Raw genomic sequence first — 72089 nt, 5'->3', positions numbered from 1 at the left:
ATATGCATACTTTGGGGACAAAATGGTAAAATGGTTTTTATTTGCATTTATTCTGAACTAGGTGACTTTTTTCCTTCTGTCACTGCAAATTACAGAAAGAATTTGAAGCATTCCCATCTGCCAAACATGATCTATATGTACCAAATCATCAATTGTAATGTGCATATAAATCATCCAGAGATCTTTTTCAAATGAAGACATTATAGGTCTAGATTAAGGTCTGAGCTTTCAGATTTCTAAGAAGCTCCCAGGTAAGGTTGATGCTGATTGAGAGACTTTGATTATCAATATACTCAGGAAATATTTCTTCAAAGGATGGTCCTGATAAGTTTATATCTTTCATAATAGATGTGTCAGTAGCCATTCTGTTTACGTCCTTGAGGAAAATTTGAAAATATAATCCAAAGTCAATTTAAGTATTTATTTCTATAAATATTGTCATTTTGTTGTCTGTGGATAGTAAGGCATCTCCCAGTTGGCTTCACCCCATTTCAACAGGTTGACAAATGCTGTCTTCACTAAATGTCTGCTATTTCTTTCACTCTTCTGCCACATCCTTCAGCTGAACACAAAATAAAAACTGAGGGGAAGAAGGCTTTAGCATTTGAATTTCAGTGTTTCTACTTTTCACTTTCATGTTGAAGTAAATTAGTGAGTTACAATTCTACTTTCTCTGTTACGGTAGTTAACGTATCCTTTCTAGTTTGCAGCAATTAACACTTCCAGATTTCTGTCAGTGTGTGTCTTTAGCTCATATATTTTAGATTTCCTCAGTGAAGAGTTTAGCAACATGATATTGACCAAACATAACTATCACTTCAGAAACACTATTTCATTTGAAGATGTTTTACAGCATTTGCTACCTGGGAGAATTGCGCATCTGTTTCCTTTCCCACGGTTTGCTGACTTGTTCATCTCTCTCATGCAATATGCTAACACAGTGCCTTAACTGGTCTGTCTGCCCCAAATCTCTACCAAATCTCTGTCTTTGCCTTGTTTCCAGTCAGAACGACATATATTTGAGACCAAAGTACACGGCAGTACAAATAATGCAATACTTTTCTAGATAAGCGTCATTTTTTGGTGCATGTTTCACATCTACCTGCAATACACAATATTGTATAACTGCTAACTCTTTACAATGAAACATCATGTTGCCATTCCCTTAAATTAGCATTACCTTACCCTTAACTTGGAGCAGGTATAATCAAAAAAATAATTGAAAGAACATTATTTCATGGTAATATGAAACATGTTATGGAGGAAAAAACTTATTATCCAAGAAGCACACGAACAGACCTAAGCTAAAATGATAAAGAAAATTTATTCCCAGGGTGATCACATTTTCTCCATCTGCTGCATTATATTGTAAACCTGCTTAATTTGGTTTTCAAATGTTAGCTAACAGCTTGTCTAAAGGTTTTCATATTTTCTTTTCATCGTTCAAAATTTGTATGTTGCCTTTTAAAATGCATACTCTGTTTGAAATAATAAAAATAAAGCCATCCAATGCTCATCTATATTATAGATTATGTACATTGTATTGCAAATAGGGGTTGAATTTTACAGTTTTCTTAGATTAATATTATACAAAGTAAGCATATTCCTGTATTTTCCTGCGGGGCTTAAAGAAAACCAGACCATGAAAACATTCAAAATTACCACATCATGCATGATATATTTTAAAAATTTGTCACCTGGATTAATAATATTTCAAACTTCATAAAGATTTGAAAATCTTTATAAATTTGAGAACTGTTTTTAGGATTTTTTCTGTAATAATAAGACATAAAAGAAAATAATTGAGTTTTTAAATATATTTTACCTTTTTTTAAAATTTCAGATTTTAGCCAAAGTGATTAAGAGTGCTTTTAAGACAAAATTTCCATATTTACTATGTATTATAGACATTTGTTAGCTATTTATTTTCTAGATTTTATGACATATATAAAATATAATTTTAAAAAATGTGACAGTGACTTGCAAGCTAAGCAGATGTTATACTTCTGGGATCTTTCAAGATTACATCAGTAGAACACACAACATTTACAAACTTCCAATATTAATAACTGGTAGAAGGAAGTTTATATTATGTGTTAATAATGTTTATTGATACTTATCACTCTTCCTTGCAAATATCTCATTTGAGTAAGCATTAGTAAATATAAGAATGGACAACATAAATTTAACTTCCTGAAGTTCAAAAAATGTCTGTGGTGTTGGAACACAAATTCACAGAAGAATCAAGTTTTGAACAACTCACCATTAGAATAAGTAGCCCAGAAAATGGACCTTGAGTCCTTCTCATGTGAGGTCATAGGCTATTAGTATAGTCCTGGCAATTTCATTTATTTATCTGGATTTGAAAGGATTTGCCTCAAGGAGACAACACAGATTAAACCAACATACAGATTAAGGTGGGTACAGAAACTTGCTCATTAGGACATACTTGGATAAATTCAAGCACAGTATTTCTTTTTGGTTCTCATACAATACAGATGTCTTTTATTCATCCTACAGTTTCTACTTCCCTACATGATTCTTGTCCCACAAGTTGAGCAGGGGTGGTCTCTCTTCTTTAGCATGCCATTATTTCTAACTGAAAAAATTTTCTGTTTTTCAAAGTTATTACTTTTCACAGAGATTCCATAATTTAAATAAAATTGTTTTTCTCCAATGTTCTCTGTTTAATGACTTCTACCATTTACTTATCAATTCAGGAATAGATTTTCCCCATTTCCCTGGGCTATAATTTTAAACTGCATGGTTGGGTATTTTAATCAAATGTTTCCCTGTGCTTTATATTTGCATTTCCCAGTTCTGGCATTTCAGAGAAGAGATTTAGCCTCAGTCAATATGCTTTAATAGTAGATATCAATAAGTATAAAACTGACATAAGATTTTAACTCAGTCTTAGTAGGATTCTTTTTTTTTATTCAATTGTTATGACGGATAAGAGAAATAGCATTGGGAAGACATGCTAAGAAGGTGGGACCAACACAGAGCTGCTGTAAAAAGGTATTTAAAACATCTAGATTATGTGGCTGTCTGGATTTCAAGGAAGAGCTCATAGAGGTAGTGGCATACCTGGGAAAAGAAGAATAAGTAAAAAATATAGTAGGATTAAGAGCTTAAAAGGGAGAAGGAGTCATTTCTAGGGTTAAGGTAAAATTCGAGAGTATAACAAATTATATATATATATGTGCTCCAGAGAGTGAATATGAGCTTGGATTTAGGTGTAAATAATCATATCTACTGCAAATTTTACTTTTTCAATTTAGGTAGATTATGGTCTCAACCTGAGATGATAGGTGTGGGGAAATATGCCACACATAATTCTCATAAATCACATAGGATTCAGCTAAAGTGTCATGTCTTTCAGACAAAATTTCCTATTCCAAAAGATCAGATTATGTTTGTTTATGATTTACTTTCATAGCACACAATTTATGTTATTATTATTGCAACTATCCCCAGCTTGTTTATTGCTGGGCATAGTAGGCTCCCAACAGATCTCGAAGAATATTTGTTAAGTGAATTTGTAAATGAAGATCCTGGTTTCATTAGTGTCAAAAAAGAAACAATTGAAGAAAAAAAAGCTTAAAAGTGTTATATGTTGTAAAAGAATATCTAATTTGTATTTGTCAATTAGGAGGCTTTAGCTAATCTTAGTAAGTTAATTTTAATGAAGTGGGGAAGACAGAATCTAAATTCCAATATTTTGAAAGTAAAGAAAAGGAGATAAACTAGAGAAATGATCACAAACTATTCTTTCCAGAAACTTCAATATTAGGGGGGTGGGGAAGTTAGGTAATAATTTAAAGAAGTATTTTGGATGGATAAAAAGAGAGGGAGAGAGAAATGTTTAATAAAATAATTGTAATAGGAAATAGATTAATTTCCTGTAGAATGCAAGAGAAGATGTGGTACCAAATTCAGGTTATAACTAGCTTTTGTCTTTGGCCAGGTTTCTTAGAAGTAGAACCTAAGACACAGATTTATGTGCAGGTGATTCATTTGGGAAACATAAAAGAAAATAAAAGAAGAAAGATACGGAAGGTCTTGATTGAAAGATCAAAGTTGTGAGCTCAAGTGAAGTTCAGCATTGTCCTAATTCTGCAGGAGCCTCTGGAATAAACTCAGAATTTATTCCTACTCCAGGAAGGAAACCTGGGATTTCACACTCCCCCATCAGTAAGTCACTGGGTAAGAGTTCCTTTAAGGATACATAAACTCTAAGTGGAAAACATTTCCATTAGTCCAAGGGTTCAGAAGCTCATGTTAAGGGTAAAGTCCACAGAAGCTGTGGGATAGAACACATTAAAGGTAGAGGAAATCTGGAAGAATTGTTTTTGAAAATTGTTGATGATGACTACAAATTTGAACAGGGTTTTATAGTTTTTCCTTTCATATTGAGGGCAGCTTGGCATACATAAGTTTCTTGGAGGTGCAAGAACTTAATGCAGTAAGTTTATGACAATTTCTGTTCTCTCAAGATGAAGTATGACTTCTTCAATTCTTGGAGAAAGAGTAGCTTATGTGTTTCAAGAAGATCAGATGAAAGACTCAAACTTCAGTAAAATATAATATAATATAATGTAATATATAATATATAAATAGATAAGAAGTATGACTATATATAGATTGGCTATACATCTTGGCTCGATATATACATGGCTCTTGATATAGAGAGGAAGAGAGAGAGAGAGAGATTCATTAGTAAAAATCACAAAAGCCCAGGGCTAAGGTCCCACAATAGAAAATTTGGGAAAAGACAAGCAATGCGATAAGGCAGGATTTTCTTCAGAGCAATACCACACTGACTAGAATTAAGAGATTGATTCATGCAGGTACAAAATTCAAATCTGTTAATTTTCCATAAAAAATGGAAGTGTCACACAGATGACACATCTTTAGTCAGCATGTGTATTGTACTTTTTCTTTGTTTCCACCTATTTGAAGAGGCTGAGTCACGATTGGAAGGGCTTAAAGTGGTCAGATGGCCTTCCAGATGGGTTTAGAATACTCAAAGTACTTGGTTGGATATTGTTAATGGTTATGCCTGATATTCTTTTTCTTTACTCTTCTTCCATGGATAACCAACCCTTCCAAAACTTCTGGGTGTCACTCTCTACTGAAGTTTATTTATATATTCAATTATGTTTCTCTCAGGCCCAACCCAGCAGGTACTATTCAGTCCCTTTGCAATCACATTGAATAACTGCGTTGCTCCTTACTAATGTAGATTTTAAAGTTTTAATTTGATGACCATAATTAAAAGAGGAGACAACTAAGAGAAAGGAAAACACTAGCAGAGTGAGAAAGGATTGATACAATACGCTTCTAGAGGTGATAAATGGAGAAAGAGCACAAGATTGGAAAGCTCATCATCTGTTCAACATTTGCAGGGTATTTGAGAGGAATTTGACAGATGTCTTACATGATGACCACCACCATCACATGACAATTGGAGGCAGTATTATTTTTCTAAAGTGTAACAGAAATTAGTGCAAGCTTGGGGTAGTCTCGGTGAGAAAAATTGTGCAAGGATTTTAAGCTGAGTAAAGTCAAGGATCTTACTCAAGAGTACTCAGAGACATGATTGGGCAAGTTTTGGGATGTTAAATAAGACAAGAAAAATAAGGTAATAGGTAATATGTAATCTTCATGATATAGAACAAAATAACTTTTGTGAAACTTGAATTTGAAGTATGAGAGATGTTTCTGTAAGGTTGATGAATAGGGGATAGTGATAGGAGAGGAGAGTATTGGAACTTAAGATTTCAGAGTTGTTGAAAATATGAACGAGGCTGTGTATTAGCAAAGATTGTTTGAATTAATTAGAGAGGAAAATAATTAGCTTTTAAAAGTTAATGTTAAAGGTGAGTCAGTGGCTCAGTCAGTTAAATGTCTGCCTTCAGCTCAGGTCATGATCTCAGGGTTTTAGGATTTAGCCCCGCATCAGGCTGCCTGCTCAACAGGGAATCTGTTTCTCCCTTTCCCTCTGCCTCTCCTCTCATTTGTGGTCTCTCATAAGTAAGTAAGTAAATAAATAAATAAATAAATAAAATCTTTAAAAAAAATGAAGTTAATGTTTGTATTCACATCATGGAACATTGCTCAATAATAAAAAGAAAAGCACTATTGATGTATGCAACTAGCTGGATGAATCTTTACAAGATTATACTGAATGAAAAAACTCAACGCCATAAGGTTACATAATGACTGATTCCATTTATACGATATTCTTGAGATGACATAATTATAGAAATAGAATCCTTGTTGCCAGAGAGAAGGGCAAGTGTATGAAGTGAGGAAGCTTGGAAGGAAGTGGATCTGGTTAAAATAGGGAAACGTGAAGGATTCGTTTGGTGGTGGAAATGCTCTGTATCCTGATGTATCAACAATGTTAATGTCCAGTTCATGTTATTAGACTATAACTTTGCAAGATAATTACTAGCTGGGGTAAATAAGTAAAGGGTATGAGGAATTATTCTCTATTATTCTTACAATCTTATATAATTCTACAGTTATCCCAAAAATAATTAATAAACATTTTAATGTTAGACCTTTTAATTTTACATTCACATGCATAATATATTGAAAAAGGTTAGAGAAAAAGATGTAGGGTTAGGTGAACAGTAGTCTAGATAAACACAGGCATGTGATACAGATTTTGGAGGCCAGAGTAATTAAGTAAATGGAGCACCACTGAGTGAGGATATTTGAAAGTAGATGAAAAACAATTAGTTTTCAATGCTCATGGGTAGTGAGAAAAATACCATTTTGTTGGTCTTATTACCTGGTTGCAAAAAGGAATATTCTTTGCCTATGAATGCTTTAAGGAAATTCACATTATGCCAAAAGAGTTAGGAGTTAGTAAAGACATAATCAGAGCAATGCTTACAGATGAAATGAAAGAGTTATTTTATTTTAAGGAGGTCCAAATGGCACAGCATAAGAGTTTGAGAAATAAAACAGTGATAAAAGTTTCATTTCAAAGAGTGAAGGTAAGGCATGGTGAAAGAGAAAGAACTGTGTGAGGCTGACTGTATAAAAAAAAGTGTATGGGCATTTCATCAAAAACGTCTGATTACATCAGTCCTAAGCCTACAGAAATCTTCAGCTTCTGCCAAACTTGCAATGATGAAGAAACTGACTGATTGAGATAAGTGAGAATTATAGTAACAACAGTATTATAATCAGGGATTAGTAAAGAGTTTCTTATGATGTAAAATGAGTCATCAAAATGCAAGAAAATTAGAGGACTGGTATGTAGATTATAGGGCCATCTGCTGAAAAGTATAGATTTATTTTCTCCATCATGGATGCCTATGCTTTTGAAATTTGCCATTGGAATACATCTGAAATTTTTATATGACTGCGTATACACACACACGGGCACATGTGTGGGCGTGCGTGCACACACACTTCCAGATGATGAAAATGTCTTTGCATTTAAAATGAAATATTTTCTCCCTTAAAAATTAATGAATGATTTGTTTTTCTAAAATAGTAAGTACTTTTGAGACTATTTCTATTAAGAAAGAGCCCTAGAGTGAAAGATTTGATGAAAATAGCTGTATGACATTAAAAAAACAAACATTTTAATAGTGGCCATATTAAACTATAATTCACAATATGAAGAAACTTGTGCTTAGATGTATAGGCCCATGTGCATTTTACACATCATACACATGGACATGCACACATGTGAGTTGCTATTTTTCAGTTTTGGTCTTGGAACCAGCCATTACTGTGTTATAGTGAAAACAAAAGCATTACCATTCATGGAAATCAGGAAGATGAGCTTTTCTATTATATATTTCCATAACTCCCTTCACCATATGTTCAATATTTACAGGACATGATTTTCTGGTTCTAGAGACTGGTCCTCTATGCTTCCTTCCTATTGCTGGGATGGGAATTCAAGTGTAGTCCCTTTGAGGCTCAACAACTTCTCTACTGTCACAGTAAGTGACCATGTATTAATATATAAAGCTGCTTCCAGCGATGGTAGAAATCTAGTGTAGCTATAGAGACCAGGATTATCTGGAGTGTCCCCCTGCTTTTTTCCACTCTGACTTCCGGTGCTTAAAAATTCCATTATTGTTCAATGCAGACACTTACCCTAAAAATAGCTCTAAAACAAGTGTTCTTTGCCAAAATCATGTTTGAAGTTACAGCATTTTTGACTCAGTTGTATGACTTCTAAAGGTTTAAATAAATTTTGTCAAGAGACTCCACATGAAGCAGGAATCTATCAAAATCCTAGAGGAGAACATAAGCAGTAACCTCTTCGACATTGGCCACAGCAACTACTTTCAAGACGTATCTCCAAAGGCAAAGGAAACAAAAGTAAAACTGAACTTTAGGGACTTCATCAAGATTAAGAGCTTCTGTACAGCACAGGAAACAGTCAACAAAACAAAGAAGCAACCCATGGAATGGGAGAAGATATTCGCAAATGACACTACAGACAAAGTGCTGATACCCAAGATCTATAGAGAACTCCTCAAACAGCACACACAAAACAGATAATCACATCAAAACATGGGGAGAAGACATGAATAGACACTTTTCCAAAGACATACAAATGACTAAAGACACATGAAAAAATATTCATCAATATTAGCCATCAGGGAGATTCAAATCAAAACTACATTGAGATACCACCTTACACCAGTTAGAATGGCCAAAATCAACAAGACAGTAAACAACATGTGTTGGAGAGGACATGGAGAAAGGGGAACCCTCTTACACTGTTGGTGGGAATGCAAGTTGGTGCAGCCACTTTGGAAAACAGTGTGGAGATTCCTTAAGAAATTAAAAATAGAGGGTTGCCTGGGTGGCTCAGTGGGTGAACCTCTGCCTTTGGCTCAGGTCATGATCTCAGGGTCCTGGGATCGAGTCCCACATCATGCTCTCTGCTCAGCAGGGAGCCTGCTTCCTCCTTTCTCTCTGCCTGATTCTCTGCCTACTTGTGATCTCTCTGTCAAATAAATAAATAAAATCTTTAAAAAAAAAAAAAAGAACTTGGGATAAAAACAAAAAAGAAATTAAAAAAAAGAAGAAGAAATTAAAAATAGAGCTCCCGTATGACCCTGCTATTGCACTACTGGGTATTTACCTCAAAGATACAGATGTAGTGAAAAGAAGGGCCATGTGGACCCCATTGTTCACTGGAGCAATGGCCAGAGTCGCCAAATTGTGGAAAGAACCAAGGTACCCTTCAACGGACTAATGGATAAGGAAGATGTGGTCCATATACACTATGGAGAATTATGCCTCCATCAGAAAGGATGAATACCCAACTTTTCTATCAACATGGACGGGACTGGAAGAGATTATGTTGAGTGAAATAAGTCAAGCAGAGAGAGTCGATTATCATATGGTTTCACTTACTTGTGGAGCATAAGGAAAAACACAGAGGACATGGGGAGATGGAGAGGAGAAGGGATTTGGGGGAAATCGGAGGCAGAGACGATCCATGAGAGACTGTAGACTCTGAAAATCAAACAGGGTTTTGGAGAGGAAAGGGTTGGGAGGTTAGGTGAGCCTGGTGATGGGTCATACGGAGGGCACATATTGCATGGAGCACTGGGTGTGGTGCAAAAACAATGAATCTTGGAACACCGAAAAAACAATAAATAATTTTTTTTTCAGAAAAGACACTGAATTTTAAGAGAGGTGAATGCAAACCTGTTTTCAGTGCTTAGAAGTGGTAAACAATCATTCCTATCAGTATGTTTCTTTGCTGTTAGACAAATTTTTCTCAAAAGTAAAGTTGTAAACCTGCTATTCTGTGACAGATATGGTTATCTTGCTCAATGGAGATAAAATCTGCTATTCCCTGAAGTCATAAATATGTTGGAAAGTATCACAGTATTTGGGACAATTTGGTAAAGAGAAATTTCTAAACAACTGATATTGCTTTATTTGGTAGAATATTTGTAGCGATTGTGTAAAGTTTGCAAGTCACTAAAACTTAGTCGTTTTAGTTATTCTTTTCTTAAAAAACAAGATTAATTTAATATTATAATACAATATATAATGTTGCCCTAAGTTGTGGAAAACTGTGAGAACAGAGGTTTGAAAATTGCAAGGAAAGTAACTTCTGAAATGTTAGCATTTTAATGGAGTATATTTGAAGAAAACAAAGCAGAAATGCAAATGTGTCTTGCCATTCCCATCCCATCTTGTACTTCACCTTTGTTTTATCACTCTGGCCATCCCTTCTGCATTCAATCTCAAGAGAAGAATATTTAGTATACAATGACGATTATTTGTATTCTTCCTTCATGCATCCAACCTTCCCTGGGCCTTTAAATCTTTGTAGCCTCATATCTTAAATACTTTATGGATTAATCATATATATTATTTCATGAATATTTGGGTGACCTGATGAGGATAATGTCCGAAGGTGACCTTTGATTTTGAAGATAACATTTAATTAATTTTTTTTTTTTAGAAAAGCTAACATTTGATTTAGAGTCTACTTATTTTCAGAACCACTTATATTTATTTTATCGAAACTTCAACTCTAAATTTTAATTTTCACATAGTGAAATGAAATGAAAAAAAATGTTAGATAATGCTTATACCTATTCAATAATGCTGTAATAAATAATGTTTACAACTGAGTCAAAAGTAAAATTTTCATTGCCTTCATTCTGTCACTTTGTCTTGAGGTATTAAGAATAATTATAAAATACTTGAACTGTGCATCCACAAAAACCTGTAATCGTTTCACATGACTTGTGTTTTTCTCAGCTTATTATTATGCCACAGATTGTTTTTATTTCTTAAATTAAGAGGTGCAATTTTTGTTCTGTTGCATAATATGCTCCTGAATGAGACAAAAAGTCCATACAATGAAACATTTAAGAATAGGTCACAGGATACATATGTTTTAAATTTTTTTTTAACAGTAATATGTATATAAGAGCTAACCAATCATTATTAGTTGTCATTTTCTTGTGTTTTCATTTATCAAATTTTTTGTACAGCTTTCAGGCATGTGAAATGGGATTTTAATTCCCACTTGCTGCACACCACTTAATTTCAGATAAATCAAATGAAATGAAAAATCCTTGAAAATCAATGTTGACTTAAAATTGTTTCCAGTAACATAAGAAATCCATAAAATAAAGGTTAGTTACTATTAATTCTTTAAATAGATGTGTTTTAATCCTGATTCTGCCACAAATCAGCAATAGGACTGAGAGAGGTCACATGATCTGCCTTAAATAGTTGCTTCATCTGTAAAATAAGGATAGAGCAGTATTTTGAACTACAATATTGTAAGGATCTCACTGTCTCATTTATATGAAGCCCTTAATATAATTCCTAGTATACATTTTTAAAATAACAAATGATAGTTATTGTTATAACTAATGTAATTATTATAAGTATTTCATATATTAAAGCAAGAAACAGTTTTAAACCTTCTAAAAATATTTAAATATCAATGTTGTTATATATTGTATTATAATTTACTAGATATCTGTTATATTTAGAAGGAGTACCACATTGCCCAACAGTTAAATGTGGACTTAAAAAAAAGACTATATGGGTTCAAAATTATGGCCATGGCAATTTTTTAAAAAATTTATTTATTTATTTGATGGACAGAGATCACGAGTAAGCAGAGAGGCAGGCAGAGTGAGAGAGAGGGGAAGCAGGCTCTCTGCGCAGGGCTCAATCCCTGGACCCTGAGATCATGACCTAAGCCGAAGGCAGAGGCTTAACCCACGGAGCCACCCAGGCACCCTGTGGCCATGCAATTTACTTTGCCTCTCTTAGTTTCTTCCCCTGTATAAAATTAGAATAGTAGTTATACCTACTGTATTTGTTTCTAAGGTTACCTTAAAGCAATAAAGGTATATAATTAAAAGACTGGTATTTATGGTATGATTTTTTATCTTATGTGTTATTTCTCAAAATTTTACTATCCTAGTTGCATCAAAAGGATATTTACTAGAGAAATTTGAAGTGCAAATATGAGTTACTGCCTTTGAAAACCTGAAGTCACTATTCTTGATCAATATAAGTGTTCAGAAGAGACATTGAAATAGCAAATGGATATACTGCTGTTTTCACTACAAATGGATCATAGAAAAGATTTTGCCAGAATAACAGCAGACGAGATCCTAGCAAGTATATATAAATTCCCTTCAGCATTTCTGTTGTCAGTGTGAAGTCTGCTTAAGTGTACAATTTCATGGTTGACTAGTCATTGTCCTTGGTTGAATTTATTTTCAGTGATGGTTAAAAGATCATTGGTTTTCCAGTTGCTGCTCAGCGGTCATAAATCTATATGGAAAATACCTATTCTAGTGAGGTCTTAAACTTTAGATTACATATGTATCTTTAAGTCAAGAGCTCAGCAATCCTAAATGCATCAATATTGCATAATCGAACTTGAAAATTTTCTTCTCAATCACTAACAAAAGACTGACTCTCTGCTCAAATAACAACTTCTCCAGCAGATAATGTATTTGAATCTACACACCACAAAAATAAATAATATAAGATGAAAATTAACTTCTTCACAATGAAGATACAAAATTGCTAGGCTAAATTTGTTTTAAATAAACATTCTTAAATAAATAATCTATAAATTCTCTTTATTGCTTTCAGAGCTAATCTTTTGACAAGAGGCATTAATATTCTCAGAGTTTTGTTGCACATCTTGATTTTGATATGGTACTATGAGTGCAAAAACATTCAAGAAATATTGATATTAGAGTAAATCAAAATCAACAAAACAAAATGCCCAGATCGATTTTCATCTCTATGTCAAAGAAATCATATTTTTGATGCATAGATTAAGAAATGAGTTATGTGTATCATGCTGTGAACTCTATTTCCTCCTGAAATTCATTTGTACCTAACTGCACTAGGAAAAGTTTACTTTTGTATATTTGTGCAAATAGCTAATTTATTTTATTGTTTTCCTCTGCTAGAAATGGATGGACAAGTATTTGATTAAGAATTTAAATCTTTCAGATTTTCTTCTTTGTCAGCAGATGAGTCAGTCAGTGAGAATTATGAATATTTCTCAACATATTTAAGATAAATGATTTGAAATAAAACATTCATTACTTTAAAAGATGCAAATCCATTTTAAAGAATCTTTTTTAGATAATAGTCTTTTCCAGCATATAAGATAAAGCAGCTTGTTAATTGCTATTCCACTGGTATTTAGAAAACCCAACTGAGACTCATGTCTGAGTTGGTATATTAGTTACCCATCACAGCATAACAGATTACCCTGAAACTTGGTAGCTAAAAACAATATATAACTATGTTATTATAGTTTCATTGGGTCAGGAATTTGGATGTGGCTAAGATGGGTAGTTTTAACCCAAGGTATTTTATATCATGGTAGTTCAGATGTTGGCAAGAGCTACAGTTATCTGAAGATATAAGAAGCCACCATAACTGGGTTCTTGGAAAGAAGACAATGCTCCTTCCTTACTCTTGGTCAGTGTCCTCCTTAAATCTCTGCTATGTGGGTCTCTTCAGAGGCAGCTTAATGTATCCATGGCATGGTTTGTGCATTCTCCAGAGCAAGTGATGTGAAAAAGAGAGCAAAGAGAAGATACAATGGTTCATATGACCTAGTCTTCTAAGCTACAAACCATCATGTCTACTTTATACTGCTTATTAGGAGCAAGTAACCATGTTAAGTTCACACTCAAGGAGAGGGGAATTAGGCTTCACCTGTTGAGAACTGGAGTACAAAGTGTCTGTAGACATGTAGACATGTTAAAACAAACAGAGTCTCCTTTCCAGCCACAGATGATTCTTCTTCTTCTTCTTCTTGTTCTTCTTCTTCTTTTTTTAAATTTGACTGTAGTTGACACATAATGTTATGTTAGTTTCAGGTGTACAACATAATGATCCAACAAGTTTAAACAGTGTGCTATGCTCACACGTGTAGTCACCATCTGTTACCACATAATGCTTTTACAATATCATTGACTATATTCCTGATGATAACCATAGATTATTTCTGTTTTTTTCATATAAAAAAGATATCCATCCCCTCAGAAAGCATTTACCAGTTTTATTCTATTCTAAAACCAGCTAGAACTTCAGAATCTTACATCTATGTACAGATGGAGCTCATCACATGTTGGTCTTTAAATATTTCTCCTTGATTGAGGGTCCTCTTGATTTTAAGATCAATGAAACAGAGGTACCCATTATTGTGCCCTCATAGTCCCAACACACAATGGTGGGACAGGTGTAGCATAAGAGACACAGAAAACAGAGTTTAATAAAACAAAGTTTTATGGCAACCACACAATATTATGTGTGCTTATGTGTCTGTGAGAGAGAGAGAGAGAGGGAGAGAGAGATATTACAGACCTAAATGCTAAACCTAAAGGTTTTAAACTTCCAGAAAAAGAGCATCTGATAGAGTATTTTCAGTTTGAAATCTTGGTTAGGTAAAATTTTCTATGATGATATGACTATAAGGCAAAAATTTGATAAGCGGACTTCATCAATATTAAAACATTGTATAAGCCCTTGACTAGGAGAAAATAAATGCAAACTGCACATCTGAAAAAGAACATGTTTCCAGAATATACCAAAACCTAATAACTAAATAGTAGAAAAACAAACAACTCAATGGGAAAAAAATATGTAAATATTCTAGCAGAAATTTAACTAAAGAAAAAGTATAAATGGTAAGTAAGCATATTAAAAGCTATATGAAATCAATATTCATAATTGTCTATTGAATTCATAAATCAAAAGCAAAATGATACATCATCGTACTCCTCTCTGAGGGGCTAAATGGAAAAAAAAGACAAACAACAAAAAAACAAAACAAACCAAACCCAACCCAACCAAACCAAAGAAAAAACCTGACCGCAGTAAGTGCTTCCAGGATTCAGGGAAACTGAATCTCATTCATAACTGATAAGAATGTAATATGGGATAACCAGAGGGGGAAAAATGTAGCATTTTATTTACCATTCGCATCACAAAACTCAACAATTCTAACTTGTGAGAATTTCTATATGGAAAGTAGAAATGTTTGATCACACAAAAACTTATGTATGAATTATTAAGTTGACTCTATTCATAACTGCCTCAAACTGAAAAGAACCCAAAGTCTATTAACTAGTGAATGAATAAATAACCTGTCATATAAGATTGAATACTATTCAGCATTAGAAATGAATCAGTTGTAGGTATAAGTAAGACAGTGTGTTAAATTCAAACGCATTATACTAACCATATAAACTGTGATCAAATATATACAGCATTCCAAAAAAAGGCAAAATAATAGGGGCAAACAAACAAATCAGTGGTTGCAAAGGGTCACAGTTAGGGGAGTTGTTTACAAAGTTGCCCAAAAAGAGATTAAGGATTGCAATGGTTGTGATGGGCATCTGGCGTTATATAGAAGTGTTGAATCACTATATTGTACACCTGAAACTACTGTTACACTGTATGTTAACTAATTGGAATTTAAATAAAAACTTTAAAAAAATAAAATAAAATTGCCTAAGGGGATTTTTTTTTTCTTTTTTGGAGTAGTGAAACTTTCCTATATTTGATTTTGGTCTTGTCTACATTAATGTGTATTCTTTCTAAAACCCACAGAACCATAGCTTAAAATGAGTCAATTATACATTATGTAAATTATTCATCAATAATTAAAAAAAGAAACTAAAGAAAGAGGGGAAAATTGCTGAATAAAAATGTTCTCTGTTTATAAATCGGGTTGCAGTTAATGGGAGACTTGAGATTCTAGTTTACCTCCAGTGAATTACAGAGCTGCAAATGTGAAAGCTGAGAAAGGGTCAGTGATATTTTATTTAAAAAATTAATAAGGGCCACAATACTATAGTCTTATCGAGGATGTATCTTTATACGGAATTCCTAATTATGCTTGTCCATAAGCCCGAATGGAGTTAACCTACTTTTTGTACTGAGGTGTGCACACTTTCCTGGTCATCTCTACTCTCCTGTATTTTTATCCTCAAATATTCTGGGCCAATTTTCCACCAGCCTTCCAACAGCTATTCTTCTACCTCTTTTCATCCTCAGAGCGCCCCTTGAAATTCCCATCTAAAATAAACACCGTTGGGGTGCCTGGGGGGCTCAGTCTTTAAGTGCCCGACTTTGGCTCAGGTCATGATCCCAGAGTACTGGGATCAAGCCCTGCATCAGGCTCCCTGCTCAGTGGGAAACATGCTTTTCTCTCTCCCACTACCCTTGCTTGTATTCCCTCTCACTGTCTCTCTCTGTGTGTCAAAAAAATGAATAAAATCTTAAAATAAATAAATAAATAAAATAAACACCCTCTGTGTAAACCATACTTAGCCTTATGCTGAGGATACCTCTCACAAGGAGAATTCTCTTTATTTCACAATGCTCGTAACAAAGAACAGAGACATCTTTACATTGTAGCTCCTTTTCTCTGACTTTAGATGACTTCTTGTATAAAGCACTCCCTGCTCCTAGTTCTCCTGATGTTCCTAATTCTGTGATTATTTTGAAGCTACAATTAGCTTTCCCGAAATAAAGAAAAATAGTGTCAAACAGTTGAACTCTGACCTTGAGAATAAATGCTTTAACACTATCAGAACAAAACAAAACAAAACAAAACTCCCTACTTTACTTTGGTAATAGACTCAAGAAGTAAACAAGCAACCACAAAAGAGTTTTCCTGCCCAACAATCAGTTGGCTGCAACTGTAACTTTTTGAAATCCAGCCAAATCCCTATGTTTATCCCTATATTTGTTCTGCTCCAGGACTCATGCTCAAAGTCAGCCAGTCCCTTAATTTTATCTTAAAAGTCTGCCAAAATCCTCAGTCTTTCTGAGTTCTGAAAGTCATTCAATTCCTGAACTCCTTCGTCTCATTGTTTTCTGCAGGTACCGTTGTCCTAAGTGATGCATTTAGATTTGTTTCAAGTATGTGTAAGTGAGGATAGGATCTCTGATCTCAGCCTCAACTCAGTGTTTGAAGATATTCCTCACCAAAGTACTAGCCCAAACTACAAAGAGGACAGCTGAGGAAAAGCTACAAACAGTGAATCACAATATAGCTCTAAGTTAAAGTTATGGCATAGACCATGGATTTAGCACATCTACAGAGAAAATAAGTAAAACCATTAAGCAGTGAGAACAGCCTGAAGGAGAAGAAACCAAAGGATAAATAAGTGGTTAAGAGGCAAGTGTTTGGCCAAAAGACGATTAAGGTCACTTAAAAGGTATTTTAATCATCTTCATTTCAAATATTTAAATCCCCGGGCAAGATCTGGGACCTGCGAAAACCTTCTGTGAACTTCATTAGCAGAAAGTATGAGTCAGGGCCTGAAAACTTCAGGCAGAGACCAAAGCAAGTGCTCAGAGTCCATCAACATAATAAGAGTACCATCTGGTCACGTCCTGTCTGGCTCCCAGGCATGTTCTTGAAATTATATTTGTACAATTTTGAGTTAAAGATTATCACACATCATCTGGTTCTACAGACACAATTCTGCTTTGCCACTGACCCCACATGTGCCATTGTCACGGAGGTGCTCACTGAAGTTGTTGATCCTTTTTGAATTTTTTTCTTCATGTTAATGAAACTTTTTTCCCTATTTAAATATTATTCGATACTTAAATACTCTTCATCTATTTCTCTTTGCTTTTCTCCTTTTATGCATATGGTGAAACTTCTTTCGTTTTCTTTATGGATTCCTCTTCACTTGTTTTGCTAATACATTTTTTCACCTTTTTTTTTTTTTTAAGATTTTATGTATTTATTTGACAGAGAGAAATCACAAGTAGATGGAGAGGCAGGCAGAGAGAGAGAGAGAGGGAAGCAGGCTCCCCGCTGAGCAGAGAGCCCGATGCGGGACTCGATCCCAGGACCCCGAGACCATGACCCGAGCCAAAGGCAGCAGCCCAACCAACTGAGCCACCCAGGCGCCCCGCTAATACATTTTGTAATGTTTGAAGAGCTTGGGTAGAGGGTATAGATTCTTTGGCTCTTGAAATGTCTTTTATACAATACTACCTGTATTTTCCCCAGTTAATAGCATGCAATTTATAAATCATTGTTTTCATAAGTGATAAAAGTTAACAAACCATTGCAAAGCTTATGAATTAAGGAAGAAATAGATTCGTTTCTACTGGTAGACCCTGCACCACGTATATAATGACCCAGTGGCTCTCCAGCAGCCTTGAGTGGCCCCGGTTCCTTCTGTTGATGTCTAGTATCTGTTTTTTGTTTGTTTGTTTGTTTGTTTTTCCTCCTGTCTTTGAGGCAAGATACAAGGGCCTCAGTCCTATCCGTTTTCATATTTGGAAAGGCAGTTTGTTGTGTATTATGTGATTTTTTGTTTGTTTATTTTGTTCTGAAATTAAAATATGCAAAATAAAGGAGATATGGTTTTATACAAAGGAAAAAGTCACTGCAAAATCATTCTACAAACCTTTTTAAATGTTTAATAAAAATTACATTTCTAATATGTAAGAATTGATACTATACTTTCAATACTTTATAGAATACATAAATGTAGTATCATGGAAATAATCTGGCCTTTGTCTCTGGTTCCTGGAACAGAACTAAGTCTTGCAATTTCCTGAGTGTAAGAGTGATAGGAACCTCTCTTGTTTTATTTATTTATTTATTTATTTGGAACATCTCTTGTTTTAATGAGGTGACTCTTGGAGCGTCCCTAGACAGGTGATTTCAGGGTGAAGACTGGTTGCCAAAAAGATCAAGCTTTGATTAGAAGCTTGGGGCTTTTGGCCCCCACGGCTCAGACTCTGGGTTAGGGAGAAAGATTGGAGATGTCTATGCTACAAAGTCTCTATCAAGATCCCTAATGATGAGGTTTGGGAGCTTCCAAGCTGGTGAACATGCTGGGAGGGCAGTGTGCCCCAAGTCCATGTAATAGAAGCTCTTGTGTTCAAGATCCTTTTGGGTCTCACTCTATGTACCTTTTTACCTGCCAATTCATTTGTGTTCTTTATAATAGCCTTTATAATAAACCAATAAACAAGTCAAGTGAGATCCTGAGTTCTGGGAGCTATTCTAGTGAATTACTGAATGCAAGGATGGACAGTGGGATTTATAGCTGGACAGTCAAACTACAGGAGGCCTGGGATTGTAACTACCCTCCAAAGTGGGGAGTGGTCTTGTGGAACTGAGCTCATAATCTGTGGGTTCTGAAGTAACTCTCAATCATTAGTGCCAGAATTGAATTAAATTGTTTAAAACCCAAAAGGTGTCTGGATAATCAAAAATTGACTGTTGGGGGCGCCTGGGTGGCTCAGTGTGTTAAAGCCTCTGCCTTCGGCTCAGGTCATGATCCCAGGAGCTTCCTCCTCTCTCTGCCTGCCTCTCTGCCTACTTGTGATCTCTGTCTGTCAAATAAATAAATAAAATCTTTTAAAAAAAAATTGGCTGTTGGTGCTGGAAAACACCACAGAATAGAGTATACATGAACCATCAAAATGATTACAAAGATGAAATTACTGTTATGATTAAATCAATTTTAAACATGAAAACACCGTGGGTTTAATTTTATTCCATACTTGTGTTCTAATTTTCTCAACTTTAAAGGGTTTTCTATTCCTTATCTTCCTAAAGTTGGTATTGTCTTAACATACCCTGGCTAACACTGGGAGAAAACCAAAAATGTTAGTCATAGGAAGCTGCAGAAATCTGGTGTCAAACAATTGATTCTTATTAAACATGGGGACTAGTTTCACAATTGAATGTATATACTTGCATTATGTTAAGAACATTTTATTAAACTTATCACGTGTTATGTCTTACAATCTTGTGTCCTTGATTATTACATGGATTACAATTTTTTGACATTTAATCTATCTTACATAAATGACATGTAATTTTATTTTCTTATAGTTGGCATTGCTTTATCCATTGTTCCGTTATTTTGCATATTGACTGAGCACATTGGTATTACATGAAAGATGGTAAGCAGAAATGTACATAATATAAAAAAATGTATACAAGTACATATGTATCATATTTGCTATATTTACTTAAGTTCTTTATACCCACCCTTAGTTTTTAGTCCATCTTCCTTTCTTCACAAGTCATTATTTTTCCTTGAGAATTTCCAAGGAAAAATATCTCATTAATAATTGCCTTTCTTATAAAGATTAACAAAGTTGCAATTTGTTCCAGCAAGGGACTGTAACTAATACTATTTTACATTCTGTTCTCCTGACCATAGCTTTCGCAGTTTTCCATCTTAAGAATTATTTTGGGGGGTGCCTGGGTGGCTCAGTTGTTAAGCATCTACCTTTGACTCAGGTCATATCCCAGAGTCCTGAGATTGAGCCCTACATTGGGCTCCTTGTTCAGCAGGAAGCCTGTTTCTCTCTCTCTCCCACTCCCCCTGCTTGTATTCCCTCTCTCATTTTCTCTCTCTCTCCATCAAATAAATAAATAAAATCTTTAAAAAAAAAAAGAATTATTTTTGGAATTCCATTGGGGAAAAAAAATGACAGAGTCAAAAGACACATATTTTGCTTAAATTTTTTTGCAGACTTCTAAGAATCATTTTAATTCAATTTAAGCAAATATACTTTCTTAAAAATCTATTTCCTTCTCACTGTTCTATTTTTTTTTCCTTTTAAGTTTTCAAGCATTACTATTGAGTTATTGTTATTAATGTACTTCTTCTGATATTTAAACAAGTTCTAAAGAGGGAGATTTTGAAATTGCATATTTGGCCCAATGGTTGGCACTAGCAATTTCAAAATCCCTCTTAAAAAAAATAATGCATGTGTAGGCCTCCAAGAAATATTTGGGAAATTGTTTTGGAACTATGACAGTTCTTAAGGATATAGGCTGAATCATTCAGATATGTATGATGAAAACCTCTGTACATATAATATCTGGGGTTATTGGTCTTACACATGATTTATTATGAAACAATGAATTCCCCAATGATGGCACCCTAAAATTGAAATCTAATACTTTCATAATGTTTGCCTCATTTTGTAGGAATATTACTTTATCTATGTTCCCATTTCATGGTTTGTAAATTGCAGATGACATTGACATATTCTAGACTTAAGCAAATTTTGAATGCAATAAGTTGCAAATGTGTGGTACTTGGGTCTGTGTTGGAAATTTTGTGTGTGTGTGGTTAATGCAAACTCAAATTACTAGAGCAAAATATGAAACAACTGCCTTATATTATGTAAATTAGAGTGTCAAGGATTGGGTAAATAAGCTACCTACTAAGTTCAGCACCAAAATTGTGAAAGTTCTGCATTTTTAGAATACAACTTAGTGACAATAGCTTTCTTTTTTATGGAGGATTTGGAAAAATATTCGCATTTCAGTTCTTTGGACTGTCAGTCTAAACTTGCAAATCAAAAGAAATTCTGAAAGAAGAGTTTGATTGTCTAAAACCAAGTATTCTAAATTATGGAAATATACCTCAAAGAAATGAGAGAGAAATCATAATGAAGCTGCTTTCTCTTTTGACTATATTCTCCTAAAATGTTGCAAAATAGAAGTTTTAATGTCTTAAAATATTCTTCTTTAAGTTGAAAAATTCTGCCTCCTCAAATAATCAGAAACCTTTGCATTAACTTTCTGGATAGCAGACTTTTCAATACCAAGATTTAAGGCTTATTTTGACCAGAGTTGTAAGATATGACTAAGCACTTTATGAGCAGAGGTAATTTTAAGTTTTTTTCTCAAAACAATTGAACCATACTTTGATGTTTATGTTGAATGTCTGCAAGGTTTGTGTCCACTGCTGATAGAACTGTCATTCAATCATAAAACTCCTTCATAGAACCAACCCAATGGTTAGATTCTGAGGATCGCCTGGTAGCAACCAGCAACCACTCCTCTATTTTAAGTCATATCATTTTAAATATAAAGATATAGAAAAACTTTGATAGGAATTGCATTCAATGTGTAGATTGCTTTAGGTAGCAAAATACACATTTTCACAATATTTATTCTTCCAATCCAGGAGCATGGAACATTTTTCCATTTCTTTGTGTCTTCCTCAATTTCTTTCATGAGTACTTTATAGTTTTCTGAGTATAGATTCTTAGCCTCTTTGGTTAGGTTTATTCCTAGGTATCTTATGATTTTGGGTGCAATTGTAAATGGGATTGACTCCTTAATTTCTCTTTCTTCTGTCTTCTTGTTGGTGTAGAGAAATGCAACTGATTTCTGTGCATTGATCTTATATCCTGACACTTTACTGAATTCCTGTACAAGTTTTAGCAGTTTTGGAGTGGAGTCATTTGGGTTTTCCACATAGAGTATCATATCATCTGCGAAGAGTGATAATTTAACTTCTTCTTTGCCGATTTGGATGCCTTTAATTTCCTTTTGTTGTCTGATTGCTGAGGCTAGGACTTCTAGTATTATGTTGAATAGCAGTGGTGATAATGGACATCCCTGCCGTGTTCCTGACCTTAGTGGAAAAGCTTTCAGTTTTTCTCCATTGAGAATGATATTTGCGGTGGGTTTTTCATAGATGGCTTTGATGATATTGAGATATGTGCCCTCTATCCCTACACTTTGAAGAGTTTTGATCAGGAAGGGATGCTGTACTTTGTCAAATGCTTTTTCAGCATCTGTTGAGAGTATCATATGGTTCTTGTTCTTTCTTTTATTGATGTGTTGTATCACATTGACTGATTTGCGGATGTCGAACCAACCTTGCAGCCCTGGGATAAATCCCACTTGGTCCTGGTGAATAATCCTTTTAAGGAGGTGAACCATGAGTGACTATGGACTCTGAAAAACAATCTGAGGGGTTTGAAGTGGCGGGGGGGTGGGAGGTTGGGGTACCAGGTAGTGGGTATTATAGAGGGCACAGCTTGCATGGAGCACTGGGTGTGGTGAAAAAATAATGAATACTGTTTTTCTGAAAATAAATAAATTGGAAAAAAAAAAAGAAATGAAGGACAGCAAAACAAGGTGGTAAAATTGCAAGGCTCTCTCTGAGTATTGACTTGTCATGGGTGAATTGAATCCTTGCAGCTTAAACCACTTTTCCTTTTTTGAATAATAAAGTATTCAAATTTCAGGATCAAAAAAAAGATATAGAAATAAATTATTTTATTAGAATATTAGAAGCTAGTAATGGGAGACCGCCATCTACCAAAATCTCAAGGATACTGGAGACTTTCTAACGATTGCAATGTCCCTGAGGTGACCTTACTCCTGGATTGATCATGCTGTGCAGATATTTATTTATTGTGCAGTTGTATAAATATACAAGAATTAAGATAACATTTTTTGCTTACTCTCACATTCTTCCATAAACTGAAGATATGAGGGCTAAATTAATGAGAAAAAGGGATAGTCCTCTCTTAGGGTGTTACAGAAAATAAATTATGACTTTTGGACTTTGTTCGCTAGCCATGCCTCAGCTGCAGTGTATCTCAGTCAATCCCAATTGTTGCCTTTGCCTTTGGAAGCCCTAACTTACTTAATCAAGACAAGCATGTTTCGGTGTTATAAAACACTGTGTCTGGGGATACACAATGATCTTAACTAAATTATTTAATGGGACAAAAAGAGTCATTAGATCAGAAAATTAGTAATTTTACTAAATCATGATGTATTATACAACCAACTATAGATGGTATATAATAGTATTTGGTCTCTAAGATAACCTGAAAGATAGCTATCACACAAGGAAGCAATCTAAGACTATTTGAATGATGTTCTAATATAATTAGTGGTTTTTAAAGTATTCCTAAATGTAAGCCTTACCACGAAGAATATAGAAGTAATGAGTCACTTATACCTGTTTGAGAGTTTTGGTAAAATAATAACAATAATAATTAAAAAAAGCTTAAAAATGGAAGACCCACCAGACAGTTCCATTTCATTTCTACAAAGTAACAACTATTGTAGGTGTTAGTATTAAAAAATATGTAGCGTGTTACTTTAGCAAGTCCTGTCATTTGTCTGACATATTTGGGAAGGATTATACATACGTACATATACGTACAAATGTGCACATGCAGAAAAAGCCTTTTATTTGTTATATTCCAATAAACTGATGAAGGTACTAATAAGTATTGGATACTTCTTTGGGAGAGTAATGAAAGAAAGAGATGGATGACAAAAATCCCATTTTATTCATAATTAAAATGAAACCATTTGTTGTTAATGACTAATATAGTCTTTAATTATGATTGTTATTTGCTACATTTCTTTTTTTACCTCGGCAACATATTGTGAAAATTATAAAGCATACAGTAAGTTTGAAATAATTTTATAAATATTTTATTAAAGAAATATATTGTTTTTATTCGTATCTATCCATCCACTATGTTTCCATCATTTATCTTGCTATGTTATGCATTTCAAAATACACAGCAGATATCAATACACTTCATTCATTCAAAATATTTCAGTATGAACATAATTAAGTACAGTTCATTATAGTTTATGGATTTAATTTTTTTAGCTAAAACAAATATAATGGAATGTAAAAATTAATTTTTTCACTAAGTAAATTCTCACAAATACCTACACTTGTATAACTCAAAACTTTCTTAAGATATAGAAAATTATCAACCCTACCGCAGAGAATTTTCTCAGGCTCATTCCTTACCCCCAAACACAGAAGCAACCACTGTTGTGTTTTTTCCCATGATAGATTAGTTCTGCCTCTTTTAGAATTTCATATAAATGGGTTCATGCTTTATATCCGTGTTGTATAAGTGTTCATTCACTTTGCAGTTTTTGAGATTCATATGTTGTGTGAATTGGAAGTTCATTTTTTTTTTTTTAAGATTTTATTTATTTGACAGGGGGAGACACAGCAAGAGAGGAAACACAAGCAGGGGGAGCGGGAGAGGGAGAAGTAGGCCTCCTGCGAGTAGGGAGTCCAATGTGGGACTCATCCCAGGACCCAGGGATCATGACCTGAGCCGAAGGCAGACACTTAAAGACTGAGGCATTCAGGTGCTCCAGAAATTCATTCATTTGTTCTTTCTTCCTTTCTTTCTTTTTTTTAAGTGATTAACAGTGTTCTATTGCATTAAAGTGTCAGATTCTGCTTATCTATTCCATAAACCCACTTTGGGCTGATATTAATCAAGCTATTATTAAAAAGTATTGTATAACTTTTAAGGTACGTGTGTCCATTTACTTAGGGTGAATATTAAGAGAAGAATTGTAAAGTCAAAGGATAGTTTTTCTTTTCTTTCTTTTCTTATTTTGTAAGAAACTGACAGAGATTTTTGCATAGAAATTATGAGTAAACACTATATTGCTTCAAATTCTTGCTAACATTTTGTATTGTCAGACTTCATAATTTTAATTATTTTGGTAGATATACACTGGGAATTTATTATTACCAAATTTACTGTTCCAATATGATAAATGGTGCTGAATATTTTTGTATTTGTGTGCCTTGTTGTCTCTTCATACATCTTTGCGAAGTGTCATTCAGTCTCTTACTTGTTTCATTAGGCTATTGGGAATTTTTTTGTTAAGTATATTTGGAATAACACTCCTTTGTCAGATATATGTTTTTGAATTTTTTTTTTTTTTTTTTTTTTTTAGTCTGTGGCTGACTTTTTAATTGGGTTAAGCATTTTTTTTTCTTTTGATGTGTTCTAATTTATTTTTAATCTCACTTATGAATAAAAAGAAGACTTCTCTGATGCCCAATTTGCAAAGATCTTGTACAGATTTTAAATTACAATTTTAGCTGACATTTCAGTTTAAGATCTTTATCAAATTAACTTTTATGTATGGTATAAGGTAGAACTCAAAGTTCATTTTCGTTGTATATGACTATCCAACTGTTCCAACATCATTTTTTACAGACACGTCTTTTCTCATTGGACTGCTTGGGTAAGAAAAATTAAAAAGCAAGAAATGTCATTTATGTCACTAATCAAATAAAGAAGCGTGGAACTATTGATGGTTTCTTTATTCCACTCCAATCTCCAATTTGTCTATCTTTATGCTAATATCACTCTAATTTTCTTATATCTGTATATAAGACCAGAAATCAGTTAGTGTGACTTACCCACATACATTCTTTTACCAGATCACACCGTATATTTTACGCCCTTTGCATTTTACAGATAATTCAGAATACAAGAAGTTAATTCATCCTTGTTTTATTGGATTTGCACTGCATTTTCAATATAGAAAAACATTTTTGTTGTAAAATATAATATATATTACAGAAATATTTTTCATAATATAAATATCCCTTTGTTCTCTTTACTTCAGTATTATTCTTGCTTACTATTTCCCTTTTTAAAAAAAGATTTATTGGGTTGCCTGGGTGGCTCAGTGGGTTAAAGCCTCTGCCTTAGGCTCAGGTCATGATCTCAGGGTCCTGGGATCAAGCCCCACATTGGGCTGTCTGCTCAGCAGGGGTCCTGCTTCCTCCTCTCTCTCTGCCTGCCTCTCTGCCTACTTGTGACCCTTGTCTGTCAAATAAATAAATAAAACCTTTTAAAAAATATTTATTTATTTGAGAGAGAGAGAGTGCTTGAGAGCATGTGGGGAGGGGGAGCAGAGGAAAAGTCTTCAAGCAGACTCTCTGCTGAGTGCAGGGCCCAATGCAGCACTCATCTCAAGATCCATGGGATCAGGACCTGAGCCAAAACCAAGAGTTGATTGCTTAACTGACTGAGCCACCCAGGTGCACCTCTATTTCCCTTTAAGAAGAAAAATATTGAGATTTGACTGAATGTCTTAAAAGCAAGCAAGTATATCTAAATGTACCTGTGATTAGTGACAACAGATATTTTGCTGAGCAAGCTGATAATGATGTCAAATGAGATCATGTCAATGACAAATATTATACCTTTGAAATTTCTCAGGGACTATAAAAAGTTTTTGATAGCTGACCACAACCAGGATTCTCATTTGTAATTACTGTACTTCTGATCACTTAGCAATATAAAGAACTTTGTAACTGGGCCCTACCCATCACTAATTTTTATTAATCTGTTTGTTTTTAAGGGGGCACAATGATATTCATCAGCATAACCTTGCTCTGTGAAGATTATTGCTACCAATGGACTCTTTTCAAATGTTATAAATCTTGACAACCACTTTGTTCATCTTTTCAATCAGGTGCAAAATTCAGCTGTACCAATATTTTTTAATTGCTTGGCAAAAAGTAGCAAACATCTGTTCATACACAAGGTGGGTTTTTTTTTTTAATTTAATTTAATCTTTTCAGTGTTCCGAGATTCATTGTTTATGCACCACACCCAGTTCTCCATGCAATAACTAGCTTCCTTATCATCCATCAAAAGGATGAATACCCAACTTTTGTATCAACACAAGGTGGTTTTGAATTAGTAATCAAAATAAATAATGCTTTGTATTTTCAGATATGTGATTCAGTAGGTTGAATACATCTGTGATATATATACATTTCAATAAAAATCAACATAGTGCTCTAAGTGATGTTTCTATTTTAAATAAAACTTAAAAAATTCTCAATCTTTACATATATATCATTATGTATCAATATATAGGTATATATATGCAAAATATGTGATGATTAAGAATACACACACACACACACACACACACACATACAGATATATATGGAAGAAATTGCAATGTTGCTAAAAACTAGGGTCATGAAAATAAAGATCCTATAGCATGCAGGTTCAGATGTCAAGATGTTGCATTTTGAAAATGCAACTGGAAAATGTTTGCACAAGTTATTTTACTTTGCTTAGCATTATAGATTTGTTTTATAGCAACTGATCATGTAAAAGGAAATATTTTAATTTAGCTAAACATATTTTCCATTAACATGTATTATCCATAATAATGAATGTTCTTCAAATGAAGTAATTTAGTTTTGCTATATCACACAGTAAGAATTATAAGAAAGTCATGTTTCATTCTTATTAAGTTTTTCATGAAGAAAAATGGGAAAATGCTGCTTTGACATGTAGTTTAGCTTAATAGTAAGAATTCAGATCTTTGGCAGATAGGATATTGAAACTTTTTACCTGGAATTTACTACAATTGTAAAAGTCAAATACTAAGATATAATTGTGTTCTGATTATGTGAGATAATATTTCAGGTAAAGATAGAAAAGTATTAGCCAAAAAGCCTGGTTCTAATCTAAGAAACATAAACTACAGAGAAGGCACATCCATTGCCAGTCCTATTTCCAGAGCAATTTATCCAAAGTATACTTCTTCTTCTTCTTCTTCTTCTTTTTTTTAAAATATTTTATTTATTTATTTGACAGAGGGAGACATCACATGTAGGCAGAGAGGCAGGCAGAGAGAGAGGAGGAAGCAGGCTCCCCGTGGAGCAGAGGGCCAGATGTGGGGCTCGATCCCAGGACCCTGGAATCACGACCTTAGCCAAAGGTAGAGGCTTTAACCCACTGAGCCACCCAGGCACCCTATACTTCTTCTTTTGTTGAAACTTAGATTATTATTGATTTATTTTGACCATGCCAGCTTTGTTCTTTGTGGTAAAAGTCTCTTCAAGTCAAATGATCTGTTCGAGTAAATACTAGAAAATTCTGCTTAATTAATTTTAAATGACGTGTATATTGATACAAAAAACAGCATTTTGTACCTATGAAAAACTGCTAATAAACAGTTGAAGGGACATTATATGTACTGTCAACATGCTGTTTTATAAAGAATCACAAAGGAACAAGTATGAAAACCATAAAAAATATTTGCTTTTTGGAAATAGTACAAAAAATATAGTACAAGTATATCACTTGGGTTTACCACATCATTATTTAGGATAATAATGATTTTAAAACTAATTAATCAATATGAGAGACACTGTTCAATCTCTATTCAGTGTGCATTAAAATATAAAGAATAAAATTTGTGTAGGAAAGTGAAAATCTATAAATGTATATGATACAAAACAAAGGAATGGTAAACTGTATGTTCTTTTTTATTTTTATGCGTTTTTAATTTAATTTAATTTAATTTTTTAAGTATGTTCTAAAAGAGCTTTCTTTACCGTCTCTTCTTTATCTTTAGGACGTAGGCCTTCACCCTAGGGAAATAGTTCTGTAACAGTAGTTTCATTTGCATCTTGGTAGTTGATCTTCGATGTGTGTATTCTGAATTAAACTCAACATCTAGAGATGTTATAGTTTTAGTCTTGCTTATTTTGCTTTTGATCAAATACATTTCACTACTGTAGAATAAGAAGCACAATATTTGGCACATATGATGCACTCCAAAATATCATCATAAATCATTTTTGTGGTGAAATTTGTCATCAAAATGATGAATTTGTATCATCTGCATCAGGCAATTATTTGCACTGGCCCCCCCTGATGTTCTACACACCAAATGATATTTCACTTTTGTGGCTAAGTTGCTACCTTTTCCTGTTTATGACTGTATTAGTTTCCTATGGTTGGTTTAACAAAATACATTTAATGGCTAAAATCAACAGAAGTATATTCTCTCACAAATGTTAGCAGTCCAAAGCCTGGGAAAGCTGTGCTCCATTTGGGTTCTGGGTGAGAATCCTTCGCTTGCCTCTTCCAGGTTTTGGTAGCTGACAGCGGGGCATTTTTTGGCTGCTTCATTCAATCTCTGCCTCCTCCTCTTTGTCCCAGTCTCCAAACCCTATCCCTCCCTTATAAGGATACATGTGATTCCATGTAGGGCCCTCCCGAATAATCCAGAATAAACCTCCTCTCGAGATCTCTAATTTAATCACACTTTTTGTCATGTAAATAAATATTCACTCTTCTGCCATGTTAGACATTTTCATATTCTTGGGATTAGAACATAGGTGTACTTGGGGGGGGGCATAAGTTCGTTAGCCTAGTACAATGATCAATTTTATTTTTCAACACGTTTGGGAGACATTACTCAGAACACTCTGTAAAAGGACCTATCCACCTTTGTGCACTGTTGGAGATAATCAAATGTACTAAACAATATATTAAGCAATTAATGCATGAGTGGATTTATAGTCAATAAGATAGGCCTATAAAAATATAAAAATCACCATATTAACATGATACCATTCACTTCAGAATGAGACCATTCTGCAATGTCTTCTACTTTCACGCTCACTCCATTCTGCCCTGTGGGAAGAAACCACCTTCTCAGTGGCCAAGTTCAGTGTCTACAGAGCATGATGAGGAATGTATTAGTTTTCTGTGGCTAACACATTATCAAAAAATTGATGGCTTAAAAAATAGGAATTTGTTTCTTCACATTTCTGTAAGCCAGCTGTTCAAAATCAATGGGTCGGCAAGGCCATGCTTCCTCAGAGGCTGTGGGGGAGAATCTGTCTTTGCCTCTTCCTGCTTCTGGTGCCTGCTAGTGGCTCGTGGCTTTGCTTAGCTCATGGCTACATCTTTCCAATTTCTGACTACCCTGGCCACCTTACCTTTTCCTTTTCTGTGTGTATCAAACGTCTCTCTGTTTCTCTCTTAGAACTTGATGCATGATTCGATAGAGAGGTTACCAGGATAATTCAGAACCCTCTCATATCAACTTCCTTAATTTAGTCGCATCTGTGAAAAAATGTGCCATGGAAGATAAAATTCTCAGTTTTCAGGTATTAGGCTGTGGATATACTTTTGGGAGTTGTTATCTTATGACAGTGTATGTCAGAGAACGTGCTGATAAGCATTAGGCACTAAATGAGGCAACTTCTGTTGAAATGCATCTTCTGAAGCCTGATTTACTATTTTGCTGTTCCTCACTCGTGAATGCTTGTAACATGCTTTCACATCAGATTCATCACTGGTCTTTGATTTTACCACTTGAAAAAGAATGGAAAAATTCTGCCTTGAGCTCCTCTGATAGTTGGCTCTCAACTTTCCGAGATATATCTTGAATCAGCTCACTCTTTAGGTCTAATAAAGGAATTTCTACAAATACAGACCTTGCTCTTTAAAACCCAATCACTGATACAGGACTCATAGTATTCTAGCTTTTGGTGTGTACCTAGTGGCAGGGTAAGAAAGGAGAGTTAGACATTTTGACATTATTTGGATAGTTAAAAATACAAACAATACTGTAGGCGAAAGATACTTGTATTTGTGAGGGATAATGATTGAATCAGAAATTCTATAATTATATTGTTGATTGAAATATCTTGGGCTGAAGTATTGTATTTGAATTTGAACAACTAATTTTACTATTATGATACTTTCATCATCTGTATAATATATTGATATCTATTATATCTATAGTTATACCTACAGAAAAGGGATTATTATGAAGACTGGTTGAATGAATGAAGGCAACTGATGATAAAATACACATACCAGATTTACAGATCAGTGTTATTTGAAAGACAAGAGCAGTGGTCCATTGTGCTGTTAGGGCTCAAAAGCAGTTGCTTTTGAGTCAAGCAGTGAAGCTAGACACTAGGATTGGAGAGGAGATCCTGGACATTTTAAGAAAAAAGAATAAATATCCATACCACAAAATTTCATAGTCTATATATCTTCATGCACATATATGTATATATGTACATATGTTTGTACATTTCATATTCAAATGAAATAGTGTAAAATTATAGTTTAAAATATTTTGAAACTAAAAATAATTTTATAATTTATCAAATTATTTATTATGGGCACAAATTAAATCTGCATCTCTAATTATATATTTTATTGGCTCTATGGACATGAGAAAAGGCTTCTTTAGCCACAGCAAATAAACCTAGATCAGCTTGACTTAAAGCTCCTCCATGCCAGTTTTTATGGTATCCAAGTTTCAATCAAATGATTTAGCATGTCTCTTTCTGGCTACATCCTGTGCCAAGTCATTCTTGGACTCCAGAATAATTCTATGCCTGCCTGCTTCTTTTTTGATATGATTGAGTTATTATGGCATCAGCCATATTATTAATAACATCATATTCTGTTGATAGGACAAGTTAAATTGAATTTGAGGATATATCACAAGCAGAGGAAATGTGATCCAAGACCGTTCCACAGCAGGAAATATAGTTCAGTTTTAGAGAAATGGCCAGGAATCCATAGATAAAATATTTGGTAGTATATAAGATCAGGTAGACTATATCTTGAAATAGATTTATAACATAATGAGATTGAATTTAATAATACCTTTGCAGAATTAGGAGAAATAAATCCCTCACTGGGGGGAAAGGCAGATGGTTTGATGTTAATATGAAATCCTTTTCTTGCCTATCAGCCATGCCAAAGCCATCAAACCCATTCTAAGATTTGGTTTTGTCCCTTCGTAGACTACCTGACTGTTCCAGTGGGTGGCAGTAGAATTGCAGTTCAAGAAGAAAAACTGTAGAGCATGGACTCCCAACCACTGACCCAAACCTGCGATGCTTATCTCTAAGGTAGCAAAAAATCTACAGGTTTTCCAGCAGATCTGGGTCTATTTATTGAATTTTGTATGTATTTCAAGAGAGAAAACAAATGATTGTCCCTCACATTTTAAAACCGAGTAAAATTACACAGCTATTCAATGATCATGTTTCTACATGTCTCTACTTGATTTTTTATTTGGGCTACCTCAACTCCTTTTACTAACAAATAAGAAAAAGAATAATTTTTCATAACTTTAATAGAATGATAGAAAATGGGACAATCAACTCTTCAAAATCTGATGCCTTCCTTAGCTGTTTGGAAATTCTCTTAACTAATTTAACAAATTTTTGGAAAGATATCAATAGACTTGCTTGTGAAAGACAGACCACTGATATTTAAGGAAAGGCAGATTCTTTTTATAACCTGCCAATCTTGGAACACATCTTGGGCACCTCCCCATTTTTTAGTATTATATTTCTTACAATTATAATATAGAATTATTATTATTATTATTATTTCTACCAAATACCCTTTACATGCCACCAACTCTCTCCAGTTTATTCTATCATCGTGTTTGCTGGCTTCTTCCACTGCAAACTGACCATTTTTCTCTTTGACATTAATGAGTGTTTTGGTGGAAACAATTTGAGATGATGCAAATAGCTTTCAGTCTCTTGGAAATTTTGTCTTGCAACAGTTAGGACGGGGTGTTCTAATGGCAGTATTCTGCGTTCCTCATTTGTTTCACATTGAATGGACTTCTTCCACAAGGGAGAGCTGTCACTTCTCTGTATATGGTATTTATTTGGTTATTTATAAAGAACAGTTGGTTTTATGGGTATTTATTTTATTTGATAGGTTATAATCCAGTGCTATTGCAGTTTATATTTTTGTCCAAATTGTTTTGGCTTTGACCTTTGGGAGCTCTTTCATTTTGGTTGTTTTGCACTAACAACATACCATGTTCTGTTTTGAATGTTTCCTTATTTTCTGTTACTCTGCAGGCTCATCTTTGATTTTCCTGGCCTGCAATCAATCCTTTCTCCAAAGAGTCCTGTGGATAATATATTTCTATGATCTTGCATTTAGTAAACACACTGAGGTACATATAAACATGTGATTTTTTTCCTTAGGTTTTTTTTCTTTTGTTATGAAAGAATATATGAGCCTTTGTTATTGGAGATTTAAGAAATATTTTAGGGATTTTTTCCCCCTCTGTCCTATTTATCTCTTTTCCCTCTTTGTGTTAAGTCCTGTTGGATTGGATCAATTATTCATGTGCTTTATTTTTTTTTCCATTTTTTCAAGTCTGTTTGACTTTCTGCACTAACATTTGATAATTTGCTACTGTTAGATCTTGTCTCAAAAATATATTTGTTAGAATACACAATTTCTATTTCATTTTATCTTCTGTATTTTTTTTCCTTGGTGGTCGCAAATTTTAGTCTTAAAGGAATCTGCTTCTACTTTCTGATAACAACCTAGTTTTGGTTTTATATGATATATTATTGTTTGTCACTTTGAGGGTCTTAATTTTATTTTTATAAAATCCCTGATACTGAGACAGGGAAGCTGAAGGGTCCCCAGAGAGAAAAAGCTGTTTGGTTTTGTTTTTGCTTCTTATGTGACTTCCAGTCTTGCTAGGACTTGGCACCCCCACCGCACTGTACACACACCTCCGGATGCAAATAATGTATGTCCTCCTTGTAAGAGACAAGGAATTAATGATTTCTCTATAATAGATAACAGCTAAGGAAAGAAGAGAGGAGAATGATCCAGTGAAGCTATCAGACATATATTTCAGACCATTGTGGGTACACAATGCCAAGACCCTTGACTTTAGGGAATAAATGACTTATGATGGTTCCTGGATGTCCAAAAGGACACGTGCAGCAGACAACAATTATCAGTACAAACCCTCAGACCCCAAACAAAAACATCACTCCCTCCTTTCCTTTATGAGTCTCCCACTCAATGGGTTGGTATTTGCTCTATCTTCAATAAACTCTGCTTTTATCTCCTGCTGGTTCACATTTAATTTCCTTCTTGTGGGAAACCAAGGACTGACCCTCTTGGCTGGTCCTATAGGGCCCCCTTGCCCACATCACTATTTTTCCAGCATTTTTGTGCTTTTTTTTTTCTTGAAAGTTTGTTATTTTTATTTTTCCTTCATACTACTGATTTCCTTCAAATGTCAAACAATTTTATCTCTAATTGTCTTCTAACATTTATAAAAAGGGATATCTCCTGAGATATATTGTTTACTTGCATACATTTTCTTAGCATAATTGACATTTTTGCTCCTCTGGCAGTGATTAAAGGAGCTCTGCTAAAAATAAGCTAGTGGTGTGCCTGCATAGGCTACTTTTAAGGAAATGTGGAGAAAATAACTTTTGGAGTTAAGATATCCATTTCTTACAGGGAAGACATCCAAGGTTCTCTGGGTGTTGCCAGATGAATACTTCTCCAATTTCGATTATCATGGACATAGTTAATATGGGAGGAAAATGCAGGAAATAGCTAAGTGAAACAGGTGACAGATACAGCTGTTCCACTGCTCCTTAAATATTGACCCTGTCAAGAGCCTCAAGGTCACTTCCAAAGGACAAAAATAACATAAGAAACAAAACAACAAAAAGTTCTTCTGCTTCTCTTCCTCTCATCTTGAAGCTAATCCAAGCATGATCTGAAAGTGGAAGGATGCACTTTTTTTTGAAGCTGAGTGGTACAGGGGCAAGATGGAGTGACCTCGTTTTGTTTGAGTAGAATAGCAGGTCCCTGTCCCACTGAAGATAAGGATCTCTGCAATCATCATATGCATTATATTTCAGGGAATGCCTGCTCAGGTAGGGAGGATATATCCTTTATGAATTTTCAACAAAGCAATTTGTGCTGATTTAAAAATATTTATCATGTGATTTTATTGAGATTCTAATAGGAGGAATGATAATCATCTATGTTCAGTCAACCATTTTGAGCTAGGAATAAGCACTGAATTTTAAAGAAAGTCAAAATCAGAAACAAACAAACAAACAAAAAACAGTTTGCCATAAGAATGAAGGAAATTATACTATTTAGAAATTATTTGAATTAAACTTAGTAGCTTTCAATAAGATTTTGTAATGTAATTTTTTTTTCAAGTTTATTGGACTGTTTTCTCAACTCTTTATGTTTTGTTTTCTCTAGGGAAAAACAGCTACTTTTCATTGCCTAGAATCTCTGATATTTTTGATTTATTGCTTACCTGAGCAAGCAGGGAGATGATGGTTTTTGTTTACTTTGTTAGCAGTTTTTTTGGTGATAGAGTAAGAAGGCTAGAAAAACAAAAACAAAAACAAAAACAAAACCAGGCAACCCAGGACCATATTTAGCTTGGAGATGTGCTTGGTTTCTGGTTATAATTTGTTTAATTTTTTTATCATCTTTCAAAATTTGAATGTTTTAGTTCATATCTAGATTTTCAGCTTCCTAAAAAAAATTCACGTGATCTGGCAAGAGTGGATAAAATTCAGTTGTTATGTGGGAAAATTAGCTAAAGCTAATGGAACATTATACTTTAAAAATGGTGTCTGCTTTCCAGTTCGCCACAGACTTTAGTATTCCCTAATGCTGTTCAACAAAGTTTGCACAGTGAATTATAACCCATTTCTCTCCATTATATATCATATCTGATTTTATTAGAGATCTAACTTTGCAACACTTTTTCTAATGGAACAAGATGAAGGAAATAACTGTAATGCCATCAGTATTTGTCATGGGGAAGGGAGAAGGGAAGAAAAGACCTAGAAGTAGAATAAATACTTTGCTTTTAGAACACTAATGTTAATTCACGTTATATTTTAATGTTGCTATATAAAGCAGCAATGAAATTAGCAAAGTGACATTGTTCTTTGCCTGCTATTTTTCAGTATTACTGAAAATTACTTTTCTTGTGGCATTGACTGCCAATTAGTAACCACCAGACGGTAGCCATCTTCTTAGTTTTCGATTTTTACTAGAAATAATTCTCATATAGTGCTGCTCCTTTAACAAGCACCTTTACCATGTGAGACACAAATAAAAGTAATTAAATTTAATAGTCTCATTGCTTTTAAGCAAAGCCATATGGTGTACTTAGATTGCAAATTCTAATTGAAGTCAATGAGATTTTATGTAGAAAATACTTTTGAAAATGTAGCTGTATAATCAAATATATATACAATGTACCACTTTTATCTTGACAGAAGCATGGCCCAGTACCTTTTTTCATTGTCTTTTTCATGCATACTCAAGAGCATTATGGCTGAACTATGTCTTGCCATGAAAAAAAGAACTTTAAGAGTAATAATAATTGTTGCTTGTGTATGCCCAATGCATCTTTTTCATTACCTTTCTACCTAAATTTTAATATTGCAATAATCTCTGGGACTGTGTCGGATTACAAGAGCAGTATGTAACTGAGACATGACCCAATTCATTCACATTTATTTGTTCTATTATACACCATGAATTGAAAGCCCCATTAAAAAAAGCTGTAAATGCAGTGGAAAAACAAAACAAAACATGTAAATAGCCGTAGCCTCACCAGTTTCCCTTATTTAGAAGATGCTCATAGAATTTTACATTCCTAATGTAGATTTTAAAAAGAGAGGGGGAGTGTTATTCAGGGAATGTAAATTAACAGAACAACGGAAGGAGGAAAATTATGTTATCTTGCCAACCTCTGGACTTTAATCATACTATTCTACTTGGAAAGCACTAGGCTTGGCTGATGTTTTATACTTGCCCCTGGTAAACAACCACCGTGTAAATCCAGATTAGATTGCAAGGTAGAGGAGGAAGTGATGAGAAGGGGAGCAAGGTGGTATCTATTCAATGAAGGCTTACAAAACCCACTGTGGACTGATTCTGGTGATTAGGAGTAGTGAAGAACTCCTCATAGGACTAAAAATCATAGAATGTTATTATTGAGTTCTGTACTCTGTTAAAAGACATAATTAATGATAAGCTCCTCGGGTTGAGGAAAATAACTGAAGTAACCCAGAAGAATTGTTTCCCGAATTCTAATTGCTAGATGGCCCGAGGACAGCCATGTGAACTGACTACCTTTACTAAAGAGAATTTAAAATAAACCAATTCCCCTTTATTTACAAAGAATAGATTACTTCCAAAAATATAGCGATATTGTATCTGCTAGAATGAAAATTTGCATTTATTTATGTATTTTCATTAAAATAATATCATTGCTTAAAAGGGAATATTCAAAGCTACAAAACTTTATATTAAACTGATAGTAGAACTGATTTCCCAAATACAGTTGGTGGTTGTATTAATGTATATGAAGATATGGTATTATACACAGCCATTGATATAAACACGAAGCATATTGGTTATCAGTAAGATACACTATCTAATATACTTTACATAGTGTCACATGCAGTGATATGTATTTTGTTATAGTGGTCCATAGTGTTCTACAGTTATATAAAGATACTCACTGTTGCAAAAAGTTTCAAATATTAAAATGTTTAATGGTTGCATAATATTCCACCAAGTGGATGTTGACTGATTTATTGAATCTCCATTTAATCTGTCTCTGGGTTTTTACATGTGTTTTAAAATGAACTTTTAATTTTATAATAACTTTAAATTTACAGAAAAATTTTGAAGACAGATTCCATTTAACTCATACACAGTTTCTTCCATTAGTAGCACCTTACATACTAGTATGATACATTTTTCATAACAAATAAAATATTATTGATACATTATTCTCAACTAAATTTCATTCATACTTTATTTGAAGATCCTTAGTTTTTATTTTTTGGAGTTATTATAATAAATCTCTTAATGTGTTTTTTAAATAAAATAAATTAAAAATGTAAAGATAAAAATAAAATAATCTCCTAATTTTTTTTTTTTTTTTGGTCCCATGGTCCTATCCAGGATACCTTATTACATTTAGCTATCATGCCCTCTAAAGCTTTTCTTGGCTGTGACAGTTTTTCAGAGTTTCTTTGTTTTACCAACCTTGACAGTTTTAGGGAATACTGGTCAGGTCTTTTGTAGAATGCCCCTTATTGGGTATATGTTCTGATATTTTTAGATATGGTCTATATGCTCTTGAGAGGAAAATCACAGGAATAATTCTTATATCATATCAAGGGCATATGCTGTCAACATGACATCATTGTTGTTAATCTTTTTTTTTTTCTTTTTTCTAAAGATTTTATTATTTATTTAACAGACAGAGATCATAAGTAGGCAGAGGCAGAGAGAGAGAGGAGGAAGCAGGCTCCCCGCTGAGCAGAGATCCTGATGTGGGGCTCGATCCCAGGACCCTGGGATCATGACCTGAGCTGAAGGCAGAGGCTTTAACCCACTGAGCCACCCAGGCGCCCCCATCATTGTTGTTAATCTTGATCACCTCACTGGGGTAATATTTGTCAGATTTCTCTATCACAAAGTGCCTTTTGGGGAGCCTGTGTGGCTCAGTCGCTTAAGTGTCCAGCTCTTGATTTCGTCTCAGGTCATGATCTCTGGATCATGGGATCGACCCCTGCATTGTCCTCCATGCTGGGTGTGGAGCTCGCTTGGGACTCTCTCTCTCTCTCTTTCCCTCTGCCTTCCCCCCCAGGCCCCAGTTCTCATTCTCATGCTCAATCTGTCTCTATCTCTCAAAAAAAAAAAAAAAAAAGTGCCTTTTCCCTCCTTTTCTACAATGTACCTTTTGGAAATTCACTATTCTCCACCTCCTTGAGAACAGAGTTTTTGCATCAAGTATGTGAAATTATTCTGCACAGATGATTGCTGATTCTCTTACATTTATGTACGTATGGCCATGTGAATATTTCATTCTTTGGGTAGGAATTGAATACATTTTTATTTTGCTGCTCATATTGTTCCATATTGACCTTTGGAAGCTCATTCAGTTTGTTCCTTTGTCTCTTTGACATAACTCCACTGGTGCATGTGTTTATTTTTCTGTATACTCTAGGCTTATAAGATGTCCTAGGCTTATGTTACATATTCCTTGTCCCACCTCTAGAATCAACTATTTCTCCAAGGAGTGCTAGCTAGTTCCCCTTAATACTGAAGTATGGTATTATTGCTGTTTGTACTTATTGCTATCCAGATGTTCCCACATCTGGGCTACACAACAGACAGACAAAGGAGTGAATGTGTCTATACTAACCTTTGTATATGTAACTATCTGTATCTATATTAAGTTAAATGTTTGTTTATACTGACATCTCTAACTCTAATCCATTACCACATGTAGTTCAACCTTCTCCCCTAGCTTCTCTGTAATCTTTGTCTCCAATAATCAGAAACCTGACTTCCAACACTTACCATTGAGTTAATTGCTCAATTCTAGGATACATGTAGAGTGGTTTAGAAAATGTTTACCCATTTCAGCCTATGTGTATTTAAAAAAAAAATTGACATCAAAGTGTTTTTAAAAATATACTTTGAAATGGTTGGGAAACAAATAATAATAATAATAAATGCATTAATATTTAATGTATTTTTAACAGTGTGTTGTGTTGGATTGTGTATAACCTGGAACTGTCAGCTCTGTGCTTCTCTCCAGGCATGTTTGAAAGTCTGGTAGTTGCTTTAGCCAAAAAATGAATGAGATGGGCAAGATCATTATTTACAACATGTTATTAAAGTTTTAAATTCCCCTGGCAACACCCTGAGCCAGTTATGTTATATGATTTAAATATGTGCAGAAGTTTCTTTTAAAGGGTTACAAAGCCAGGCTTTGTGATCAGTGAGATATAAAAAGACACTGCTGGATCCTTTTGCTTAAGTTCCTCTGAAGCTAAGATTTCTTGCACATATCTTGATAGTTATAATCTGGATAAGTGTCTCCTGGGGGGCTGTGTCTGGAACTCTTAGTCTTCATTGCTTACTTGTGTCTGTTTTTTTTCTCCTGCTCTCCTATATCTTTTGCCTTTAGGAAAGCCATGTATGGCAACACTCTGTTGAGTCTTGATGTTTAATCATATGACCCTGTGACAAAGACTCACTGGGCCATCTGAAAAGAGATTTATTACAATAACTCCAGACTCATAAAGAATTCAGACATTAAATATAACTGGGGCCCAGGAGAAAATGGAACTAAGAATGTGATGACAACTGTGACTTTCTACTCCTCTTTAGTCTCTCTTCCTAATTATGCATCTAATATATTTTACTCTTTTTATAATTTGTCATTCTCTAAATCTTTAAGCCATTTGATGAAAGGAAAAAAAAAAAAAGAAAGAATTTATCTTAGCTTGTCGGTAAATTTCCCTGGAACAAATTTTTATTCAGGTCCATTAACCTCTCTTGAACACATATCACCTCTCAAAGAAAAACAAAACAAACAACAACAACAACAACAAAAACAAACCATGTCCCAAGTGCACAAGGAGTAAAAAATGGATTGTCTCTGACCTAATTGGGGTCAAGTGATCAAAAGCAAGCCATTCTGTCCAAGATCATAACTGAATTATTTTCACTGAGTGCCCTTCACTGCCACTCTATTACTAGAACAGATTACATTTCTAGAAATGAGAAAGGATCAAATAAGCCCAAATATTTATGCTACATTCTTAAAGTTTTCTTATGCTTTGAATCATAACACCTATAAATTTTCAGTTAGTTTTCTATATGTTCTGAGTCCCTGTTAAATTTGTTCATTAAGCAGCATCATTGCTCAACTAAAAATACAAATCAGATTAAAATATTGGACTTAACATTAAATATGTAATTCAAGAAAAGTTCTGCATTTCATAAAATTTTTTTTCAAAATTTTTTATTTGTATGTTGTAAAACTTATCTAGGTTTTCATTTCTGTTTTTTTTCTACTGAATATACATGTAAGAAGTCAATTCAATCCCTCTTTAACCTTCTTTTATTTTGTTTTATTTTTGACTAATTTTATATTTACAAACTTAAATTGCTTATTTAAGCATTAGTTCTTAAGATCTATGTTTCTTTTGAGTTTTTCTTTCTTTTTTTTTTTTTTAAGGTTTTACTTATTTATTTGGTGGTGGAGAGGGAGCATGAACAGGTGGAGGGGCAAAAGGAGAAGCAGACTCCTTGATGAACAGGGAGCCTGGATGCCAGGCTTGAATTTAGGCCCCTGAGATCATGACCTGAGCCAAAGGTAGACACTTACTGAGCCACCCAGGTGCCCCTCTTTCGAATTTTTTACTGAAGTTATGAATTTCTCCATTTTTCTTTTTTATAAATTGATATGTGAGATTTCCACTTATATATTAACTTATATTAATTAAAATTTAAAGGTAAATTGAATAATGAGTTTTAGTTTGATGATTAGAAAGTCAAATTCATTTGTGGGGAGGGTTTTTTGGTTGTGTTTTGTTTTTGTTTTTGTCTTTGTTTTGTAAACATTGTATATGTGCTCTTAAAATCTTGGCATTATATAAATTTTTTCTTTATTTTTTTCTACAATAGCCTCATGCTCAAAGTAGATCTGAGACTGTTCCTTCCATTTTTTTTATTTAAAGATTTGATTTATTTATTTGACAGAGAGAAATCACAAGTAGATGGAGAGGCAGGCAGAGAGAGAGAGGGAAGCAGGCTCCCCATTGAGCAGAGAGCCCGATGCGGGACTCAATCCCAGGACCCTGAGATCATGACCTGAGCCGAAGGCAGCGGCTTAACCCACTGAGCCACCCAGGCGCCCCTGTTCATTCCATTTTTTTCCCAGTCTTTTCATTTCTACAAAGCCAAGGAAACTTTTCTATCAGTCTTAAATATCTTGGTTTCCTAATAAATAGAGCAATATACTACAATCATTATAGCACAATGATTAAACCTAGGTAAAAGACCTGAAATTCCATTGTTGAGGTCAATGTGGTTGAGATGTGTGTTTTTTGAATTACTGATAAAAGATGGAAAGAAGGTGTTAGGGACTTAATGTTGCATGCCCTCAAAATAATCATTTGATGATGTTGTTTACAGATGGGGCCTTTGGGAAGTAATTAGGTTTAGATGAGATCATGAGGGTAGGGTCCTCATTATGAGACTACTGCCCATATAAGTAGAGACAGGAAAAACTGATCTATCATGTAAAGACACAGGAAAAGGGAAAACAAAACAAAAACAAAAACAAAAAACCAATCTAGAAAGAGGGAGTATCCTTATCAAGAACCCAACCAGGTTGGCACCCCAATCTTGGACTTCTGTCGCCGGGTGAACTGGGGAGACTGAGTCCTGAGGCCTTAACCCAGCCAATCCAAAAGATGTCAGTGAAGGCTCTGGGTCTTCTTTTTTTATTTTTTTTAAAATTTTTTTAAAGATTTATTTATTTGACAGAGATCAAAAGTAGGCAGAGAGGGAGGAAGAGAGAGAAAGCAGGCTCCCCGCTGAGCAGAGATCCTGATGTGGGGCTCGATCCCAGGACCCTGAGATCATGACCTGAGCCAAAGGCAGAGGCTTTAACCCACTGAGCCATCCAGGTGCCCCGGCTCTGGGTCTTCTAATAAGAATTCACAGACATAGCATAGCCGATGAGCAGTACAACAAACAGGAAAGTTTTTTAAAGTGAAAGTATGCTCTGAAGATATGACAGCAGGTGAGCTCAATGCAGAGCCATGTCTCTGGGGTGTGGGTTTCTCTCTTTTACTGACAATTGTTAACAAGGAGTGAGATATTCAGTACCTGAGGTGGAGACTTCTCGTAAACAGGGTTACATGCTTTTTCTTCCTTATTTGGCCAAGGGTTTCTGTCATGGCATCCTTAGGGAGGAGATTTTGTATGATAATGTCATGGAATGAAAAAAAAAATATGAACTTTGGCATATTTTGTCATCTGTCTTGAGCCTCTCTGGTTTAATCTGGTTTCTTCTGGTTTTGCCTTGGAGTGCTGCTCAACAGGCCTCTGATTCCTCATAGTTGGCCATGAATTCATCTTTGCTAACCTCCAGACATCCTGTAAAAATGTAACTAAACACCTACTGTAACACTTCCAACCTCTGTAATTGTAATAAATTAATGTGTTTTGTTTAAGCTAATTACTATGTGGTATTTGTCATAGTAGCCTGAGCTAAGACAAGAACTGGTAGGTACCACAAGTAGAGTGCTGCTATGACAAATACCAAAAAATGTAGACATGTTGGGGTGCCTGGGTGGCTCAGTCCGTGAAGCACCCAATTCTTGGTTTCAGCTCAGGTCATGATCTCACAGTCATGGGATCGAACCTGTGTCCTGTTCTGCACTCACCAGGCATCTGCGTGAGATTCTCTCCCCTTCCCTTGCTGCTCCTCCCCACTGCACTCTCTCTCTCTCTCTCTCAATATAAATACATAAAAATATTTTTTACTGGAAGTGTCTTTGAAACTGAGTCATGGGTAACGCTGTGTCATGAGAAGCTATGAAGGCTCAGGCATGAGTTGTGTCTTTCCACAATGTCAGCTTTATTCAATCATAGGGCAAAGTTAAATCAAGTTAAAGCAGGTTCAGGATTCCAAACTCAATGACATGTGATTCAGCTTGGTTTCTTACACAGCACACAGAGCAGCGCATAAGACAAGCCACACAAAAAAACAAGATAACAGAAGGGTGTAGGAAGTTAATGAACAAAATGCAAAGTCTGTCTGTGGGCATGAATTTGATTAAGGCCTTGGTCTGCTCCTGGTAGGCTCTCAGCACTTAACTGCTTCTGATGTTCAAGCCGCAAAGGATCTCAGTGCTCTTCAGAGATCAATCCAGCAGAGCCTTTGGTGGCAGCCACCTTTTTTAAGTGGTCAGACATAGAGGGGTCAGGTCTGAAGATACTGGCAGTTTGCTGCCAAAATGCTCCCCTTTTTAAAGGATTTAATTGGTTTCAGGCCCTTACAGATCTCCTCTGCTGGTTACCAGTTCTGGAGGGTCAGCTGATATCTCCTAGCTGCAGTACCTTAACTGCTTGTGTCATTGCTTGACACAGGTTTCTGCTTAACATGAGAGACTCCATCTTGCTCTCTAGGAGCAAACACTCTCTGGGAGTGTTTTGAGGTGCATGTCAGAGAAAGCTGAGATTGCCAGGAAGGGACTATCAAAGTTGATTCTGCTGAGATATCAGAAAAAAATGAAAGAGAGAGAGAGCTGTACAGAAATCTACCATCTTCTTAGAGAATACATAAATCATCATGAACAGAATGTTGGTAGAAATAGCAACAGTAAAGGGCATTCAGCCAGAAATGAGGAAATGCAGAAGATGCTATGAAACCAGGAGCAAAAGCAATTCTTGTTACAAAGTGGCCAAGAGCTTGGTTGAATTGTGTCCTAGCTTTAGTGCAAGGTACAACTTGGAAGAAACAAAATTGGATAATTTGAGGACATTTCTAAGCAAATGTTGAAGGAGTACCTTGGTCTGTTCTGAGTGTTTATAGTAAAATGAGACCAGAAGGAGATTAAATTGAGGATGGAATTGTTAAACCAAAATGAACCAGTCTACTTACACTGCAAAAAGTGAGAAAGCTTAATGTGAAAAACTGCAAAGGTGTGGAGCAGCCCTGGCTTGGTTGAGATTATGGATGGGATTCATGAATTTAACCAGCTATTTTAGCAAAGACTAAGAATAGAGATAGATGATGCTAGCAAAGACACTTCCCTTTTAACTAAAAGGGGATGATCAAACAGACAAAGAATGAAGGAAGGCTACTGGAAGTCTTGGATTCTACAAGACAAAGAACTACCCTGGTAACAATAGGCATTATTCCCCAAGAAAAGGAAGGAATGATGCCTAAGGCAATTCAAAGATCTTGGGGCTGCTACTCCCATTGCAGGCCTGGGCAAGGCTAATTGCTCAGTTTCAGAGAGTGGGGCTGGCTCTCTGGTTTCCCTATGCCACTTGCCACACCAGTGGGTTTGGAGGGCAGAACAATGACCGAGGAGGATTATTTTTGTGTGTTAAGATCTCATAGAATTTTCTTTACTTTGTTTTGGACTTGCTTAGAACTCATCCTCCCTTCTTTCTTTCCTATTTCTCCCTTTTGGAATGGAATGCCTATCCTCTGCCTGCCTCACCATTGTATTTTGGGAACACAGAACTGGTGAAATACTATGGACTGAATTGTGTCCCTCCAAGATCTGTATGTTAAAGCTCTAACCCCTAACATGGTGGTATTTGGAGGTGAAAACTTTGAAAGTAATTAGGGTTATATGATGTCACAAAGGTAGGGCCTTCAGGATGGGATTAGTGCCCTTCTGGAAAGAGACCATAGAGCTCTCTTTCTCTGCCATATAAGGATTCAGCAAGAAGGCAGCCTTCTGTAAGCCAGAAAGAAGGTTCTCAACAGAACCTGACCATGGTGGTATCCCGGGCCTCTGAAACTGTGAGAGGCTGATTTCTGTTATTTAAGCTACCCATTCTATGGCATTTTGTCTGAGCAGCCTCAGCAAACTGATATAGGACATCATCATGCCCCAGATGAAATTTTGTAAGGTCAGGAGGATTAATGACTCTGGTTCACTTTCTTGTTTCTTCTTTGCTTGGATTTAAAGCATAAATCTGATGTTTGGTGTGCCTGTTTTCTCCACTGATAAAGAAGAAGCTCTTCCACAGGCCCAGAGAAGATAGAATACCATGAAGTGACATCAGGCAGTGCCAGGCCTTGTCACCATTACTTTTCATTCACTGCAACTTTTTCAATCCCATTTGAAGCGGATAATAACTATGATAACTTGATGTATTAAGCTCTTGTTTCTGCCAGTCTTACTTTTAATGCCAAAGAGCAATGTAGACTCCTTTAGGCCTATTACTCTATTTTTTTATTCATAATGTTTTATTAATTTCTCTTCAAACTTAGGACCCCTCTTGTGAGGTCACTACTTGAGTTCTTGTATCCTGGGATGCTTCATCAAATACATGTATCAAGAAAATTGCATAAATTTGGGGAGAAACACAATGTTCTCTTCTAGGAGAGTAGAATTATTTAAACAAGAATATGAAAAAAAAATTATGGCGTGTTTGTATTTTATGTTTTTCCCTGTGAGTCACTACATTTAGCCAGATGGAAGGTTTTAGGTTGAATTCATCTTCTTTGGTAGCTTAAAGCACAGTGAACTACTGAAAAATTGTATATGACCTTATTTTCCATTGTGTTCTTATTTACTGCTTACAAATTCATTGATACATTGTAGAAAGTGCTGTGTTGTGTTAAGAAGGAAATTCCTATGTTGTATTGACAATTTTACCAAAAATATGTTTCTTACCAATTATGTATCTTTTTTTTAACTGGAAGAAAATAAATGAATAAAATCCCAAATTAATACTGCCATAATTTTGTGATTTAAAAATACATTATATGGCTAGGATCATTTGTTATAGTAAAATTATATATTCATTAATAATAATCACAGCTATTTGACTATATAATTTATATTATAATAATACATGTATCTAATATGTATGCTATACACTTTATATGTTATCAAGTAACCCTGTAGGGCACTCTAGACTAAGACTCAAGGAATGATCCATCTACAAAAGTTCACCTTAATTTAAAGTATTTGTAGAGATAATTAGAATACTGGATCTGTTCATTAACATTTCAAATCTCATTTAAATGTAAATTGTAATATTCTCTTTTTCTGCAACACTAGGTAGTTAGTGTCTTTCATGAGTAATAAGTAATTTGTTCCCCATTAGCTACAAGAATGGATAAAGAGATAAATCAAAATCTGATAAGATTCACAGTTAAATGGTAACCTATGAGAAAAAGAGAGGATACAAAGCATTGGTTTCACTATTATTTCATTATTAAAAATATAACCAATTTACATTTCAACAGCTTTGGTATTAATCGGTCTCTGTTGTGGTGTTTGTAAAAAAGGTATGTAACTATGAAAATATTTTTGTAAGGTTATATGAAAAGTCAGACTTAATTTTACAATATCTTTTTTTCATAAACTCAGATTTTAAAAACCTAAAATGCAACATTTTACTTAGAAATAGGATATAAAAAAAGGAAAAAAATCATAAAATTTTAAGTAATATAACCACATACAAAGTGTTCCTGTAATATCACACCATTATAGAAATAGACTTTTGGACCTATACAGATAAAGAAGCTTGTTAATGTCCATGAACTGACCTCTTTGTTCATCATCCTTATCACACTCTTACCTACTTCTCCATTTTGTCAAGTAATTTGTAGTTTTTTCTAGTGCTCTTTTAAAAATAATGTTCTTAATTAATTAAAACAACACTAATTAATTAAAACAACAATTTTTCATAAAATTCTTTCTATGTGTGTATGTATGTATCTTAGAACATGTGGGAAAGTTTATACACTTAGTATAGCATGAAACTAATAAAAAATCAGTTTCCGGTTAATGCTTCAGTTTTATAGAAATAGTGCCATGTCTCCAATATCTAATTCTCAGTCAGTGACCATTATTCCCCCACCACATTTTTGGAGAAGGCAACATAATAATTCCATGGTTAAGGGTGTGAACTTGGGAATTAGATGACTATTCAAACTTCTGTAAATGACTTTGTTCATGTTACTTATCTTTCCTGTACTTTATTTTTCTCATCAAGAAAGGGTGGATATTGATCTACCTGCCTCATGAAGTTGTTGTTAATACATGTAAATTACCTAGAACATTTAAGTGTATAGTACATGCTATCTCATGATATTTCAATAGCCATATTATTTTTTTAAAGGATTTTATTTTTTATTTATTTGACAGAGTTCACAAGTAGGCAGAAAGGCAGGCAGAGAGAAGGGGGAAAGCAGGCTCCCCACTGAGCAGAGAGACCAATGCAGGGCTGGATCCCAGGACCCTGGGATCATGACCTGAGCTGAAGACAGAGGCTTTAATCCACTGAGCCACCCAGGAGCCCCTCAATAACCATATTATTTAAAATATGCAAGTTCATCTATATGTAGATATTATCTTTAGTTTCCTTTCATGTGTAAGTCATCCTCATATGAGGTTTTAGAATTATTTATTGCTTTTGTTAGAGGCTTAGGTCTTAGAATGCCCTGATTTTCAACTTCATATCACCTTCCTGCGATGATCCTCTCCAGTTCTGACTCATCTTTCAAACACAGGAGCTCCAAAAACAGATATTGGCCAATGGCTACAAACTTGTAGTTAAAGGACAAGTTCTAGAGATTGAATGCACAGCATTGTGGTTATAGTCAACAGTACTGTATTGTATGTTTTAAAGTCTCCAGAAGCCTAGATCTTAAATGGCTTCCTTTAAAAAAGATTTATTAGAGCACCTGGGTGGCTCGGTCATTAAGCATCTGACTTCAGCTCAGGTCATGATCCCAGGACCTAGGATCGAATACTACATAGGGCTCACTGCTCCGTGGGGAGCCTGCTTTTCCTTCTCCCACTCCCCCTGCTTGGGTCCCCTCTTTTGCTGTGTTTCCTTCTGCCAAATAAAGAAAATCTTAAAAAAAAAAAAAAAATTATTTATTTATTTTTGAAAGAGAGATAATGTGTTAGTGTGTGTGAATAGGGCCAGGCACAGAGGGAGAGACTCCCCCAGGCAGACTCTCTGCTGAGCATGGAGCTCTATGTGGGGCTTGATCTTTAGATCCATGAGATCATTACTTGAGCAAAGAGTCCAGTGCTTAACCGACTGTGCCAGCCAGGTGCCCCTAGATCTTACATGTTTCACTACAAAAAAGAAACTATAATTAGGCCACTAATAGAAGTGCTAGCTAACACCATGGTGGTAATCATATTGCAATGTACATAAATGTATCAAATCAACATGTACACTTAAATAATGTTATATGTCAATTATATTTCAATTAAGAAAAAGAAAGAGGAGCATGGTTCCAAGATTGTTCCCTATCAAATGAGAAAAAAATATATCCTATGCTCATGCATAGGATTGTTGAAGACATGGGGAAACAAACACTTTCTAATGCTACTCAAAGGTCTAATTTGATGTAAGTTTTCTTGAGAACAGTTTAGTAAGGCATATACTAAGTCTAAAACTGTTTATACTTCCTAACCAGTTTTTCTTTCAGACACTTATCATTAGATTTCACTTTTGAAATGTTTCTACATAATTTTGGTTTTAGTAGGGGAAATCTGGGAACAATCTACATATATTCTTAAAAATTCTGACATTAGGCATTTGGTGAAATAAAGTATGATTTATCAAGACTGTGAAATGTCAGGGAGCTGTTAAAATTGTTGGGTGGATGTGTATGAGCATGAGAAAAGATTCAATAATATATCAAATGGATAAACCATCATAGAGCTCTTTGTTGAGTATAATCTCATTTATTTTTCTGGTTGTCAATAGACACTGATTAAAAGTCTACAAGAACTATAAAACAGTAAAGGGGGTTCTTCTTGGTGCCAGATGGTTAAGGTGTCTGTGGGTGATGGATCAGCTTCCATGTGGTCCTTAATGTTGCCTTTAGGTGATGCCCAAGGGATGGTGTCAACATCCCCTAATCTCATTTTAATGTACCTCCCGCATTCCAGAGTTTGAAAAATCTCAAGTGAAAGCACTGTATTTCCCAGACTCCCTTGCAGCTCAGTGCTATAGTAATTTTGCAATTTTAAAAATACTGCTATGGAATGAAGTGTCTCCTCCAAATTATATTTTGAAGCCCTAATTTCCAGTATTATGGCATTTCAGAATGAGGTTTGGGGAAGCATGATCTTATATGAGATCATGAGAGTAGGGCCCTCATAATGACATTAGTGTCCTTATAAGAAGAGACAACACAGTGCCTGTTGTGGAGATCTCTCTCCTCCATTGGAGGACATTAGCAAGAAGGTGACCTTCTGCAAGATAGAAGGAAATTTCTCACCAAGAGGTCACTTAGCCAGCACCATGGTACTGACTTTCCAACCTATAGAACTGTGAGAAATAGATGTTTGTTATTTAAACCAAAACAAACAAAAAGACAGATGTTCTTCCCATTTAGTGCTGTTTGTAGTAGCAACTACATCAGCCTAGGGCTAAAGAGAGTTAGAGAAACACATTATAGGAAAATTGTCATGTTATCCTTTTACCCAAAGCTCTACCCTTAGGATGGTGACTAAGTAGGCTCAATCCATAGATAATGCCATAGGTATTTTAGCTATATCCTGTTTCTCCTTCTAAAGATGAAGTGTTATTTGGGAAAACCATTAGCTTAAAATATATGACTATCATTTTATTGTTTTCCTATTTGTTATATTGTATGTACTTACATTTTAGGATTCCAATTGTGCCAATGCTTTTACAGCATGCCTCTATTTCTTACTTCTTATAAAGAACTTTGATAAAGAAAGTCTAACTGACATAAGCACGAATAAACATGCCTATAAAATTTATGATCTTAGTATTGAGAGTATCTTTAAAATTTTGAATTTTCATATTTTCTCACTTAACCTACGAACATGATAAGCTAATGATAGACAATAAATATACATCGATCTTTTTGACATACTTATTATTTCTATTAGTTCCTACTACAAACATTTCGTTTTGAAAAAAAAAAAGTTGTAGATATCAGACTTTATTTAGTTTTTATATTTCATAGTTATCATTCCATTAAATTTTGTTTCCTTTTTGTTCCCTTTCCCACTTTTAAAAAAAATATTTATTTATGTATTCATTTGAGAGAGAAAGAGAGAGAGAGAGAGCAGGGGGAGAGCTGAGGGAGAGAGAATCCTCAAGCAGACTTCCCGCTGAGCACAGAGTAAGCCTCAAGGCTCTGTCCCAGGGCCCTGAGATAATGAAATCAATAGTCAGCAGCTTAGCTGAGGCACCCAGGCACCATCTACCTTTCCATTTTTAGAACAGTACCAGTAATTGGAATACTGCTCTCCAAATATATAAATTAACACGAAGATGGAACATTCAGGTTGTACTTGGTTTGGGGCATTGATTATTCTCTACTATTTTATGACATAAAGCTACACAAAGAAGAGTGCATCTTAGTATGTACTTTCAGAGAGGTTATATAATAAGCACAGTAAAAAAAAGAAAGGTAGCGAATTGAAGGTATAGTAGAATCTGAATCTATAATCTGAAATTGTTCCCATCTTGTTACCCCTTCCTTACAATCAAATGTTCACTATGCTGTTGAGAAGCCTGGAAGTTACACTTGGAATATTATTCAAACTCTCATTACTTGCTATGTAAACATTCAAGTTAAGTATTTTCTTGGATACTTTTATGAATTCTGAACATAAAGCCAACTGATACTGAGTTCCTGACTATGTAGCATGCAGACTAATAACAACAGTGAGACTGATGCAGAAACATCCTCTCCCCCATAAGAATGGAGGGAAAAAGGTTTATTGGATGTAAAATATGATAAGGAGGGAAGTACTTTCAATATTTTTTATGCTGAGATTGTTGCCGACTGATCCAAGTTTGAGCTAATGAAAGTCAGTGGCATGTGACAGACAATATCAATGGAATTTAGATTATTCATATGATTCTTTTATAAATGGCTAAATTAGTAGAAAAAGAAAGCCAGAGTGACAGGGAAATTACAAATGATACTATTCCCGGCAGCTTCAGAAAACATTGGCAAAAATAAATTCAATAACCAGAGAAGAGGGAGGCCCTAATTGTATTACTTTAAGATTAGTATTGGAAATAAGAGCTGGCTCACACTGCCATCCCAATGCTTTTGTTAGACTTGGAAAATATCATAATCACAGTGTTAGCCCATGAGACATTTAATAATGAAATTTACAGTTGTCCAGACTCAGTGTAAGAATAAAGCATTATCTACTGAAACTAAAGACTATAGTGTAAAATAATTAGAATATACACAGAAAAATAGTGAAAGATGTCTGAAGAGTCTTTATTATTTTTAATTCTCAAAAGAAATGATTAGGAGTCTAATAACTTTGTAAGAGTTACACTATTATCAAGGGTTTATTTGGTAAACACTAATCACATGTGATCATCCACATTTATTAAGTGTTAGTTATGTATTCTTACATAACATATTGTCACAAACTTAGTGTTTGAAACACAACATATTTATTATGTCACACTCTCCTCAGGTCAGGAATCTGGCAATGGTTTATCTGGATCCTCTACTTGAACTGTGTCTCACAAAGCTGCAATCAAGATGCCAGCGAGGGACAGAGGCTCATCCGAAGGCTCAACTTGGGAAGGATTTACTTCCACGGTTTTGAGGTTTGGGGCAGAATTCAGTCAATAGCAACTGTGAAATAGAATCTCTCTGTTCATTGTTGAGGACCTGAATTTTTATTTTGTGCTGGTCTGTACAAGTTACTTGCTCGCCTTAAGTAGGTGGCTTGTCAGGAATTGTTTTTCACAAAACATGTGGAAGTTGGTTGATAACATTCTGCAATGAGCTAAATCCAGAGGCCAGTTATCAGTATGAAATTTTAGGAAATTACTCTGTGATTTTACCAAGCACTGGAAAACAAAACACCCTGTTTGAAGGATCCTACCAATAAGAAAGAAGCACAACATTTAGTGGATTTTTTTGCATCTTGGTAGGCACATATTTTTCGTTCAGTGCATGCAGGTTGCATTTAACTCAAGTGACCAGAAAAGAGACAAAATCCAAATGAATATTTCTGTGATACTTACAAAAGTTTGTTGTCCAGACAGGACAGTTGACCCACGCAGTTTCAATGTACACTTGGTACGAGAAGCATCTGCTATGTGGTGTGGCAGCGCCTTCTCTCTGAAGACTCCAGAAGTAAATGTGGTTGGATCTCAGTAAAGGACATCAGATGAGATCTAATTGATATTGAGAAGAATGGACACAGGTACGAAATAGTGTTGCCTCTACACTGGCCTTCTGGAAGGATTGAGAGTGGGAAACCCTATAACAAACACAAACTGATATGATTTGAGCAGTAGAGTAAGCGTGCTTTTTAGGACTTCACCAGCTGCAGTGAAATGTGAACTGTGATAGTGTTTGAGGGGAGGTGGTCAGGAGAATAGTTGTTTTCTAATCAACAGATCTTCCTGCATAAACAAATGCTTCACACCGGACTAGTGATTCCTTCAACCTTTTAGGCTCAATATCTTACTGTTTTTTAATCTCTTTCTGAAGTATAAATCTCTTTCTGTTTATAGGACTGCATAATACCAACTAGCTCATATGAAAATGATCACTTTCTTCAGTATTTTATTTATATATTAATAATTAAGCTTGAGATTTGTTTATAATAGGCAAAATATCTTTTACCATTTATCACATATTCAATAATAAGCATCCCATGGATGTTCTGTATTTGTTAATGTGTTTCTCAGAATAACAGGGAAATTAGTGGAATCTTTCTCCTACCCCATATTTTTGGAAATCATCTTTCATGTTTATGTAGATTAAAAATATTTTAGGTATTTAGTTCCTAAAATGGAATGTGCACTATGAAAGATATATGTATTTTAAAGACATATCAATTTTGTAACATGTCACATAAATTATTAACAGTGGAGTAGTATGGAAAAAATAATTAACTGTGGGGGCACCTGGGTGGCTCAGTAGGTTAAAGCCTCTGCGTTCGGCTCAGGTCATGATCCCAGGGTCCTGGGATTGAGTCCCGCATGGGGAATCTCTGCTCAGCAGGGGCCCTGCTTCCTCCTCTCTCTCTGCCTGCCTCTCCGCCTACTTGTGATCTTTGTCTGTCAAATAAATAAATAAAATCTTAAAAAAAAAAATTAACTGTGATTCAAAACATTGTACTCCTTTTAAGCTTTATTGGGGGTATAATTGTCAAATAAAGATTGTCTATATTCAAAGTATACAACCTGATATTTAGGTATATGTATACACTATGAAATGATCACCACAATCCAACTAATTAATGCCCGATCACTTCAAATAGTTATCATTTTCTTCTTTTTGCATGTGGTACATACAAAGATTGACCTTCTAAGGACATTTCAAATACACAGTACAATATTGTTAACTAAAATCACCATATCCTTTGACCAACATCACTCCATTACTCTTTCCCCATTTCCTGAAAACAACCCTTCTGCTCTCTGCTTCTATGAGTTTGGCTATTTTAGATACACATAAGGTAGATCAAGCAGTATTTATGTGTTTAGCTTATTTCATTTAATATAATGTTCTTCAGATTCATCATCCACGTTATCATAAATGCCAGAATTTCTTACTCCTTCTTCTTCTTCTTCTTTTTTTTAAGTGAGCTCCACACACAGCTTAGAGCTTAACACAGAGCTTGAACTCACAAATCTGAGATCAAGACCTGAGATGAAATCATGAGTTGCACACTTGACCAATTGAGCCACCCAGGCACCCTCAGAATTTCCTTCTTTACTAAGGCTGAATAATATTCATTGTACATATTTACCACATTTTATTTCTTTTTAAAATTTTTTCCACCACATTTTCTTTATCCATTTATCCATTGACAGACATTTAACTTATTTCCATATTATAGCTATTGTGAATAATGCCACAGTAAGCACAGGAGTGCAGATAACTCTCCAGGTTTCTGATATCAATTATTTTGAATATATACTCAGAGGAGGGATTGCTGGATCATACAGTGATTCTGCTGAATGTTTTTTTTTTTCACTAATCATCAAGGAAATGCAAATCAAAACCACCATGAGGTATTACTTCACATCTGTTAGAATGGCTATAACCAAAAAGACAAAAAATAATTGTTAATGAGGATGTGGAGGAAAGGGAACACTTATATACTCTTGGAGGGAATGTAAAATTGGTATAGCTGTTATGGAAAACAGGATGTTGCACTTTAGTGATGTTCTGTCATTCATTAGCCTTGCGCCCTTTACATGCCGCTTAAGCTATCTATCAGTTTTCACATTTATAGAATAAATGCAATAGACTGGGTTGTCTCCATTGTCTTTTAAATCACCCTATGCCTCTATAAACAGTCTAGTTATAAAGCTTGACAAGTTGATTGAAATTATACCAGGTATATTTCACTTCTTACTCTTAACTACATTTTTAAACAGAATGGAAAAAATCCCCTTAGACTTCAAGTACACACCTGCGTAAACATTAAAGCTGCTAACAGTGTTTTACAAAAAAATAGCACTACCATTTTAACTGGATAATTTAAACTCAAATAAATGTTTATGCATGGAGAGAAGCTTGCCAGTTTGTATTTCTCTTAAAAATTCACTATTATTCTTTAAAGAATCAGATGTGTAGCCACGGGAGGATAACATGATCTGTTCCACCATCTGTTAGGGAGTAGACTGTAGGTATAACACTGGTTATTACTGGAAACAACAGTGTGCAATCATACCTGTGAGTTTGTCTTGTATAGTAACCATTAAAATATACTGATTCTTTGACTTTTTATTCTCAAAAGTTATCACATAAAACACTGGTTTTGCCTTTGGATACAAATTTCCACACCTACATGCACTTCAGTATTATTATTATTATTATTATTTGGAAGTGCTCAAAAAATGAAAATTAAGGGTCGTTACATATCAATATAATAAATAACTTAGCTATGTTTATAAGATCGCTGTTGCAAATCTGGTACGGTTATGTTACCAACTATAAAATTAAGCCTTTTGAGGAATAACCATTTTGTAGTTACTATTCAATGTCCATGAAAGCATAATGAAAGCATGCTATGTGGCCAAGGGGAAAAGAGATTTAGACATTTGCCCATGAAATGATCTGTAAATTGAGCATAGAAGGATCTCTGAACTGACACTTTTCATATAAGGGGATTTTTTTCATTTTATTGAATAAACTCACTGGTGAAAGATATTAATTCTCTGGTGAAAGACTGTTTTCATAAAACAGGTGTTTCTAGATCAGTGGTTTTTGTTGAGCTCTACAAACTGGTACACTGCTTCCTGGATTTTCTATCCATATTTGTTCCAAACGTTAATATAGTCTAGCCACATCAGTGAACTTTGCTCTCACTACTTGCCAGAAGTTTTATTCTAAACTTTCCAAAAAATCGTGTGAACCATCAAATTCACTGATTTTGAATTTGTTCTTATTATAGTGGTCTTTGAATTAAAAAAGGAACCATTTTTCCTTTAGAAGCATCATAGAAAATGTGAATCGTTTCACTACACCTTTGCTTTCCTATCTCAGTGTTTATTTGTTTCAGTTTTTATACTTTCTAAACTAAAACTTCCATAATATGATGCTATTTCTTTTCTTATTCATGTTTTGTTGACAGTTATAGTTAAACATCTGCTTCTTGCTTGGCAAAGTGCCATTAGTTACTAAATTTTTCCTAAAATGGCACTTTTTTCTTTGCCTGATTCTCTTGTACATTAATAGTCTTTTGGTAGCCAATTCTGCCTATCAATAGATAGGAATAGTCTTAGGTGTGAATTGAAAGTGCTTTATGCCAATGTGAGAAAATTCCAAAAATATTTCAAGGTTATTTGAGAATTTCATTGACTTTGTGCAGGCATATTAGTATGGAACTAATTATACTTATTAAGTCTTTATTAATCTATTTTATTCTTAATATCTCCATCAGTCAAGTTAACCAATAAGTTATGTTAACTTTAGAAGAGTTTAACATATGGCCTAATTATGATTGTGTGAACAGGGTAGTTTCCTACAGCTATTAACAGTGGGGAGATATAGCCACCGGGGATCAGAAGCAGCAAGAGAAAGGAGGGGAAGAGGTATTATGAGGACACAGAGAAAGGACTGCTTAAAGAGAGCTACCATACACAGCAGTGACTTCATAAGAGGATACCATCAGAATGCAATAAACCCACACAGATGGAGCTGAGATAATAAATATCCCAACCTCACTCACCTTTTCCCCTTATTTGTCCTGCTGGTACCTATTTTGGTTATCAGTCACCAGAGAAGAGAAAGCAAGAGAGCCTTTTGATTTGGTCAAGGTCTGTCAGTCTTCAGGAACAAAAGCGAAGCTAGATGAATAGAAAATATCCTGCACATCACATCCCTTTTGCCCCACAGCATCCACTATCATCCTTTCATGGTTGAAAAACTGTAACAGAGAACACGAAAAAGCCTATCAACTGTCAAGTATCTTGATATAATGACCGTTCAGCCACAGGTTCACCTGAAACTCAATATGTTAGGTACCACCATGCTCTTTGTATGACACAGCAAAGGGAGAAAAGGCATGATAATTAACATCCACAGGCAACTTCTACTTTCTCATTTCTGCAACTATTCCTGAGTCTAAGTTGGTAATCACTGCTGTCTCCTTTTACCAGCTTTTCCATATTCCATTTATCTTCTATCAGCACCTCATCTAACAGGGCTCTTTATCTGGTGGAATGATTCAAATCTTTAATTTTATAGACGCTGAGTCTAATTATCCGAACTTTATTGCCTTAGGTATCCATTGACCAGGATCACTGGGCAAGAAAGTACTAGAAGTCATTTCCGTGAATCCTTTAGATTTCTGATATGATCTTCCACTCCTGCAATGTCTAACAGCAATCCACTTTACCTATGGTAATTGGGATTTTGTAGCCAGCCTCGCCCCTATCTGCTTACTCAATAGAAAATCAATAGCCCCAGGACAGACTCAGTTTCAGATTCAGTGGAAGAATGACCATATTCACATTAGAAGCCTTCCTTTTTAGGTCACTGGTGCTTTCAAAACAAATGAGTTCAAGGTCATGGTGCAAGAAGAAAAGAAAATGCTGAGAGGCTATGATAATTATGATGAGAAAACTATTAGTTTTATCCTTTCTTTCCTTGCTACGACAAAGATGGCACCAAACACTGGCTTCCATTTTAAAGCATGTCTGAAATTAACCTCTGAGATAGCTGTTCTAAGTTTTTAGGGTTCTATTTTCCAGTTGGTGTGGTAGCTGACTTTGCATCCAGTAATTTCACTGTCCTATCAAATTAGCTGATTCCAGGATAAATTATTTCTTTAGACAGGAATCCATAATCACAAAATGGATTATCTATATGGAAAATACCTTGTATGGAATAAATGTAGGATGAATAAAATATTCTGCATGTCCCTGAAAGTGAGTGCTGGCAGAAGCGCTTCAGTCAGAAAACACAAATCTGTTTCTTGATATGTACCTCTATTCCCGTATTGAGAAAGCTCCAGCCTTCCATGATCAAAGGTGTCTAGTATTATTTTGCTACAAAAGAGCTATCTGACTGCTATTCCTTTAACAACATCCATGAAATGATGTCACATCAGGAGTTATGTATTAGCCTCTGCAATGGAGGGCACTGAGCAATGGTGATAATGAAATTAGAGTTGGTGGGTGGAATTTCATACTGCTAAACCCCACACTGACCTTGATCCTTGTCATTATGACAACTATGTAGGTATGCAGGAGCTTCACTGAACAGAAGAAGGAGCTGACTGACTTTGAAAAAGATGGGTCTTAACATTTACATTTTTACTCAGATCCTCCTCTGTAATTATATATATTCTGGTGGGTATTTAAAAAAGAAACAACATCTTCACACTCTGTTGCTGAATTTTTTTTTTCCAGGTGTGTAAACAGCAGGCCAAAATATTTGCCTTTGTCCATGAATTACCACATGTCCATAAGCAGCATTCCATGATGATTAATCGGAAAATTAGACTATGTTTATTTCTCATTTTTTTTCAATACTCGTAGGTACTATTCCATGAAGCCATATCATGAGCTTAGGATGTGATGACAAAATAGTAATGCTGTAGGCTGCATTGTGTCCGTGTAAAATACATGTGTTGAAACCCTAAATCTTAGTGTCTCAGAATGTGAATGTATTTTGAAATGGGACTTTGAAATAAGTGATTAAGTTTGAATTAAGTCATTAGGGAGGGCCCTAATCCAATCTGATTGGCGTCCTTATAAGAAGAGAAAATTCAAAAACATACAAAAAAATTATCAGGGATGCACACACACGAGAAAGATCATTTGAGTTCACAGTGAAAAAACTGTCATCTGGAAGCTGAGGAAAGAGGTCCCAGAAGAAAACGAATCTGCTGACACATTGATCTTGGGCTTCTCGCTCCTAGGAATATCAGAAAACAGATTTCTATTATTGAATCCACTCAGTCTATGGTGTTTTGCTATGGTACTCCTAGCAAACCAATACAAGTAGGAACAGGTATAATAGAAATCTGGACCTGCTCGTACCATTTGAACCTTTTCATACTGGTCACCTATTTAATACTTCCTTTCTGGAATTGAATCTTTGAGGTGCACATTCTATTTAATGGGTCAACGAAACAATTAACCCTCAGTTCAAAATGGGTTGTTCAGGTCAAATATTAATTTGGTGCAACTATAGTTATGGTTAGGTGATCAACCTCAATTAAAATGCAAAATCAAGCCAAACTCATTTTCAAACAGAATAAAGTGTCAGGTCCCTGTATTTTACATTGCGTGTTTTTGTTATTGAAATATTTTCTTAATACCGTGTTTGTGAACTTCATCCATGTTGATGTAGCCACCTGTAGCTTGTTTATCTATATTACTATGTAGTACTCCACTATATTAATAAACCATAATTTATGTAACAGTAGACAAGCATAGGTAGTTTTCAGTTTTAGTTTACTATGAAAAATGTTATTATGAACATTCTTATAAATGTCTTCTGACTCACTTGTGCATGCATTCAAGTTGGGTACTTGCCTAGAAAGGAATTGCTGAGTCACAGAATATAATAATTTTTAACTTTAGTAGATAAACTAAATAGTTTGCCCAAAGCAAACACACCAATGTAAAAATCCTACCAGTGCATTGAGATTATTCTGAGGGATTCCCCTACTTCACCTCCCCTTCAGTACTTATAACTGTCAGTCTCTGAATTTTAGACATTCTATGAGTTTATGTTAGTTTCCTCTTGTGGTTGTAATTGGGATTTCCCTAATTATTAATGAAAATAAACATTTTTTTCATGATTGTTTAGCCACAGGCGTAACCTCCTTTGTGAAATGCCAATTCATTTCTCTGATCATTCTTATACAGAATTAAATTTAAATTTGGTTTCTTCACAATTGTTAGTTCTGTGAGCCACAAATATCATCTCTATCCTGCAATTATTCTATTTAATCTCTTCATTTTAAAATATGTACATTTATTAATAAGAGCATATGTATATTTTTGAGAATATGTATATAAATAACAGAAAAACCGAGTTAATGTAAAGTGAATATTACTAAATTAAAACACACAGAGATGGGAATGAGTGGACAAGGGGGATCAAGAACCAGTATCATATTTAACATTATTTTAAGATTAATATAATGAAATTTTCCTTCCAGAAAGAAAAAAAGAGGAAAAGAAAGGAAGGAAGGAAAGAAGGAGAAAAAGACAGAGGAGAAGGAAGTAGGTAAGGAGAGGAGGGAGAGAGAGGTGAAATGAGGGGAAGGAGGATAGGGGAAGGAAAAAAGGAAAGGAAAGGGAAAGAAAGGTGAGGAGAGGAGAAGAGAGGAGGGGAGAGAGGAGAGGAAGAAGGAAGGAAACATCGTTCTTTCATAAGGGCTCTAATAGTCTCCCAGTTAGGAGCCCAAACCCTAGGAGGTCTACCCTTCTCTTTGTCTTTCACTTACAGTCATATGCAATTGCTCTACTTCCGTATTTAATCTATAGGTAATGGCTCTGGCTTCAAAACATCAGAAAAGGGATCGGTGTGGCTGGGTACAGTAAGAACAAAATGGTATTGTAAGAGTTCATAGAAATTTACTTGGTCTGGTCTTGTTGACTCTCCTTTGTCATGGTACAAGTTTAGAATGTATTCTTATTGGAAAATAAAATGATGGTATATAAGTGTACTTCAGATTTTTCATACAGAAAACATATTATTTCACATGTTATTTTCTCAGGGAAACCATTCACGCATGTGCACACACACACACATACACACGTAAGGGCAACACATTTACCCTTCCAAAACAAACCCAGTAGAACTTTCTATTTTGCTGTCTCTTTTACTTATTCTTTTACTCTCTATGAAGAACTCATTAAATGGTATTATTACATTTGACTATGTGTATAATTGTCTATTTCTATGAACATATATTTCCATATTATTTTTACACCTGCATTTCCAGTACCCAGAAGGTCACTGACATAAAGTGAAAACACAATACTAAATTGTAGAATTCATGTTTGAACTGTCTGAAACAATTATCTGCCTAGACTTAGATTAAAATCAGTGTGGAGCTAAATTATGACATTAATTTCTCTTAATTTTCATTAATTACAAAAATTAAATATTGAGACATTTCATTACTTTGCATCGCTACTAAAATACATGTTTCAGTGGCGTGGCTAGCAGAAATAGATGTGTACAAAGAGAACTCCAGTAATTCAAGCTGTCCTAAAGATTAACTGAAAATCGGTAGGATAATACTGAAAGTTAAAAACATAAAGTACCATTTTAAAAATATTTTAACATAAACTTTTTGAGTGGTTGATTATGCAATGTAAAGTTTTAAATCAAATAAATGTAGTAACATTTCTAATAGCTGGACATAAAGCATATGGCCATGCTCATAGTATCACATTATCTAAGCAATCTGTAAAGCACTAGTTTCATGAGAGTGAACTATTACTTTAATTTTGGTCAACATCTGTGATTTTTGCATTAGAGAATAACCTGGCAATAAAAATAACAACGGTGCATACCAGGGATGCTGGATTTCTTTTTTTTTTTTTTTAATTTTCTCACACAGCATATTTAAAATAAAGCAAGATGATTGCACTTTTATTAATACGACAGACTGACAATGGGATGTTCATGGATCTCATCTTTGGTTATGTTATTTCCAAGTACCCAATTGTCTTTTACTGTATGTGGAATTGAAAGGTACCACTTGTATTTAGAAGGAGAGAAACGAGACACGTTTAACAGTGAATAAAGGATTCATCTAATGAATGTTAGTACTCTCCCTTCCCATCTTTGAGTGTTTATAAAATTAAGTGCTCCAAAAATAGATATCCACACCTCAGAGTAATAAAGATAGCTGTTTCGTGGGGACAGAGATAGATAAAAACAACTCACAGAGAATTGTAAGTGACCTCACAAACTCATCTAATAATTCGTCATAATTTTTTTCTTCTTTGCTGGATGGGCTGGATATCCTTGCTAAACGATCTCTCAAATTTAGTTAGCTTATCATCACACTTTAGCTTACCATGCTTTACTACCTATTACACATTTGCAAAATTACATGTTAATCTGAGTTTCTGTAAAATTCCACACAATTTTTATTATAGCACTTACACCGTAATATTACATATTTTGTATTCTCATCTTTTCTGTTATACTATGAAGTCTTTGGCAGCAGGAATCGTACTTATTCATCTTCAAGAAAGTAGACTCTAGGCTTTTGGAACAAGAATTTCATCTGTTTCCCATTTGTAAAAGGGAATATTAGTGCTAAATATTGAATTGAAGTAACAACTCAGTTAATATTCTTCTCATTTATATCCTAAGTTCTCCATAAAATGTCTGATATTTAGTTAAATGGGTTATTTGTAGTTTCATTACTGAAAGCCCATGGTGAGCTTCAACCTTATAAAACCCCACTGACACAAATAAATGCTTGACAATTATTTCTTCATTTAATGAAGACATCAACAAGTGAATAGTGAAGGAATAGTATACCTTCTTTATTAAGAACAATTAGATTAAGGAAAATTAATTCATAGTATAATTTTCTAAATTAAGAGAAGAACTAATAAGAAATCCTCCCAGTGGTTCGCAACATTTTTCACATAAGATGTCACTTTGTTAGTAGAGACATCCACTGAATATCTCAGCTATGTTTGCTGAGCAGTGGCCCACATAATCTAAATTAAGGTTACCTAAATGAAATCTACATTGTATTTTATACTTCATGAATTCTTCATTTTTGAGTATTCATTTTATACTTGTAGAAACATAATGCTTTAATGGAGAACCACTTTAACTGGTTCAAGGGATCACAAAGATGCTGGGAAAATCTAAGATTTTTTCTCTAAGAAGCAATGACTTACCCAAGACTTATTTTCCTCTTAGCCCTTCTAAAGCTTAGATGGCCAATGACTTGGGTCCCCGATTGTACAACTTAAGTCTCTATAATAAAGTATTTGAAAACTAGATAAATAGAATTAGGACCAAGCCAAAGTAAGAATGACATTACTGGAAAGGATTAATGAGGGTGAAGGTAATTCAAGCATCTCAAATCACTGAAAGAGTGACACAAAAACACCTGCTCATTTAGCAAACATTTACTGAGCTCCACTTAGGTACCAGGTACTACTCTTGGTGTTGAAGATTGCTATAGAAAAATTGTACAACATTCATATAAATAAGATGTTAAGAACAAAGAGAAGAAATAGAGAGTCTTAGGGGTACCTCACTGAAAATCAATGTTTGAAGAGATATAAAGGAAATAAGCTATACTTAGGGGAGAGGAAGCTTCTGGATACTAAAAGAAAGGAGTTTTGGGGGAAGCAGTATGTGATCATGAGGTGGCAGAGTGCCAGAGTGAAGGCATAGAAGCAGGAGCCCTGTGTGGTTGGAGTGGAGTGAATAAATGAAAGGCATTGGAAGATGAGAAAAATGGTGGGATGCAAATCCTGAAGGTCTTTCAGGACCTCAATAAGTCTTTCAGGACATCAGGATTTTGAAATTTACTGAATGAATTAAGAATTAGTTAAGCAGTTCTGAAGAGTGAAAGGACATGAACTGACCCAAGCTTTAGCATAATAATATGTCCTGCTTTGTAGACACTGGACAGTAGGAGGGTGGGAGGGGGTGGTAACAGAGGCAATAAACAGGCTTGGAGATCCAGATGTGCCTACTAGAATGACACCAGTGAGGATCAGGAGGCACTTGTCACACTGCAGGAGGCACCAGTGGGACACCCCGTGAGAAAACTCTTAGCAAATGTAGAAGGAGCATAAAACACAGAATATTTACCAATAATGTTCATGTCCAAGCTTATAAATGAGATTGACGTCTAGTTTTATTTTCCTTTCACTATTTCTATCAAATTTATTTTAAGGATTATATTATACCATAAAAATTGTTTCTTCTTTCTCTCTATCCCTCTGCTATGGCTATGTAAGATAGCGCTCAGAAATTACAGCATGGACACTGTTGTCAGGCAATGCTGAAGGAAATGAAGGAGCATCATTTTGACTTCAATAGAGTGAAAGGAAGAGTAGGTAAGTTTTGATAGAAAGACTAGGATTGTGCAAATCACCTGGTCTTTTTGGTGGTGGTAATGACTGACTTTAATTTTGAGTGACTTAAGACACTATTGCAGTGTACATACCAGAAAAGAAATTTAAAATGATCTAACACATAAGGCTCATCCTAGCTGCTATATTGAGTCAGGGTATAGAGAGATTTGGGAAGACAGTAAAACCCTTGCAGTAATCTTGATGGACTTTGGATCAAGTAATAGTGGAAATGGTGAAAATGTATATATACTGTTGTTTGATTCCTTGATCTTCTGCCACTTTCATTGTTTTTATAATTTTTTCTCTTATATGTTGCTAGGATATTCTTTTCATTTTTGCATGATCCCTCTGGATATTTCAAGGATTAACATGCAGCAATGAAATAGCACACATAGATTCCACATTTTAGAATATCACAAATAATTCGCTAATGGTATTTCTCACCTATGCTCCTCTCTGTATATTTGTTGTGGTACATTTTGTGAAAATGATCTCTCTCTCTCTCTTTATATATATACAATGCAGTTACTTATATATATATTTTAAATATGCATGTATCTATAAATATATATGTGTGTATTACTGCTTTTAAGTTCAATGGTTTGTATTTTTATGGAGGATACTTCCATTTTATAACCCTAGATTTCATAATTAACTGATATTTTTATTTTTTTCAAATTTTGTCATCTGCCCATTTAAAATCACAGTTTTCCTACTTTCATAGTTATTTATTTTTATTTGTGTCTCTGTTGCCTGCAATAATATACTTTTTTAAAAAACTTTTTCGGTAGATATTGAATGGCTCCTTGAGCACTGGTCTGTAATGTTCAGGAGGGGAGGTATCACCAACGACTGAGGTTAGTTTGATAGTGGCATGAGCCAAGCTCATTCTAGAGGAGTCTGGGACAAGGGACCTCTGGGTATTTCTCACGACAGCACTTGGCTGCTGCCCCTGTAGAAGTTCTGAGATCCTGCCAGATTAAGTGTCCTCTGGGAAGAGTGGTACAGTGCTACTGCCTCTGCCTCCAGCCTGATTGCACCATTCTCTGAACACCCTCTGAGGCTCAGAGGCCCCCATTTTCTCACTGCCCCTCCCATCAGGACCACACTTCTTCCCCACAATCACCAGAACCCACACACCACACCCTGTAAGCTCCTGTTTGCCTTTTCTGGAAACCCCACACTCCACCTTTCCTCCCCCTCCAAAAGGATACAATTTTAGTAATTTCACAAAAGAATGTCTATTTAAAGAAGTAAATCATTTTTAAGTAAAAATATTTCATTTTATTTTTTTCTTCTCTTACTTTTTTTTTGCATTTTATTCACTTTCTAGTACATAAAATTGAGTTTTCATGTTATCTCTTTTCGGGTATCTCAGTTGCTGAATGTGAACCATGTTCTTTATGGCTATTGCATGTGTTCTGTGACAAAACAAGTGACAACATTCAGTTCTTTTGAATTGTAAGTTGGTATGTCTAATCATTTTTAAATATACATGCAGCAGTTCTTAAAGGAAAAGCAAAGGGGAAATGTTTAGACAGTATCTCTAGAGTTCTATATGTATGTGTTTCAATCATGGGGAGAATACTAGGAAGCTTAATTATGCCAAATATACTCCATAATTTGGAGGAACATATATAGTACATTAGGAGATTGATGAATTCCTGTATCTATGCCAAATAATGTTTTATAGAAATAGGACCATAAGTTAATAGGATGGGCTGGTACATGGTATACCCATCACATTACTTTTGTAAACCTGGAGTCATTTGGTAGATTTGTTTGCATAACTGGGTTATTTTTTCCCATGTATGTCTTGTTATGTAACTCGTACTAAAGAAGCAAGAGATCCAGAAAATGCAGTAAGGAGAGATGAGGTGCCCATTTGTCAGATATCCTAACGTCAAATTTCTCTTGGGTCAAGCTGGTCTCAGATTACATAGTTGTATCTAAACACAGAAAGATAGAGAGGAGGCTGTCCTCCTCTCTGCAAGCTTTCTCAGGAGAAGGAGGCGTGTTAGCAATGGTGCCATATACAGACTGTCCCTGTTCAGTGGAAAGGAAACCAGTGGCTTCTGCTGAACAAGGTCTTTAGCGTGGGACCTAGGTGAAAGCAGGCTTGCAAGGATGAGTGACATCCTGAGGCAGCACCTTCCTTGTTGTAACTCGGAGCTGGTGCTAATACTGACCAGACTGTTGACAAACACATGATCAAACAAACCAATTTAAAACAAACAACTCAATAGTGATAGTGTCTTTTAGTTATAGATACACGAGGAGTCTAGCCAGAGAAAAATAAATTAAATAAATTAAATAAAGTTCCATTTTCATGAATTGTTAAACAATGTATTTTTAACATGCTCATCACCCATCCAGCAGTTTTGAATGTACCACTCATTTTCTTTCTCATTTTTTAAAAAATATTTTTATTTATTTATTTGACAGAGAGAGAGATCACAAGCAGGCAGAGAGGCAGGCAGAGAGGGGGGGGGGAAGCAGTCTCCCTGCTGAGCAGAGATCCCGATACGGGACTCGATCCCAGGACCCTGGGATCATTACCTGAGCCGAAGGCAGTGGCTTAACCCACTGAGCCACCCAGGCGCCCCATTCTTTCCCATTTTTCAGTAGATAAAATTACCATTCTGTAGTCTTATCATGGTAACACATCACTCAGTTTATTATTTAAAGTTTAATTTTATCATAGGATTTTGAGTTATTTATTGATACACTTTATATCTATTTCTTTGAACCCAGTAACCTCTTAGATACGTAAAGACGAATGCAACAATCTGTATTTTCGAAGATGTACCTGCTTTTATGATATATGCAAATAACTATTATATCATGTTGGATGGGATAAAAGCCTAAAATGCTGTGAGTTCAAGTAGCAGGTCAATTCGAGATAATGTTTCTAGGGAAGAAATATAATAACATAGACATTTCAACTGGATCTTTGAAAAAAGCATAGGATTTAAAAATTGGGGACACCTTATGATATTTATAGAGAAACGAGCCCCAAAATCAAGGTGAAAAATCCTGTATGTTGCAAATATGATTAGACCTTATAAAGTGGTTAGGGAAATTGTAACAAATATGTTCGTGAGCTGAAAATAGATAGGATCTATGGAATCTATGAGACAGAGAACAAGAGCTAGTTCTATGACAGTGGTGATAGTGGGAACAAAAAGGAGAAGAAAGATGCTGACACCTTGCCAACTTGAGTGTGACCTAATGAAGAAGAGGTGCTTACAGCTGTCTCTGAGGAGACAGCTATGTATATGTTATATACTAACATAGTATATGTTATATACTAACATTGCTATTGTGAAAAGATAAGGCAACCAGAAAAAGAGACTGTTTTGAAAAATATAAAATAATTGGGCATTTTTAGTAATAAAATACCTTGATTCTTTAAATAATTCTACCATTAAACATGTTCATTTCTAAAAACAAAGTTTCAAAGACATGGTGCTGAGAGAAATGGTTGGGGACACTTTTCATTTCTCTCTCTCTCATCTCTCTTTTTTCTATTACGTGTTTGTGTGTGTGTGTGTGTGTGTGTGTGTGTGCGTGCGCATGTGCACACGCACGCATTAGGGGGTGTTTGAAGTGGTGGTAATATGGAGTAATGGGAGTGATGGGGTACAAGGGTTGGTGTGGAAGTTTCATTTTATGTAGGTCACTTGGGAAAAACACGTGATAAAGCGAAATTTGAACAGAGAACTGAAGGTAGTGAGGGAACAAGACATGAATATCAGGAGGAAAAACACAGTGGATGTAATGAGCAAGAATTAAGGCCGTGGTTTGGGAATGAATGTGCTTGATGAGTTTGATTAGCAGCAATGAGGCCAGAATGGCTACACCAGAATGAGTAAAAGCTTTAGAAGATGAGATCAGAGAGGAAATCTGGAAGCTGACCTTCTAAGACTTTGACAGGTCTGTGGGTACTATTCAACATAAGACTGAAAACTATAGCAAGCTTAGCAGAACACTAATATATTAATTATTTTTTAGCAAAGTGATTGTGCTTTTGAATTGACACTAGAGAAGCAAAGTGGGGCAACCTCAGGGATTATTCATTGCAATCACCTAGGAAAGAAATCATGATACTTTGGATCTGCATAGCTGCTTGTATGAGACAGTGAAATGAATCAGAATCAGGATATACTTTAAGGATAGGAGGAGGACTTTCAGAGAGGAGCTCTAAGATTCATTTAGAAAATTGGTTTTCCTCTTTCCTCATGAGGAAACAGTGAAAAGAAACAGGTTTGTAGAGAAAAATCAAGACTGTTATTTAAAACACATCAAATGTATGATGATTATTAGATAAATAAAAATTGAAAACACATTTGGATATAAGAGCCTGGAGTTCAGGAGAAGTTTTAGGGATGTTAACACAAATGACAAGTGTGCCAAAACTAAGAGGTGGTTAAAGTTGTGAAACTTAGTGAGATCTCTATGCTGTTTAGTTTTGGATGTATGTTTTAGTGGTTTTTGTTCACTGTAACTCACTTTGTCCTATTTTATTCCCTTTCAGAAGTCCCTAAGCTCTTCCCATTTTATGTCATTTCTGTATTATCCCAAAGCCTTCTCATGCTCATCATAATAAACAAATATATAATCACACATACTGAAAAGCTGTTCTCACTCACTTTATTTTTTTTTAAAGATTTTATTTATTTATTTGACAGAGAGAGATCACAGTAGACAGAGAGGCAGGCAGAGAGAGAGGAAGGGAAGCAGGCCCCCTGCTGAGCAGAGAGCCCGATGCGGGGCTCCATCCCAGGACCCTGAGATCATGACCTGAGCCGAAGGCAGCAGCTTAACCCACTGAGCCACCCAGGCGCCCCTTGTTCTCACTCACTTTAATGGGATTTTATTATATAAAATTTTTTAGTTTATAATAGACAAAGTCCCATCTGTCATAACTACATATCTATGAGATACTGTATGGTATACATTAGCTACTTATTAATATAGTCAATCATTTACAACATTCATATGGAATATGTTTCTATTACAAACTGCTACACACATCTGTGTGCACATATATGTATACACATACAAGCTTACATTTGCATATATATGTTTTCATGTTGTATGTTTTTTCAGTTTGTTTTACAAGAAAGCTATAACAGTTTAAATTGCCATCATTGATCTATAAGATTATTCCCCTCATTTCCATCCATAGAAGTGGGTCTTTTGGTCTTTTCATTTTTCTGTTTACTCTCAATTGTATAGTTAAGCTCATTTGTTGCTCTAATTATGTATTTCCTTGACAACTAGAGAGATTTTTCTTTCTTTGAATTGTTATAAAATTCAGGGGAATTTCTCACATATATTGTGCATTTTTTATATGTTGGTTGACTGTCTCCCTTGGATTTCCATCTTTTGATCTCCTTTCATATGACTCAGTGTCTTTTTTTCAGGTTCTGCATTGCTAAAATGGTCACTTCTCTAATGGTGGTCCCCTATTAGTTAGAACCTGTAAATAGTTAAAGTTTACTTCAAGTGTATCTTTCAACAATTTATTAATGCAGAGACTTTATTTCATCAACATCTCTGCAAGTACATTTTTTTTATGAACCCCAGGAAGGCTGGCTATTATCCTTGGAGCTATCATACTATTCTGAACATGAACCTATAACATAAGAGCTATTTTCCTCTCCCAGATGGTGGAGAGGGAACCAATATAGTAGTGATTTTCTAGTGTTCATAGCTGTTACATATTACTCTGTGTGTAACGTCTTCTTGGACACAGTAGCTCAGGTAAAATACTTCAAACACATACATGCTTTACACCAAGAGGCAACACAGATTGATGATACTTTCTTGAGCTCTGTAAAAGACAAGCACATATTTTGGTTCTAAGCTATGTGCAATTTGATGGAATGCACAGAGAATTTTCTGGCTTATGGTAGGAGCATAATACATAATAACAGTAAAGCAACATCAGTAATATCAATAGCAGTAACAATACCAAATGAACTACAGAAACACCCATGGATAGAGCAAAATAATAAGAGCTGACTAACCAAAGTAATTAAAAGAACATTATTAAAAAGAGAAGGATAAACATCCCTGTATTCTATGATACTAAGTACTTTGGACAACTTCCTGATTTCCTCACGAAGAGTTGAAACTTATACACACATTTAGAAAATTTCTTCATGAAGGATGATGCTTCTGTTGCTTTCATATATTTCTTATGTAGCCTATGTTGCAGTCATTTAATCATTTAAATTATTAGAATTTCAACTATAACATCCTCTAAAGCCTGGAGAGCGGCTGTAATAGTTGCTTACTTGTTTATAGATGAGAAAATTACCCAATGATTTCCTGTCTCAAATGATCACAAATCTGTCAAGAATTCAAGGTCTGACCCATAAATACAATGCCTCACAATGCTTAAAAAATATTTGCTTTTATTGGTTATATATAAAATATCATTGACAGAGGTAAGACATTTATATTCCTATAAAACCTCAGGAAAAAAAATCCTTATTTTTCCAAATTATGCTGTTGGTACTTTGCCTTTCAAGTCATTTATAAAGCGTGTGATTTAGTGGGTGTATTTCCTTAGTATTTCCTAAGATTATGTTTAATTTTATGTAATATCAAATGATTTTGAATATTTTTTATTATGAAGAAACCATTTCTCTTTCTTTATAAAAATTTTCCTGAAGCATTTACAATGTTGAACAGATAGCAAAAGAATCATCTCCCAGGTGCGCCTGGGTGGCTCAGATGGTTAAGCATCTGCCTTTAGCTCAGGTTATCATCCTGGGGTCCTGGGATTGAGTCCCACATCGGGACCCTTGCTCAGTGGGGAGCCTGCTTCTTCCTCTGCCTCTCTCTTTCTCTCTCTCTCTCTCTTTCTCTGTGTGTGTCTCTCATGAATAAAAATAAATAAAATCTTTTAAAAAAAAAAAAGAATCATCTCCTGCTTTTAGAGTCTAAGTTTCTGGCATATTGTGGAATTCTAAAAAGCAAAATGACCATCCTAATATTGATCTGTGTATCATCTTTAAAAGTTATGAATGAGTTTCATGGACAATAGTTGTCCACCTCTTGTAGATGTAGGTTGGGATTGAAATACACTGATATAAATGATTTACTAGGTGGAGATTAAAGACTCCAATTGACAGAGAAAGTAACAATCTTGCCCCACTCTTTGAAGTAAACATATATATTAAGAATTTCTGATTTCTATACAGTTATATTACTGTGAAATTCTCGCTTGACTTGGAAAAAAATAATATAGACTAAAGGAATTGTCAGAATATGTAAAAAGGTCAATTCTGCCATCTGGATAGTCTAGATGATTATTCTGTATGTTCTAAATTGTTCTATGTTTGGATGAATGCTGTTATTTACCATAAAATACATAGAAATGTTATCTTTGCCTTTTTTGTTGTTGTTTTAATTGTTTTCCTTACATGTCGTTTCTTTCTTTTTTAAGTTTAATATATCCTTTCCAGCATTGTAGAACAGAGTTTGTTAATAGTATTCTTAATTTCTAAGCTCTGTTTTCCATTTGAATAAATATTTATGCTAAATTTTGATGGGTAGCTTACCCTCATTCTCTGCTTAAGTTAAACTGAGATCAGTCTTGAAAATTAATAGCTGACATTTTCTAGTTTCTGATTCTTAACTCTTTTTGGATCTTCTAGATAGAGTAAATTGCTGTGTTTCAGGGTTTTGCAGTTTATGCCACTTGAACCACAAAC

The sequence above is a fragment of the Neovison vison genome, chromosome 1, assembly GCF_020171115.1.
Source record: "Neovison vison isolate M4711 chromosome 1, ASM_NN_V1, whole genome shotgun sequence".
In the NCBI taxonomy this organism is placed as follows: domain Eukaryota; kingdom Metazoa; phylum Chordata; class Mammalia; order Carnivora; family Mustelidae; genus Neogale; species Neogale vison.
The sequence above is the reverse complement of the archived record's forward strand: the minus strand, read 5'-3'. Positions refer to the sequence as shown.